Source organism: Mobula birostris, chromosome 4 (genome assembly GCF_030028105.1).
Source record: "Mobula birostris isolate sMobBir1 chromosome 4, sMobBir1.hap1, whole genome shotgun sequence".
NCBI classification, from domain to species: domain Eukaryota; kingdom Metazoa; phylum Chordata; class Chondrichthyes; order Myliobatiformes; family Myliobatidae; genus Mobula; species Mobula birostris.
Window position 1 is genome coordinate 84374150 of NC_092373.1, and position 72089 is coordinate 84446238.

The 72089-nt window shown below is 42.6% G+C and overlaps 1 protein-coding gene across 2 annotated transcripts; it reads left to right on the forward strand.

Moving 5' to 3' along the window:
- Window positions 1–4713: 4713 nt before the first annotated feature.
- Window positions 4714–58174, forward strand: klhl6 (kelch-like family member 6). 2 transcript variants are annotated; one of them, XM_072255697.1, is made up of 7 exons: window positions 4714–5068; window positions 24381–24546; window positions 35156–35605; window positions 43223–43460; window positions 47841–48043; window positions 51490–51703; window positions 56573–58174. In XM_072255697.1, exons 1-7 carry the CDS (start codon window positions 4809–4811, stop codon window positions 56872–56874), a joined length of 1833 nt encoding a protein of 610 aa, XP_072111798.1. In that variant the 5' UTR covers window positions 4714–4808; the 3' UTR covers window positions 56875–58174. The 2 variants fall into 2 exon arrangements, with proteins under 2 accessions (XP_072111798.1, XP_072111799.1); XM_072255698.1 differs by having other exon boundaries at window positions 35156–35464.
- Window positions 58175–72089: the final 13915 nt, after the last annotated feature.

Sequence of the window (72089 nt, forward strand, 5' to 3'; positions counted from 1 at the left end):
TGACAGGGCTCCTGGGTTCAAGGTTTCATTGTCCTCTTGACTCACATATGGAAAAACTAGCTGGATTCCAAATGCAAGGAGGAATTGACTGTTCTTGACACCAAGACAATATTTTACCAATCGTAAAATTGATGTTAATGAAGATCCATAAGAAACCTCTATAGAACAGGATCATTACTTGCGTTAAGAAGATAGTTATGAGTCATAGGGTCAGAAAACTATGGAAACAGTCCCATTGTGATGACTGTGAAGTTCTAAACTTGACCTTATGTCATGGTCTGGATCGGGTTCCCTTCAAATTTACTTCGTTTGTGTTACGATCTGGACCGTTGACTCCCTGTTTGCCTTTGGTTCCCTGTTTTCCCGTGTCCCTCCGGCTTGGTGATTAGAGGCAATTTACTCTCGGCTGAACTGGCAGTTTATAAGTCTCCGACTTTCAGCCGTTCGGCGCAAGAGCGTTAATGAAGTCACCAAAGGTACTGCGAGCCAATGTCATCTGGCCAGAGCCAACTAAGTTTCTTGCCGGAGCAAGCCTAGTCTCCCCCTGAATTAAGTGCCAGCAAGCTCCCTTCCCTTGCCAGAGCGGGTCAGTCAAAGTTAACCTGCCGGGGTGAGTCAAGAGCTTGCCGCTGCTTGGAGCGTACTTGGGCCCAGTTATAGTACTGTCCATTGTTGTGTGGTCTCCGTATCCATGTCCTGCATCTAAAAGGGGTCCCGGCCCTGTACCCTGGAAGGGTCCTGCCCTGTGTCAAGAAGAGTCCCGACTCCGTCCTGTGTCTAAGGAGGATTCCTGGCTCAGTGTTTTATGTCCTGTGTCTGAGTCTGTCCTGTGAATAAGAAGAGTCCCTGGCTCCGGAGGCTCCAAGTATCAAGCCCTGGCTCCAAAGTCCGCGTTCCGAATCCTGGCTCCAGGTCCGTGTTCTGAGTCCGGCTCCGGGTCCACGTTCCGAGTCCTAGCCCAGACCCTTAGTCCCAGCTTAGTCCAGGGCCTGAGTCCTTGCCCATTACGCTATTCCCACTTCTGCTTTGCTTTCCTTGTAACGAGCAATAAACTCAACTTAGTTAACCTCACAAGATGTGTTTGTGTCTTGCATTTGGGTCCACCCTTGCTCCCCACCACGTGACACCTTAAGCCCTAATGGATAAAAATAACCACAAGTACCCTCACTAAAGGGTGATTATACTGCAACTACACAATCTTCAAAGACTAGTTCACTCCCTTGTTTAATCTCCACAGTGAGTTTTAGTTGCCAATGCCCAACAATCTGAGTCCTCTAGGTCACCCCACCCTACCAAGGAGAAGATACTTCCAGTTCACAAAGCAGCTTAATCACAGGTCTACATTTTTAGTGATTCACGTTTAAATCCAAACAACATTCTTGAAACACATTCAAAATGCAGAGAGAATTTCTATCTTATAAAATATTTCGGGCACGATGACGGACTCTCCACTTCTCCCTCTCTCTCATCAGTGTGTTCAGTTCATCTACATTAGCCGTGCCGCTATCTTCTAGGAGCCTGTTGACCATAGTCTTGGGAGGGCGCCCAGGGTTCATCTTCCCAGGCTTGGGCTCCCATATGATGACTAGGCTGACAGGTAGCTCGGGGTGGCATAGACAGTGCCCCACTAGTTGCAGTCTTCTCGCCTCGATTTTCACGATGACTATATACAAAGTCTAATCTAGGGTTCCCAACCTTTTTTATGCCATGGATCAATACCATTAAGCAAGGAGTCCAGTGACAACAGGTTGAGAATCCCTGGTCTAACCTTTACCATAGAAATTCAACAATATTATAGTCATCTGGTTTTCAACCAGTCAACATCCCAAGGTGTGTCCATTCACCACAAAATGAATTAGATCAACATGTGCCCTGTAGCACCAAAACCAGCTTGGAAGCTGTAACTTGAGACCTGTAATTCTCTGGTGAAATGATATCATTTCTGCTAAATAGGGGCCGTGGACAATTCTGATCTGATGAAGACAGACGTGAGAAGCAGAGGAACATCTGGAGAAATTTCTGAAATGCCTGGTTCGCCGCTGTTGTTACTGTGCGATCGAGAATCTCCGGAGGGAAGGCCCCAAAATCCCCGGCTTTGCCTGCTGCTGGCGACCGAGGCTGAGGTCGAAGCGTTCAGATAGAGATGGTGCTCGGTACTCAGTGTCGGAGGGCTGATCAGAGCTTAAAGTTTTCGGCGACTCAGAGTCGGACATGGCAGGGAGAGTTTTCTTCCTTCTCCCGTCTGTGTGAGACGTGGGACTTTTGAGAAACTTTCAACTTTTTTACTGTGCCTTGGCCTGTTCTTCATCAAGTTATGGTATTGTTGCACTGTTGTAACTATATGTTATAATTATGTGGTTTTGTTAGTTTTTCAGTCTTGTTCTGTCCTGTGTTTCTGTGATATCACACCGGAGGAGATATTGTATCATTTCTTAATGCATGCATTACTAAATGACAATAAAAGAGGACTATGTGTCCTCATAATCTAATTTAATTCACCTCCTGATCCTCCAAAACCTTTCCTCCATCAACAAGGCACAAGAAGTGTGATGGAATACTCACCACTTGCTGTGGTTCCAACCACAATCAAAATCTTCAGCACCTTTCAGTATAACAAACAATCTGCTAAACAAATGCAGCAGGTAGAGCAGCACCTGTGTGGGGAAAGGAACTGGGTCCTAATGTGCATCAGGACCAGTACTGGCTCCTAATGTACAGTTTTTATCTGAAATGCCAATAATTCCCTTCTCCTTCCCAATGCTGTTCAACCCGTTGATTTCTTCCAGCAGATTGTTTGTCACTCCAGATTCTAGCTTCTGTAGTCCAGCATAAGACAACTCACTTGACCATTATCTCACCCACTGCCTCGTGCATTAACTCCTTCATCACTGTCATACTGTGGTTGCAAGGTTTGCAATGCACACCCTGAAACGTAGCAATTTTTCCAACATTTTCGGAATCATAACTCCTAACATGTGGAGACATGCAGAAGAAGACACCACTCTTTCTTGGTCACATATCATCTGGGCATGAGAAGCAGAGGGTTTGCTCAGTCATTCTGCAAGGTCAAAGCTGACGTATCTTGGCATCACTTTCTTGTACCACCCCGATAATTCTTGATTAACTTAATGCCCCAAAATCGATCAATCTCTGCTAAATACTGATATACTTAATGACTAAGACTCGACTTTCAAAGATATACTACTCTCTGGGTGGAAAAAAGGTTTCTTCACCACTGTTTCCTGAAAGCCAGCCACTTATTTTGATACCATGCCTCCTGGATCTCGACATCCAGCCAAGAAAAACATCAAATCTGTATCTATTCTGTCAAGTGCCTTTGATACAATGCAGTGATATCACCTCAATCTTCTAAACTCTGGAGAGTATAGACCAGTCTGCTTTATTTCTTCTCATACATATATCGAGACCATTCTTGGGCTCAATATTGCAAGTGTGCTCTCGTGTGTATCTATATAATAGAAAGAAGACATTACTCTTGTCCTCATGTCCTCTTGCAATTAAAGCCAAGATACTCTTTGCCTCAGTAATTGTTGGTACTATGTTTTCATTCCTTTATTGCCAGCAAAATCCAGGATCCTTCTTTCATTATTCATCTAATAGTCTCACCCAATGAGCTAAAATGATTAATGAAAATAGTTTGCTGTCACATGCTCTGGAGCACAAGAGGAAAGGCAATAATACAATCCTTGCCAACTATATTCATAACCCAAGTGTGGATTTTATAAAAGTGATAGGGCTGGAGTTTGCCTCAATGTCCAGCCACTATTCTACATGTCCAGCAAGCATTTGTTGGGAGCCCCGTGTATGAAATTAACTTCATCCCTTCCCGTTCTGACTAAATCTTTGATGGAACGATATCGAGATAGCTTAAATAAACATCCAAGCTTTTCCTTACCGTCTGAAATGTGTTGAGAGGACACAAGGGGCTGATGATTTCAACAACCTGATAGGTATGGCTTTTTGATAGGTTTGCCTCTTGTTATTCTTGTGACTAGATCTTGTTTGGGTTATTGATAATATTTGTCTTTGCACCTAAAGCTCCAACATAGCTTTGAAGCCTTCTTTTGCAAGAATAATTAACATCACTCCTGTATTTTTTATGTATAAAATGCAGTCAGCAGACTGAGTAATGCTGAGTAATCTTGATATAATTAACCTTTAGCTCCAGCAAATTCATATCTTGCACCAAATCATCTTTACATTAATGCCTGAGTTTTGTGATGTCAGCCAGTAGCATAGCACCACACGGTATACAGACTGCCCAGGTACCGAGGGACGGAATCTCAGCTATGGAATTTTCTTTGCAGGAGATGAAAAACTTCATAAGCTCCAGAAAAAAAAAAACAACTATTTGTCATCATCTTTTTGATCTGCAGACACTTGCTCTGGGAAAGTTTTGCTTTGAAACTATCTACCGCATGGTTTTATGATTCAGATCTTTACTGGAACTTTTTTTTCTGAGGTCTTCTAGGCCTTGCTTAGACTGTAGTGACTAATACCCTCCCGAAAAAGAATACTACCTCCTTATTGCACCAGATTCACAAATGTTAATTACATTAAAATTCAATTCACACCAAAGAAACTATCTGAACTCTGCAAAAACAAAAGCACGTTTTGACATGGAGAAAAAAAGATGAGAAAGTACGGCCCTTCCTGTTCCGTGTGTGTTGGTCACTGATAAGAAGCAAGTCATGAACAGGAAATCCGTTAAAGGCCAACATTCAACCAACTCTGAAGTTGCAGCTACACTCAGTGGAAAAAATAATTAGACGGTAGTTGTATGCAAAATGGCAGACATAGTAGAAAATAGTACAGATCAGACAGACAGCCACCAAGAGGTGAAACAAGACCAGAGTGTGGAACGAATGACTGGGAGCTCGTCCGACGGGAAGATGACATTTGACGACAGTGGGCTCTCTGCTCTTCTGCACAGTGGCTTGGAGAATCTGAGGCTGGAGAGATCCCTGACTGATGTTGTACTATGTGTGGACAATAGTGAGTTCTCCTGTCACAGGGTGGTCTTGGCGGCAGCGAGCAGTTACTTCAGGTATGCACAAGATAGACCGAGGTTTCTTTCTTCTTGTAGCAGTCATGTTCGATACTTCCTCTGCATTGCTGTCGCAAACAAGCCTTCAGCCGCAGAGAATTACTGCTTCAGAATTTACTCTGTAAAACTCTTTACCATGCTGTCCTCTCTTAAGAAGCTCCTTAAAACTTCCAGCTTTAATCAAACTTTTGCTTACCTGGCCTAACATTCCATTAAGTGACTTATTGTTAAATTTGTGCTTGTTAAGTATCTTGGAATGATTTTACACTTACATAATCACGTACTTGTTCGTTTGAATTAACATGTTCCATGGGAGATGTTTACTGGGGTTTAGATTTTGTAGTCTTAAAAAAATGAGACAAGTAAGAATTGAGTAACAATTTTCCATGCCTCACTGTTCACTTTTTTCATGGTTAAATTGCCAACCTTGTTAAATAAGGCTTGTGTCATCTGATTATTCTGCCATCTCACTGTGGTTTCCTCTTACACACAATGAATGTGGATTTGAAACTATTATGACAACAGATTGGGGAAATACAAGAAGAGAGGTTTATGAGGAAACAGAGTAAAGATCCTGTCGCTATTGCAAGTAGACCAGGATAAAAATAAGAATATGAACAAAATTGTTGTTGCCATTTTCCTTGAGCAGTAACATTTGTTAGTTTTCAAATAATCCAAAAAAAGGGTTTCTCAGGAAACAGGTTAACTCAAATGATCAACCACTTGTATTAATCTAACACCCCTATAATACGGTGAACAACATCCCAGGTTACTTCACATGCACAAATTTAACAATGAGCTGCAAAATTTAGTAACAGCTCAAGTAAATAAAAGCCCATTTAGTTATTCTAAATGGTAAGAAAGAGTGAAATATTAGAAAATCTTCTCATGTAATTTGGCTTATGATATCTGGATTAGGAGCTATACAATCTCATCTCACCTTCCAGCTTGGCTATGAATCAGCATACACCTTATCATCAGATTCAATATTTTAAATAAAGGATAAAAACTACATGACATCTTTCATATTACCAAAGATGTCATTAGTACAACCAAACCAACAGATTGTTTACAATATTCTTAAAATAATTAAGAAAGAAATCATGGTAGCTAATTTGCATACAGCTCACAGAAACAGCTGGCAGCTCGTAACCACTAACTTAATTTCAGATGGATAAATTTTAACATGGGTGATATACGTATTACTTCATTTCCAGGAGAATAGTACATGGACTGCTGACTATTTTCACCATTTGTAGACTATCGCATAAAGTGAAAATGGCTTTTCTGTTACTGGTTAAGGATGAGTATTGGCCAAGACCTCAGGAGAACACTTTTGAATTATTAAAGTGAAAGAAGATAAAAACTTCACCTGAAAATTACCATGTCAGATCATGCAGCACTTCCGCCCAGTAGAGATTTTTTTTTGTTATTTTGTGCCTTGGCGGGTGGCAATTACCGTTTTTCTTAGCATTGTCTTTTTTTTAATGAGGCCGAGTTGCTTACTCGACACTCAGCCCAGCATGGATGGAAAATGTGCAAGGAGCCAGTCAGATTTGAACCCGGGACCATTCTTCTCGAAGTCTGGACTTCACCACCAACTGGCCTAATATAGTGTAGAAAAGTATTTAATGGCAACTTTTGGTCATATAGAAGAATAGTCTGTGGCTTGGTGATCATCTCTGTGTTAGACATTGTTTGATGTAGCTCAGATATCTCACTGGACTGAAAGTCGCTGTAGGTGAAAGCAAACTGAGAAGGTGCAAAATTTGTTGGCCCCTTCTCTTAGTGTCTTCTTTTTAGCTAACTAAATCATCTGCCTCCACTAGCCCTCCTCAATTGAAACTTCCAGGTTTCTCAGCTGTCTCACACTTGATTGTTTCAACGTCTTTGTAGCTCACAATGTATCCCTTAAAGAGACACAAACAGCCAATCCAAACTCTATATAGGAATGAGCTGGCCTTTCTATTAGAGGCTGAAGGTAGTTGTCAATATGGTGTGGATGAAGTCACCAATGAAGATCTAGCGCACTTTGCCTTGATCCCCAGGTGCAGACGGCTCAACAGTTTTCCATCTGAAGCCAATACATTTTGAAGCCAATACATTTTCACTGTTGTTGATATATAATGAGTTGAAGATATATATTAACAACAGTGAAAATGTATTGGCTTCAAAATACAAATCCATTTGACATTGCTGTGCAGCTTGAAACATTATCTTGTTGCACAATGATTCCCCCTGTTGTCTTTAAAGGAGGAGATTACTCTTAGCTGATTCAGTGGGTAGCTGGGTTTCTTCAGCAAGCATTTCAAATAAAACACTCGTGTTCATGTAATCAATGTCCTGGTGAAATCATAAAACTTACTTTTGTTTGACACATTTTTCGAAACTGCCAAACCAGGTGATCAGATTACTTGTGGATCTCTTGGTTCTAAACCCATTCATTCTTTAATGAGGCACAACATGGCCAGAGCAATACAGGCAAATAATTCTCTACCACTTCCCCCACCGCTTTCCCGATACTCCTCAGGGAACTGCTACAATTGTTATGACATTCTTCTTCTTATACAAGGTGAGAAGCATTCCATCTAGCAATCCCCTCACTCTAACATTGATGGGTAAGCTGAAGGAGGGCTGGTTACCTGTGATTGATGCTTTCAGGTAGTTTGTTATCCTCAGCCAGAGTTTTGTCATGGCAACCAGGTTGACACTTTACTAGGCTGCTCCGTTCCAGTTTCACTATCTGCAGTGTCTAGAGCTTCTTTGCTGATATGTATCCCTCTCCAGATGTTTATTGTGATCTCTGTGCCGAAGTTTAAGGTTAGATTATGTGCACAGGATGGAATTGGTGTTTCAACCATTTTCCTTTGACTGAGAAACAAGTGGTACTGCTGAACCAGACTGGTACCTGAATGCAGCTCGCATTGTGAAGAAAGCAATGTCCAGAGTAACGGTGGGGGTGCTGGCCCAGTATGGATCATTATATGAGAGTGTTTCTCTATAGATTACTTTGAGAATTTTGACTTCTCTCTCGGTCATTTTGTAGGGGGTGACTCCCTGTGGCTTGCAGTCTAGAGAGTGATGGTGCTGGGGTCCACTGTGGGTAGAGTGATTCACTTCTGCGTACATGAGAAATGACCCCAAAGTGTGCTAAGCTAGCACACTGCTCTGCCAATGGACTAAAGCAATGTGAACAGTATGTAATGTAGGAATCACTATGACAAGGTTCCACAAACAGAACTTTGATCGCAGTCTGACAGTCAGTTTCTGTGAATCTGATTGAGGTGAAAATCACAAATTTGACCAATAGTCCAAGAAAAACTTTGCTCTTTAAGTAGTCTTACTTTCTCTTATTTTGCTTGAAAGGTGTAACATCCCATCAGAAAGTTATCAACTCCGACAGTTGTGACAAAAGGCCAGCCTCAGCCTATGAAGTGCAACTTGAACCTACGGTTCTCAGACTTGTAGGCAAAATTGTGAATGCTAAACCACATCTAACTCTGGTAACTTCAGGCTTACGGCAGAGGTCCAGATTGGAGAAGACCTTAAGTATTGGACATTTGTGGTTATCACGACTACTGGAAGGATTTGAGAGCAATAGGGAGAGAATGCAGAAGAGATTCACCAGGGCGTTACCTGAAAGCTGTAGTCATTGGATACACTGAGTTTATTCTCAGTGTAACATTGTGGGATTGTGAGTAACTGTTGTCGCATAAACAAAGTCACTAGAGCGAAGCACTGGTAGATATGAACCAGTCTCTTTATTCAACAAAATGACACATAGCAGGCATCATATTGAGACCTGTTTTGGAGGAAAAAGGCCTACTTGACTCAATTCGGCATGACTTAATTCTTTGTTAAAGATCAAAGGACAGTTCAGGACAATTTAATATTTACAATGCATCCACAATGCTTCCTTTGAACTGCACACAACCTTCAACCTCCCTCTTTGCACCCACACCACAAATATCCAAATGATGACTTTTAATTAGCATTGTCTGCTCTTCCAATTAACTGTAGTTCACAGTTCTTAGGAACATTGTTCAGAGCTTCATTTTAAATTTAATCTACAGTCTACATTCATATTTGAAGACTGGCAGTTGAAATCAGTTGCTGAGGTTACCTGCTACATGTGCTAACCCCAAAATGTTCCCAAACAGTGACCTTATAGAGGTTTATAAACCTGCAAGGGGAATGGATAAGACAGGCCATCAAAGATTTCTTTCCCAGGGCAGACAGAATTAGAGAGCATACACTTAAAGTGAGAGAGGAGAAATTTCAAGGAGATCTGAGGGGCAAGTTTTTCCATACAGAGGTTGATGATTATCTGGGACAAGCTGCCAGAGGAGATAGTAGAAGTAGATAAAATAACATTTAAATGACATTTGGACAGGTATGTGTCAGAAAAACATGGAAGAATATGTGCTTAATGCAAGCAAACAGGATTAAAGTCAATTAGCAGCACAGTCAGCGGGGATGAGATGAGTTGAAAGGACTCATTTCTATGCTGCACAATCCATGATCCTCTGAAGAGAGCTTGGAGAAGGAGTGGTGCCTTGTTTGGGAAAGTAATTTATGGTTGCAGGTCACAGAGCAAGTATTGGTTAACATTTTTAGAATGAAACCAGGAACTGTATTTCAAACAGATAAACACAAATGGGAAAGCTTCTCAGCTCTGGCTGAAAAAAGAAGTGAAGAACAGTATTAGATCCAAAGGGGAGTTAGGTAAGAGCAACGCATGCAACAAACAAGATGCTGGAGGAAATCAGCAAGTCAGGCAGCATCTGTCAAAGGAAACCAACAGTCAATGTTGTGGGTTGAAACCCTTTATCAGATAAAGAGCCTCAGCATGAAACGTTAACTGTTCGTTTCCTCTCATACGTAGATGCTGCCTGACCTGGAGGAGTTACATAAAGTTGCCAGAAAAGTAGCAAGCCTGAGAATTGGGAGCAGTTTAGAATCCAGCAAACAAGAAAGTTTAAGAGATTGGTTAAAGGAATAAGAAGATGAGGCTAAAACTCCAATGAACTCAAACGCAGACTGCAAAATCTATAAGTAGACAAAAAGAAAACGAAAGATTAGTGAAAGCAAATGTAATAAGAGGCTAACATGCAAAATTAAAACACATGAGCCCTTTGTCCCACAATGTTGTGCCAACCACTTAGTCTACTCCAAGATCAACCTAACCCTTCTCTCCCACATAGCCCCCTGTTTCTATTATCCATGTACCTGTATAAGAGTCTCAAAATGCCTTGAAGAAGAGTCTCGGCCTGAAACGTTAACTGTTTACTCTTTTCCAATGCTGTTCCTCCAGCATTTTGGGTGTTGCTTTGGATTTCCAGCATCTGCAGATTTTCTTCTGTTTGCGATGTGTCAACAGGAGAACATAAGAAGTTGCAAAATGCAGGGCCACATGGCATGCCCTGCAGGTCAAGTTCTGCTAATGAGGGGGGAGATTATTTTAACCACAGCAACACACATTAAAGTTGCTGGTGAACACAGCAGGCCAGGCAGCATCTCTAGGAAGAGGTACAGTCGATGTTTCGGGCCGAGACCCTTCGTCAGGACTAACTAAAGAAAGAGCTAGTAAGAGATTGAAAGTGGGAGGGGGAGGGGGAGATCCAAAATGATAGGAGAAGACAGGAGGGGGAGGGATGGAGCCAAGAGCTGGACAGGTGATTGGCAAAAGGGATATGAGAGGATCATGGGACAGGAGGCCTAGGGAGAAAAAATATAATCCAGTCTGAGTGTGGTTTCATCTTTACAGTAGAGGAGGCCGTGGATAGACATGTCAGAATGGGAATGGGATGTGGAATTAAAATGTGTGGCCACTGGGAGATCCTGCTTTCTCTGGCGGACAGAGCGTAGGTGTTCAGCAGAACAATCTCCCAGTCTGAGTTGGGTCTCGCCAATATATAAAAGGCCACATCGGAAGCACCGGACGCAGTACATCACCCCAGCCGACTCACAGGTGAAGTGTCGCCTCACCTGGAAGGACTGTTTGGGGCCCTGAATGGTGGTAAGGGAGGAAGTGTAAGGGCATGTGTAGCACTTGTTCCACTTACAAGGATAAGTGCCAGGAGGGAGATCAGTGGGGACGAATGGACAAGGGAGTCGTGTAGGGAGCGATCCTTGCGGAAAGCAGAGGGGAGGAGGGAAAGATGTGCTTAGTGGTGGGATCCCGTTGGAAGTTACGGAGAATAACATGTTGGACCCGGGGGCTGGTGGGGTGGTAGGTGAGGACCAGGAGAACCCTATTCCTAGTGGGGTGGCGGGAGGATGGAGTGAGAGCAGATGTGCGTGAAATGGGGAAGATGCGTTTAAGAGCAGAGTCGATAGTGGAGGAAGGGAAGCCCCTTTCTTTAAAAAAGGAGGACATCTCCCTCATCGTGGAATGAAAAGCCTCATCCTGAGAGCAGATGTGGCGGAGACGGAGGAATTGCGAGAAGGTGATGGCATTTTTGCAAGAAACAGGGTGAGAAGAGGAATAGTCCAGATAGCTGTGAGAGTCAGTAGGCTTATAGTAGACATCAGTGGATAAGCTGTCTCCAGAGATAGAGACAGGAAGATTTAGAAAGGGAAGGGAGGTGTCGGAAATGGACCAGGTAAACTTGAGGGCAGGATGAAAGTTGGAGGCAAAGTTAATAAAGTCAACGAGCTCAGCATGCGTGCAGGAAGCAGCGCCAATGCAGTCGTCGATGTAGTGAAGGAAAAGTGGGGGACAGATACCAGAATAGGTTCAGAACATAGATTGTTCCACAAAGCCAACAAAAAGGCAGGCATAGCTGGGACCCCTGCAGGTGCCCATAGCTACACCTTTAGTTTGGAGGATGTGGGAGGAGCCAAAAGAGAAAGTATTAAGAGTGAGGACTAATTCCGCTAGATGGAGCAGAGTGGTGGTAGAGGGGAACTGATTAGGTCTGGTCCCCACTTTTCCTTCGCTACATCGACGACTGCATTGGCGCTGCTTCCTGCATGCATGCTGAACTCGTTGACTTTATTAACTTTGCCTCCAACTTTCACCCTGCCCTCAAGTTTACCTGGTCCATTTTCGACACCTCCCTCCCTTTTCCAGATCTTTCTGTCTCTGTCTCTGGAAACAGCTTATCTACTGATGTCTACTATAAGCCTACTGACTCTCACAGCTATCTGGACCATTCCTCTTCTTACCCTGTCTCTTGCAAAAATGCCATCACCTTCTCGCAATTCCTCCGTCTCCGCCGCATCTGCTCTCAGGATGAGGCTTTTCATTCCAGGCTGAGGGAGATATCCTCCTTTTTTAAAGAAAGGGGCTTCCCTTCCTCCACCATCAACTCTGCTCTCAAACGCATCTCCCCCATTTCACGCACATCTGCTCTCACTCCATCCTCCCGCCACCCCACTAGGAATAGGGTTCCCCTGGTCCTCACCTACCACCCCACCAGCATCCGGGTCCAACAAATTATTCTCCGTAACTTCCGCTACCTCCAACGGGATCCCACTACTAAGCACATCTTTCCCTCCCCCCACTCTCTGCTTTCCGCAAGGATCACTCCCTACGCGACTCCCTTGTCCATTCGTCCCCCCCATCCCTCCCCACTGATCTCCCTCCTGGCACTTATCCTTGTAAGCGGAACAAGTGCTACACATGCCCTTACACTTCCTCCCTTACCACCATTCAGGGCCCCAGACAGTCCTTCCAGGTGAGGTGACACTTCACCTGTGAATCGGCTGGGGTGATATACTGCGTCCCGTGCTCCCGATGTGGCCTTTTATATATTGGTGAGACCCGACGCAGACTGGGAGATCGTTTTGTTGAACATCTACGCTCTGTCCGCCAGAGAAAGCAGGATCTCCCAGTGGCCACACATTTTAATTCCACATCCCATTCCCATTCTGACATGTCTATCCACGGCTTCCTCTACTGTAAAGATGAAGCCACACTCAGGTTGGAGGAACAGCACCTTATATTCTGTCTGGGTAGCCTCCAACCTGATGGCATGAACCTTGACCTCCTTAACTTCCGCTAATGCCCCACCTCCCCCTCGTACCCCATCCATTATTTATTTATATACACACATTCTTTCTCTCACTCTCCTTTTTCTCTCTCTGTCCCTCTGACTATACCTCTTGCCCATCCTCTGGGTTCCCCCCCTCCCCCTTTTCTTTCTCCCTAGGCCTCCTGTCCCATGATCCTTTCATATCCCTTTTACCAATCACCTGTCCAGCTCTTGGCTGCATCCTTCCCCCTCCTGTCTTCTCCTATCATTTTGGATCTCCCCCTCCCCCTCCCAGTTTTAAATCTCTTACTAACCCTTCCTTCAGTTAGTCCTGATGAAGGGTCTCAACCTGAAACGTCGACTGTACCCCTTCCTAGAGATGCTGCCTGACCTGTTGCGTTCACCAGCAACTTTGATGTGTGGTGCTTGAATTTCCAGCATCTGCAGAATTCCTCGTGTTTGCGTTATTTTAACCGTAACTATTTTTTTTTACAAAGTTTTGGCTGTTGTGCAAAGTAGCAATTCAGAAGACTGACACCCAGTTTCCTGTAAATTCAAACAAAAACAGAAAATGCTGGAAATACTCAACAGGTCAGACAACATCTGTGGAAAGAGTGACAGAGTTAGTGTTTCGGTAAAATAATCTTGCATCACATCTCTTCAGATGAAGGGTCTTCAAGTTGAAACATTAACTCTGTCACCTAGTGAATATTTCCAGCATTTGCCTATTTTACTTGAGATTTCCAGTCGCTGCAGATTTTTGCTTTTCTGTATCAGTAAATGTAGTTGTTCTGTAGTCTCATGCATCAAGCAATTGATTGGTTGCATTATCAGCTCCATTAAATACTTCTATGATTTTCTATTAAAAAACATGGGAGCATTTTATTAGGAGGTACAATAAGAGCACAATATACTTACACTGCCAGTGAATGTGGAATATTGCTCAGGAGAGTTAATAAACTGAACATCAATGAGATTGTGTTTATCTTCAGCTTCTGATACCTTTGGTCCATAAGTTTGCAAGTTCTCATAGTGACCATCCATGCCAGATGTTTACGTGATCCAAGAGCCCCAGTTTGATATTTGGGATCCAAGTTTCTCTATGTTGTATATTTAATAATTCAGTAATATTGTAAATATATTGTTTGATTAAGCATTCTTTGTTGTTTACATAATTCATGTAAAAGTATGTGAATGGCATACGTCATCGCATCACCACGTCATATGTGGGTGTCTCAATAAACTAAAGAATGAAGTAGACACGTTTATTTCCAGCTCTGTGTTTTTCTTTTGGTTAGTTCCTAGAGGTACAAAACATAACAGTGGCAATGAGTAAGTTTTAAATTTAACCCGAGACGACTACCTATTTATTGAAGCGCAGCGTGTTTTTTCTTTACAAGAAGAGAGAGACGTCGGAGTTAAAAAGTAAAGTGCAGCTCATGCCCCTCCAGAAAAGAAGAAAGATGGCCAAGTTAAAAAAATGCAGAAAATGGAAGAAATTCACAGGTTGAAAAAGAGTGAGTTTTGGATTAAAATAAGAATAATTTTGAAAAAAACAAATATGTCTGGCTACATTGGAAAGATAGATGCATACGATTGCACAGCACATAACTGGGAGGTGTATACTGACTGAATAGAGCGGATTTTGAAGCAAGTGAAAGAGGCAATGAACAAAAAGTGCCAGTTTTGCTGAGTACAACAGGTGGAAGAGCAGAGAGTTTGCTTAGAATTTTAACTGTTCCAACCAAACCAGCCTGAATGAGCTTTGCTGATAATGTTAAAGTAATACAGAAACATTTAGAACCAAGACTATTGCTGATTGAAGAATGCTTTACATTTCATAAGCGGAATCAAAAGGAAGGGGAGTCCATTTCAGCGTATGTGGCTGAATTGAAGAGATTGTCTGAGCATTGTCAGTTCATTGATGGGCTTAATGATGCACTGAGGGATAATTTAATTTGTAGAAATTTGTGGAATGGAAAGCAATCAAAAACAGCTCTTAACTGAAGCATAAATCACATTTAATGATAACAGCAGCCAGAGATGCAATTGAGTTGCGGCTGGGAATGAAAGTGAGTGTGAAGAAAATTGCAACATCTAAACAGAAACCTGCTTGGTCAAGCAAATTGTGTTACTGTTGTAGCAGGAGCTCACATACACCACACCAAAGCAGGTTTAAAGGAAAAACTTGCAGAAAATACAACAAAATAGAACACATACAAAAGTGGACTAAGCTGAAGCCTAACTACATATGGAGACTGAAAAAGTGTCCAAAGTGTTTCTCCCCATAAGCACTCACAAAGAGCTTTATCGCTATAATACGCTTATTTTGGGGGTGGCATCTGCATCTGCACTCTGGCCGAAAGCTGTGGATGAGGTGCTACAAGGCTGCCCAGGCACTCAGTGTTACCTGGCTGACATCATTGTTTCTGGTGAGGATGACAAAGAACATCTACAAAATCTAAAGTCAGTGTTAAAAAGCTTGGAAGATTATGGGCTCAGAGTTCAATGCAACATGTGTGAGTTTTTTAAACCAAGCATCACTTACTGTGGTCACACAATTGATGCACAAGAATTATACAAGTTTGCTGAGAAAAATCAAGCAGTGGTGGATACCCAAAGGATGTGCCACAGTTGCAGTCCTTTTTAAGATTTGTCAAATACTATTACAGGTTCCTGCCAAAACTGGCTACTGTGCTCCAACTCTTGAACTCATTACTATAGATCAGGAATAAATGGCAATGGACAATATAGGATTGGGTGGCTTTCCAAAAGGTAAAGAAATGGTGATATCAGGCACTGTAATCACACATTATGATCCACATTATGAAGCTTGCTTGTGACACCTCACTTTATGGTATAGGTGTAGTCATGTCACATGTTATGAGGATGGAAGTGAATGCTACATAGCCTTTACATCACATTCCCTTACCACTGCAGAGAAAAACACTGGACAACAAAAACTTTGTGTTCTGAATACTTTTGGGTGTATATTATGCACTTTGGGCTGCTGATCATGAAAATCACCATGAAATTTCCGTATCACACACCATTTTTAAAATCGCCTATATTTATTATTTCAATTCATAACTCAAGTCAGAATATCTGATGCCAAGATTAAGGAAGGCATTTTTTGTTAGTCTACAAATCAAGCAGGTCATAAATGGCAGGCAATTTGAAGAACTTCTAGTGCGAGTGGAGAAAATCGCATGGAAAGAGGTTGAGAATTTTCTTGGCAATTACAGAGCACACCAAACCTCGTGCAGATGGTTGACAACGCGTTTCAAGCATACAAAACCATTCATTTTCTGCATTCCCATTTAGGCTTCTCTGCAAATCTTGGCTCTGTCAGTGATGAGCATGGTAAAAGAATTCATCAGGACGTTGTGGTCATGGAGAAATGGTAACAGGGCAACTGGAATCCATCAATACTGGCAGATTATCCTTGGACACTTAAGTGAGAAGCCTCAGACACTGAGTACAAACAAAAATAATCAATGAAATATTTTTAGCTTAGTGGAACTATTGCAAAGAGTCAACACCATTAAACACATTATATTTAATAAAAGTTAATTTCTTGTTTCTCCAAATTCCTATGTGATACGAATAGTCAGAAATTATATTTGTGTCTAGCTTCCGGTGGTCTATCATAAACAGAATAAAAATTCTGAGGAAGCAGCACTTAAAAAAAATTGTTGTCCAGGGAAATTAGACACAGATTGACAGAGAAGACTTGAGTCTGGTTTTACGTGTGAAACATTTCAATCAGTACTTGCATGGGAGAGAGTTTACTGATCATCAGCTACTAGTGTCCATTTTCAATCCACAAATGAGTGTTCCACTAACAGCAGCAGCAGCACAATTGCAAAGGTGGGCCCTATTTCTCGGAGGATCCAATTACAAGATCAAATTTAAGAGGGCAGCTAATCCTGGAAGTGCTGATGGATTGTCCCATTTAACTTTGGAAAAGGAAATACCTGAAAAATTTACAAGAGAGGACATTCCTAAAGCAAATTGAAAGCCTCCCAATTACAGCAGAGGTGATCCAAAGAGAAACCAGAAAAGACCCTACACTGTCACATGTCTATATGGCCACCCAAAATGGCTGGAATGTGTAGCAGAAACCCCAGATCCTTCATTTTTGCCAGCACATGGTTGAACTTGCCATAGAATGGGGTTGCCAGATTTGGGGATTTAAAGTTGCTGTACTTTCCAAATGGTGCAGCGCCCAAGCTCATCATGTCTCTTCTAACTAGGCGCATAGCATATGATTCGTAGATACGTGGTGAGGCTTTAATCTCTTCCACGGAAGATGGCCGTTGGCTCATAAGGAGCTCATCCGCCCTTTGTCAGGTCTTGTTTTTTTTCAGTCCTGCTGGGTGTCCTCACACCCACCTCACCAGGCTAAGTCCGGTGGGGGAGCCAGCCCAAGTCGCCGACCACTCGACCACGGCTCCCGGCCTGCACCTGCCCAAGGCCTCCGCCTAAGGAAGGGCCGAGCTCAAAGAAGCGGCCGCAGCTGGAGGCCGACATGGCCCCGGGCTCGAGTTTGGCGGGGGTGGCAGCATGCGGTGCCAAGGCGGCCAGCGAGAACAAACTGGAGGAGAGGCTGTACTCGGTGCTGTTGCAAGATCGAAGAAGATGGAGGTGCATAGCCGCCAACCCTGGATTCAGGACGGCACCCACTGACTGACTGACCTTCCAAACTGAGAATGTAAGTGTTGGAGGAGCTATATATCGGTCATCTGGGTGTGGTAAAAGTGAAAACACTGACCCCAAAAGCCTTGTTTGGTGCTCTGGGATAAATCAACGGATCAAGCAGCTTGCCATGCACTGTTCGTGATGCCAACATGGTCAGAAGATGCCAAGAGCAGTGGCTCTCCATCCTGGGAACGGCCTGCATTTCCCTTGTAGAGGATTCCTGTGGATTTTGCCAGACTATTCGTAAGAACATAAGAAATAGGAGCAGGAGTAGGCCATCTGGCCCATCGAGCCTGCTCCACCATTCGATGAGATCACCGCTGATCACAAATGAGCACAGATTTCTTGGTAGTAGACAAAGTGGCCAGAAGTGTTCCCAATAGCCTCCACCACAGCCTCGCACACTGCTGATATGTTGAGAAGCTGCTTCTAAAGGACTGGTGTTACTTAGTCAGTGATAATGGACCACAGTTTGTTGCTGAACAGTTTGAGTCACTCCTGAAAATGAATGAAATAAGACATATTACATCTGCACCGTACCACCCATCTACCAATGGCTTGGTGAAAGGGTTTGTCCGGAGTCTAAAGAACGCACTGTGAGCAATGTCAGCAGAATCAGAAACTTGCCAATTTCCACCTTGAATATCACAATGCAGTACATCTCACAACCAATAACTCACCAGCTGTTCCTTGCTGTGCCTTGCACTCATGCTTGGATCTCCTTAATCCATATCTCAGAAGAAGCATGCAGGACAAACATTTGAGACAAATTGAGGGGTCCTCAAACAAAAAGGATCGGTGTTGCATTCCTGGACAAGCGGTCCTGGTGTGGGACTACAGAGGTGGTCAAAAGTGGGTACTTGACAAGATTAAGGGCAGAACTGGACCTCTCTCCTACGGAGTGGAGATTGTGTCTTATATCATCTGGAGATGATGCATCAATCAATAGAGGAGCGTAGAGTCAATTGTTAGAGAAGAAAGGTGTTTAGAGCTGTCAGAATAACCTTCTGTAATCCCAGAGTCAGCTCCTACAACCACCTTGGAGAAGGCATCAGAACTGGAGACTATTTTACAGCCATAAGTCTCACCTGCCAAGCAGAGTGATCCCCTTGTCAGGGACGGCGTTATCTGACAAGAGTAAGAAATTGTCTACACTACAGCAATTGAGTTTTTTGGCCTGAATGGTCCATTTAAAATTTACTAAGCTCTGAATGTCTATACAACACTCCAGCCAGACATGGTCCTGTGGTCCACAACAGCCAAGCTGGCATATGTTGTGGAATTGACAGTACCATGGGAAGATGGTATCGAAGAAGCTTATGAGAGGAAAAAGACCAAGTACTCTGAACTAGCAACTGAAGCTGCCCAGAATGGCTGGAAGACCAAGATTTTCCCTGTAGAGGTGGGATGCAGGGGATTCGTTGCTACATCTACAACCTGTCTATCGAAGAAGGTGGGGGTGAGGGGTCGCTCTCTCCAACAAGCAATGAATTCCTTGTCAAATGCAGCAGAAGAAAGCAGCAATTGGATTTGGATTAAAAGGAAAGACAACAACTGGGTGCAAGATGAAGTCAGGAGGGTATGGAACTGAGGGAGGTGTATCTGGGATGCCAGGTAGCACCGTTGAGCCCTCTGGAGACATCGTGGGCTTATCAACGAAACGCCAAAGAAGGAGGGTGCCCACCTGATGACCCCGATGATGTACCTACCCTCCCTCCTTGTCACCACTCCAAACCCACTGCCAACATCGAGAGTGCTGACTTACCATAGGGCTTGAAACATCAAGTCCTAGTAGCTCTACTATATAGTAGTTGTACTATATAGTAAACTGTGCGTGTGTGTGTGTGTGTGTGTGTGTGTGTGTGTGTGTGTGTGTAGATGACTAGACAGCAATACATTACCTCTTTGGTTATTTGATTTGAGTTACATTTTATATTGAGTTGGATTTTATTGCTAAGCAGGGAGGAGCATTGTGTATATAATATTTTGTTAATACTTGAGTCATATTGTAAAGATATTGTTTGAGCATTCTTTCTTGTTTACATAATTAATTATTTTTTTTGTAAAAGTAATGAGTGGCATATGTCATTACATCACCACATCATATGTGTACGCCTCACTAAATTAAAGAATGAAGTAAACACATTTATCACCCACTCTGTGTTTTTCTTTTGATTAGTTTCTAGAGTTACAAAACATAACACTGTACACCTGGAAAGGATGTCAGGACATATGACCTCTTTTCTTTACTCAACAGGCTTTGGGACTAGAATATGGCAGATAGTGCATAGTGTGGGGAAAATGTGAACTCGGAAAATTAGGCGTTGGGTGCTCTTATTCAGGAATGAAAGAAAATTAATATATAATTGCAGCAAGCAATTATGAAGTGAATTATACGTTAACTTTTGTGCAAAAGGGCTAGGAGTTTATCAAATTACGTCTTCTTCCATTTACAGGGCCTGGAAGAATACAGTACATGTGATTTAAAGGTCATGTTTTATTGGTTGATTCCAGGGTTAAATGGGTTGCCCTAGGAAGAGAGAATGAATAGAATGTGTCCATTCTCTCTGGGTAAAATTCATTCAGGTCTCACAGAATTGTCAGTTTGCAGCTGAGAGTCCACAGTTTGTTGTCTTGGTTTTAAGGCAGGGGGTTTGCCATAGGGAAAATTTACACAGTGGTTCTGGAATTTTTGGAATTTTTCATCTCAGAGGATGGTGGATGCTCCCTTACTGAGTTGATTTTGGGGATCAAGGAATATGGGGGGAAAATGGATTAGAGAAATGTAATCAATGGTATTGACCAGTATGGACGGGCTTCAGGAGATTGTTATAAGGCCTTCACCTGTTCCATTATAACTCTCAGTGACCATTTTATTAGCTACCTCCTGTACCTAATAAAGTGGCCACCGAGTCTATGTTCATGGTCCACTGCTGCAGGGCCCATCCACTTCAAAATTCAATGTGTTGTGTATTCAGAATTGCTCTTCTGCACACCACTGTTGTAACATGTAGTTATCTGAGTTACTGTCGCCTTCCTGTCAGCTTCAACCAGTCTGGCCATTCACCTCTGACCTCTCTCATTAACAAGGTGCTTTCACACACAGAATTGCCGCTTACAGAATGTTTTCTGTTTTTTTGCACTGTTCTGTGTACACTCTAGAGACTGTTGCCTGTGAAAATCCCAGGAGATCATCAGTTTCTGACATGCTAAAACCACTCTGTCTGGCACCAACAATCATTCCATGCTCAAAGTCACTTAGATCACATTTCTCCCCATTCTGATGTCTGGTCCAAACAACAACTGAACCTCTTGATCATGTCTGCATGCTTCTATGCTTTGAGTTGCTGCCACGTGATTGGCTGATTAGATATTTGCATTAACGAGCAGGTGTACAGGTGTACCTAATAAAATGGCCATAGAGTGTAAGTCACCTGCGGACTTCAAAGGATTCAAATTACATTTATTATCAAAGTATGTATGCAGTATACAACCTGAAAATTCGTCTTCTCCACAGACAGCCACAAAACAAAGGCAACCAAGAAAGAAAACCATGGAACCCATTCAAAGAAAAAATAACCCCACCCGCCATGCACTTAAAAAAAGCAAATCATGTAAATATCAACAAGAACATGACCCCCCCCCCGCGTGCAAACAGGAACAAGAACATCAACCCCTTCCCCTTGCACAAACATCAACAAGAACATCAGCCCCCCTCGTGCAAATGGCAACAGGAACAACAACCCTTCCCCTCGCACAAACATCAGCAGGAACATGGACCACCCCTCCCCCCCTGCACAAACAGGAACAAGAACATCAACCCCCTCCCCTCACACAAACATCAACAGGAACAACAACCCCTCCCCTCGCACAAATGTCAACAAGAACATCAACCCCCCTCACACAAATGTCAACAAGAACATCAACCACCCCCCCCCCGCACAAAACACAAATTACACGAATGGCAACAAGAAAGAATGAGTGAAAACACAGAATATAAAACACAAAATCGAAGAGCTCAGCTCAGTGTTCATTATCGGCAGGCCGCCCCAATTCAAAGTTGCCCGAAAATAAGAACAGAACAAGGAGAGACCCTGAACTAGGAAATACACCATAATGTGAACCACTGTGCAAATACAAACCGCAACGATTAAACCTCACTCTGGCACCATTGAGGAGAGAGAGAGAGAGAGATCACTTGAATGCAGGGGGCTTCCCTCGGGAGAATCGAGTGAGAGGGAGAGAGAGAGAGAGAGAGAGAGAGAGACCATCACACACAGGGGCCTTCTTCTGGTAGCAGCGAGCAAGAGGCCGGTAGATGGTGCTGAGCACTCCCTCACCTTCCATACTCGCTTCGGCATTTTCAATCTTCCTTGATGCTTTAATGGGCAAAATTGGTGAGAAAGGGAGAATTGCAATGTCATCAAGGACCCAAGAAGAGATCATCAAGGGTGTGGGTCAGTAGGACAGTCTCCAGATCAGTTTGGCGGAGCCAAGAGACAAAGCACTTCAGCTCTATTGGACATGGAATGAGTCTACCTGCTAAAGGTAGAGACTGGCTCCTACTCAAAGTGGCAATTGGATCTCTAAGCCGTTGGTTTAGTGAAAAAAGGCTTACGATCAGAAACAAGTTGTGTCTCAGTGAATCACCCCTCTCACAATTGTAACTACATTTTTCTTGGTGATTATAAGGCAAAGAGGCTGTTGACCTCATCTGAGTCCAGATGTAAGGTTTAGGCCCAAAATGTTGATTGTCCATTTTCCTCCACAGTTGCTGCCTACTGAGTTCCACCAGCAGTTTGGGTTTTACTCCAGGTTCCAGCATTTGTAGTCTCTTCTGTCTTCAACCAAGATTTTTGCTATCACACTGACATCAAACGCATGCTCAGATGGCAAAAGGTGGAATAAATTAGGTTTGAACTTGGTGGTCATTAGATCTCAAGAGAGTTCAATTGACACAGATCCTTCATCACATTTATTGGGAAATATGCCAATAAATTATTCATTATTAAAAGCAGAGTAGTTGTTGAATCATGAAGTCTGCATTTCAAAATAATGATGGTCCTCAGTAAGGTAATGTAAATTGTTTGCATCTCATGAAAGTTCCCAATCCTTAATTTTTTGCTGCTGAAATCTGACTCTTTAAGCTCTAACATGGTCGTTCTTTGTAAGAATGATTACTTCCACTGCTTATAGTTCACTCTGTTCTTATAGCCTCTAAAGATCAATATCTTGTTGACTTCTAAGTACTGTGGATGAAAGGAGGAAGAGAATTAAATATGTTATGGTTTCACTTCCTTCATATAATCTCACAATTGAGCATCACAGCCTTGGAAAGAGTGCATTTAAAGATTTACCAAAATAACAGGAAGATGTGATGAGATTGCAAGGTTGGAAATTATTCTCTTTGGGGCTCAATTCAAAGGGAAATCTTCAGATGGGTTCAAAATCATTAGATTTTGATGGAATAAATAGGGAGTAACTGTTACCTCTGGCAGGACAATCAGTAATAAGACAACACAAAGAAGGAAATGGCAGAGATGAGGTTGCATTTTTTTTAAATCAACGGCCTGCCTTCAAGAAGAGAATTGAAAGTATACTTGGGAAAATGTGGGGAAGTGAATCAATTTCAATAGCTGTTTTCATAGATCTGGCAGAGATAAACTAATCTTAACAATCACCTTCTGTGCTCTGGAAATATCTGCTATTGACAGATTATTAGACTTAAAGAAAATGCATATATTTGAGCAGAGTCAAGTGACACATCATATTGGACAGAATATATATAAAAGGCATGCAGTATCTGAAATATTAATAAGGAGCAAAGATTTAGAATATAAGTTGAAAAATAACAAAAATGTGTTCAAAGAACACACATCAAAATTGCTGGTGAACGCAGCAGGCTAGGCAGCATCTCTAGGAAGAGGTACAGTCGACGTTTCAGGCCGAGACCTTTCGTCAGGACTAACTGAAGGAAGAGTGAGTAAGGGATTTGAAAGTTGGAGGGGGAAGGGGAGATCCAAAATGATAGGAGAAGACAGGAGGGGGAGGGATGGAGCCAAGAGCTGGACAGGTGATTGACAAAGGGGATATGAGAGGATCATGGGACAGGAGGCCTAGGGAGAAAAAAAAGGGGGGGGGTGTGAAGCCCAGAAGATGGGCAAGGGCTCTCAAACGCATCTCCCCCATTTCACGCACATCTGCTCTTACTCCATGCTCCCGCCACCCCACTAGGAATAGGATTCCAGATCTCCTACTAGCTCTTCTTTCAGTTAGTCCTGACGAAGGGTCTCGGCCCGAAACATCGACTGTACCTCTTCCCAGAGATGCTGCCTGGCCGGCTGCGTTCACCAGCAACTTTTATGTGTGTTGCTTGAAATTCCAGCATCTGCAGATTTCCTTGTTAATGTGTTCAAAGAGTTAAATATGGATTAGTGTGGGAGGCTGTTTCTATGCGAAACGACCTACAATATTATGGGGTGAAATTCAATAATGACCATAGAGCAATTTATAACTAAATCAACAGCACCATTCATTGGCTCTGGGTATCTAGTTTCAACAATAGACAACATAAGACTGGTAGGGAGAAAAAAAGATAGTGAATCTTATGTGGGATTTACCTTCTCTTCCAGGGCAATGTTTTGTAATGATCTCAAAGAAAAACATGAAGAAAGGATAGTGATTAAAGGGGTGGATGCCAGCACCATGGAGACATTATTGGATTATACCTACACCAGCAAAGTCTACATCACCAAACATAATGTGCAGAGAATCTTGGAAGCTGCCAGTCTATTTCAGGTGAGAAATGATAAAACCTTTTGTGGAAAGGTCAATTTTTGTCTCTCTTGCTGCCTCACACAGGGCCATACTGTCTACATTTTATGCTGACCTACAAGTGGTTACATCTTTTTGCACCTTATCCTGAGTCTTCTTCCATTCATAGTCACATGGCAGGGGATCAGGGCCCTCAGCCCAAAGAGTCCCTGTGGAACATCAAGCACCAATTTACAATTCATCCCACACATTACAATCAACTTTTCCACTCATCCAAACACTTGGAGCAATTTGAAGTGGCCAAATAACTTGCCTACCTGCGCACTTTCAGGATGTGAGAAGAAAGCTCACGGTAGTGTAGCAGTTAGCACAACTCTTCGCAGTACCAACTACCTGGGTTCAACAGCCGCTGTCTCTAAGGAGACTGTACGTTCTCCACGTGACTGCGTGGGTTTCCTCGGGGTGCTCCGGTTTCCTCCCACGGTCCAAGGACATACCAGTTGGAAGGTTAATTGGTCATTGCAAATTATCCTGCGAGTAGGCTAGGATTAAATTGGGGGGTTGCTGGGCGGCGTGGCTCGGAGGGCCAGAAGGGCCTATTCCTCGCTGTGTCTCAGTCAATAAATAAGCCGAGGTAACCTACACATTCACATTGAGAACATGAAGGCTCTATTTGGACAATAGTTGACATATATTTGCAGGCAACTTGCATATCTAGAGAAAAAAAATGGTATGTAAATAAAGATTTTCATTGGCCAAAAGGATGCTCTGAAATAGCAGCAACACACACAAAATGCTGGAGGAGCTCAGCAGTCCAGGCAGCATCTATGGAAGAAAATACAGTGTCCTGCTGAAGGGCTTTGGCCCAAAACGTCGACTGTACTTTTTTCCATAGATGCTGCCTGGCCTGCTGAGTTCTTCCAGCATTTTGTGTGTGTTGCTCAGATTTCCAGCATCTGCAGATTTTCTCTTGTTTGTGGTCTGAAATAGCAGGCTATGTTGCAGTTCTAACTATACAGACTGTAAGTCAGGCTATTTGATTTTAAGTGCTGATGGCTGTTTATGCGGAGCCGTGACTGATGACCATCAGCTGTACTATAAGGAGAGGTCAATACCCAACAGAACTCAAAGAGCATAGGCTATTGGAGGGCTAACGCTGCTGATCTTAACAAATGACAGGCGGGGGTGTGCTGTGGACATGTAGATGAACCTATCTATTTGCAAACCATCTCCCATTACAGTCATTACCTCCAGAATTGTAGGAAAATATTTTTATTTGTACACAATTACAGCCAGTACACAAATCTATTGACTTGACTAAATTATTTGCATCAAACCACAAACTGTACATTGTTTTTTCCGAATGAGGAACCATAAAAAGCATCAGATGTAATGGAATGATAAACATCTTAACTTCCACTCTGTGTACGTGACATCACCTTAGTGATCTGAAACTGTTCCACAACTTTCACGTGCCTTACACTTCCTTAAAGCTAGCTACCCCTCCACTGAAGAAGCAAGTGTCTGGGTCCTCTACTCTCTTGGGAAATCAGCTTGTTTGTTACTTGTCAGTTGTTTGAGCTTTGCAGCTGGTATCTCTGAATGTTTGAAAGTGCACATGTCCTTATGAGTCTGTAAACAGGAGGATGGTGTGGTTTTCATATCAATACATCTTCCTGCTTCTGCAGTAACCTTCTAGATTTGAAGTATGCAATGATCTTATGTGCAGAATCAGGCCATTTGGCCCAACGCTATCAGATGCAAAAGAAATTCCCTCTAGCTCTAACATTCTTCTATCCATGGCTCAACTTAACTTGTCCTCTGCTTTCTCAGCTCCTTAATTAATCAACTTCAGCTACATGGTTTAAAGATTTTTTTTATCGTGTCACACCAGACAGTCAGCCATTCTCGTCTGGCACATAGTGTCAGGATTGGTCTCTTTTCCGATTAATCGGGTCACGATATGAACGTTACTGACTCCACTCTTTTTTTTTACGAGGCTGGGGCTAGCTTGATGCTCAGCCCAGCACGAAGGAAAAGCGTGCTCGGGGGGGGGGGGGGGCGGGGGGCATGACTTAGATTCAAACTCGGGAACCTTTGCTCCCGAGTCTGGCGCTGAGGCTATTCCGCCACCAGCCAGCCAGCTACATCATAAGACGCCTAGATGCATATTTTCATCCAAAATGCCGGAGGGACTCAACAGGCCAGGCAGCATCTATGGAAAAGAGTAAACAGTCGACGTCTCAGGCTGAGACCCCTCATCAGGACTGGGAAAAGAGACGAGGAGCCAGAGTAAGAAAGTGGGAGGAGGGGAATAAGGTGATAGGTCAAACCAGGGGCCGGTGGGGCGGGGGGTGAAGTAAAGATCTGGGAAGTTGATTGGTGAAAGAGGTACAGGGCTGGAAAAGGAGGAATATGATAGGAAAAGACAAAAGCTATTTTTCCAGTCCTGATGAAGGGTCTTGGGCTGAAGCATCAGCTATACTCTTTTCCGTAGGTGCTGCCTGGCCTGCCGAGTTCCTCCAACATTCTGTATGTGTTGTTCGGATTTCCAGCAACTGCAGATTCTCTCTTGTTTGCATATTTTCATCACTCTGTTACTTGTTATTATCTTATATGTCCTCTTGGACTCAGTGAAATCAGTTTCTCCATGTCCAACTTCTAGTTTTTTTTTCATAATGTTGAAGTTCCCTCTCTCTGGTCTCCCTCCCATGTTCCTGAGCTGCACTATCTTTAGTTCTATTACTTTGAGTTTTTTCTCCATGCTTTCAATGATAATTGTATGGCATTTTAAGCTATTTGTATTGCAGTGTGTTATTCTTTCCTCTATTCTTTCATACTTTGCATTTTATTATTCTTTAGATTGAGTCTTACACTTGTTAGTAGATCGCATTCTTGGTTATCTTATCTCTTTTTAGTGGAAAATATTTATCCTAAACCTAACAGGTATTTATTTTCATTCCTGTATTTTATTCAAATGCTGTTATACCTCTTTGTCAATATTCTTAACTACTTTATCTGACTTAACTTCATTTCCGTTTCCTGGTAGTTAGCTTTTTCTCCAAACTGTAAGCCATTCTATTTCATTCTTAATCATTATATGTTACGGTCACTGCTCCTAGATTTTCTTCTGCACTTTTCTTACATGCTCTTAACTGGGCCATTTCCTCATTGTCTGTCATGCACTGCCTGTGGTTTATTGCTGCCTCCTTCCGTTTTGAACTAAGGAGTTACACTTGCTAAGTTCCGGTCTAGAAATCTTCCCTGAATCTAGGAAATTTTGCAAGATTAATGTCAATATATATCAACTATCTCAGCAGCTAATATTAAGATGCAAGGATGAAGTCCATCAGGGTCAAAGACTTTTGAGTTACAGCTCCAACAATATATCACAATATAGAGAAAGTTTGAAGACAGTGCGAGAGGGAAGATAAGCAGGTGACAGAGAAGGGACCAGCTCAGACCAGTGGTTTGAGATGTGTCTATTTTAATGCGAGGGGTATTATGAATAATGCAGATGAGCTTGGAGCCTGGATCAGCACTAGGAGCTGTGAAGTTGTGCCCATTATAGAGACTTGGATGTTGCAGGGACAGGAATGGCTACTTCAAGTGCCAGGCTTTAGGTGTTTCAGAAAGGACAGGGAGGGAGGCAAAAGCGATGGGGGCATGGCACTGTTGATCAGAGATAGTGTCACGGCTGCAGAAAAGAAGGAAATCATGGAGGGATTGTCTATGTGGGTGGAAGTTAGGAATAGGAAGGGATCAATAACTCTACTGAGTGTGTTTTTATAGACCACCCAATAGTAACAAGGACATTGAGGAGCAGATAGGGAGACAGATTCTGGAAAGGAGTAATAATAACAGGGTTGTTGTGGTGGGAGATTTTAATTTCCCAAATATTGATTGGCATCTCTCTAGAGTGAGGAGTTTAAATGGGGTAGAGTTTGTTAGGTATGTTCAGGAAGGTTTCCTGACACAATATGTAGATAAACCTACAAGAGGAGAGGCTATACTTGATCTGGTATTGGAAAATGAACCTGGTCAGGTCTCTCAGTGGGAGAGCATTTTGGAGATAGTGATCACAATTCTATCTCCTTTACCATAGCATTGGAGAAGGATAGGAACAGACAAGTTAGAGAAACGTTTAACTGCAGTAAGGAGGACTTTGAGGCTATCAGGCAGGAACTTGGAAGCATTAATTGGAAACAGATGTTCTCAGGGAAACGTACCGAAGAAATGTGGCAAATGTTCAGGAGATATTTGCCTGGGGTTCTGAGTAGGTACGTTCCAATGAGACATGGAAAGGATGGTATGGTACGAGATCCATGGTGCACGAAGGCTGTTGTAAATCTAGTCAAGAAGAGAAGGAGAGCTTACAAAAGGTTCAAAAAACTCGGTAATGATATGAATCTAGAAGATTATAAGGCTAGCAGGAAGGAGTTTAAGAATGAAATTAGGAGAGCCAGAAGGGGCCATGAGAAGGCCTTGGTGGACAGGATTAAGGAAAACCCTAAGGCATTCTACAAGTATGTGAAGAGCAAGAGGATAAGACGTAAGAGAATAGGACCAATGAAGTGTGACAATGGAAAAGCTGTGTATGGAACCAGAGGAAATAGCAGACTTAATGAATACTTTCCTTCAGTATTCACTACAAAAAAGGATCTTGACAATTGTAGGGATGACTTGCAGTGGACTGAAAAGCTTGAGAACGTAGTTATTAAGAAAGAGGATGTGCTGGAGCTTTTGGAAAGCATCAAGCTGGATAGGACACAGGGACCAGATGGGATATACCCCAGGCTACTGTGGGAAGTGAGGGAGGAGATTGCTGAACCTTTGGCAATGATGTTTGCATCATCAATGAGGACCGGAGAGGTTCCAGAGGATTGGAGAGTTGAGGATGTTGTTCCCTTATTCTAGAAAGGGAGTAGAGATATCCACGGAAATTATAGGCCAGTGAGTCTTACTTCAGTGGTTGGTAAGTTGGTGGAGAAGATCCTGAGAGGCAGGATTTATGAACGTTTGGAAAGGCATACTATGATTAAGAATAGTCAGCATGGCTTTGTCAAAGGCAGGTCGTGCCTTATGAGCCTGATTGAATTTTTTGAGGATGTGACTAAGCACATTGATGAAGGTAGAGCCATAGGTGTAGTGTATATGGATTCTAGCAAGGCATTTGATAAGGTACCCCACGCAAGGCTTATTGAAAAAGTAAGGAGGCATGGGATCCAAGGGGACATTGCTTTGTGGATCCAGAACTGGCTTGCCCACAGAAGGCAAAGAATGGTTGTAGACGGGTCATATTCTGCATGGAGGCCGGTGACTAGTGGTGTGACTCAGGGATCTGTTCTGGGACCCTTACTCTTCGTGATTTTTATAAATGACCTGGATGAGGAAGTGGAGGGGTGGGTTAGTAAATTTGCTGATGACACAAAGGTTGGGTGTGTTGTGGAATAGTGTGGAGGGATGTCAGAGGTTACAACAGGACATCGATAGGATGCAAAACTGGGCTGAGAAGTGGCAGATGGAGTTCAACCCAGATAAGTGTGGGGTGGTTCATTTTGGTAGGTCAAATATGATGGCAGAATATAGTATTAATGGTAAGACTCTTGGCAGTGTGGAGGATCAGAGGGATCTTGGGGTCCGAGTCCATAGGACACTCAAATCTGCTGCACAGGTTGACTCTGTGGTTAACAAGGCATACAGTGCATTGGCCTTCTTCAATCGCGGGATTGAGTTTAAGAACTGAGAGGTAATGTTGCAGCTATATAGGACCCTGGTCAGACCCCACTTGGAGTACTGTGCTCAATTCTGGTCGCCTCACTATAGGAAGGATGTGGAAACCATAGAGAAGGTGCAGAGGAGATTTACAAGGATTTTGCCTGGATTGGGGAGCATGCCTTATGAGAATAGGTTGAGTAAACTCGGCCTTTTCTCCTTGAAGCGATGGAGGATGAGAGGTGACTTGATAGAGGTGTACAAGATAATGAGAGGCATTGATCGTGTGGATAGTCAGAGGCTTTTCCCCAGGGATGAATTGGCTAGCATGAGAGGGCCTAGTTTTAAGGTGCTTAGAAGTAGGTACAGAGGAGATGTTGGAGTAAGTCTTTTATGTGGAGAGTGGTGAGTGTATGGAATGGGCTGCCAGCGGTGGTGGTGGAGATGGAAACAATAGGGTCTTTTAAGAGACTCCTGGATGGCTACATGGAGCTTAGGAAAATAGAGGGCTATGGGTAAAGCCTAGGTAGTTCGAAGGTAGGGACATGTTCAGCACAGCTTTGTGGGCCGAAGGGCCTGTATTGTGCTGTAGGTTTTCTATGTTTCTATGTTTCTATCACTGTCCTGGTGACTGTAGTTTCCTTGACTTTTTCCCTGTCTTCCAACGCTCACGTTATAACTACTTCTGAGATGTTACTTGTATTTTCTGGAGTGAAGGATGGAGCAAAGTAGCAATTTCATTCACCTGCCATCTTCTTGTGGTCCAATATATTTCCCAGACTCTCTATAAAACTGATACACACTTGATTTTCTTTTTTTGCATAGAAACTCATGCTATGTCAGCATGGAAGCAGGCTCTTAGGTTGACTGTATCCACGCCGGTGCAGTAGGCTATACAGCCTATTTTCCCATCCACACCAATCCTACTCTTCCTCTTACATCTCTGTTTAATACAATTCTGCTATTTTCTTCTCATTTCACTCCTTAATTTCTCATTTATTTTCAATATTTGAGATATTCATTTTTTATCCTATCTAATCTGTCTTTGCTCAATAATGTGATTTCTTCAACCCTGATAATTTTTTTATTCAGTCAACCTCAAATGGCGGATCCTCTGTAGGGAATCTTTCTTTTTTATTGCTCTGTGTATTCTGAAAGATCTCCTTAAATGTCTATCATTGAACCTTGGGAGCAGATTGTAAAAGTCCCTTCATTCCAATTATCCACACCAACTCCCCCATGCCTCTTCAGAATCGACCATTCACCGAAGCACAGTGGCCAATAAACTTGTCACCCCGCACATTTGTGGGACATGGGAGAAAACTGCAGTATCTGGAGGAAAACTATGTGGTCAACGTGAGCACATGCAACCTGCACAAAGACAGAACCCAGGGTCAGATTTGAACCTCGGTCGCTAGGTCTGTGAGGCAGTGAGTGGCTCTGCAGCATGTCATACTGCTCTACCCTTTTATTGTTCCTTTTTAAAATTGGTTTTGAATGCCGTATGGTTTGTCTTTTTTTTTATCCTTTTGTTATTTTTGTAACCTTCAGCCCCTACGTTAAACAATGAATGCAGTCTAGGAACTCCAGTCTGCAGTCATGACCAACCCCTGTCCCCCTAATGTGTTAAATAACTAGTTCAGAAGTTAAAAGAAAGCGAGGTCACATAGGATTCATGGTGGCAAAACTGAATTCAGAATTGGTTAGGTGATAGGAGACAAAGTGTAATGGTGGAAAGCTGCTTTTCATGACTGGAAACCTGTATGCAGTGGTGTACCACAAGGTTCAATGCTGGGATCTCTGTTGTTTATACATATATTAATGGCTTGGATGAGAATTGAATGAGAATGAGTGAGAATGCCTGTGAAGACACAAGAGACTGCAGACGCTGGAATCTGAAGAGACACTCAAATCGCTGGACGAACTCAGTGGGTCAGGTGGCATCTGGACTAGATTCCATCTGCGGTTAAATTCCAATGTCCACGGACTGACAAGTAATTTTGCTGACAACATTAAGGTTGGTGGAACCATAGATAGTGAGGATGGTTGCCTACCTACAATGACCAGGAGGCAAGTTGAATGGGGTGGTTGAAGATGAAATTCAATCCAGACAAGGGTGAAATGATGCTTTGGTTGTCAGAGTCAGAATCGGGTTTGTTATCCAGATGTCATGAAATTTCAAATGAGAGAAAATCTGCAGATGCTGGAAATCCAAGCAACACACACACATTCCTGGAAGAACTCAGCAGGCCAGGCAGAATCTATTGAAAAGAGTACAACCCGACGTTTCGGGCCAAAACTCTTCGGCAGGACATGGCCCGAAACATTGATTGCACTCTTTTCCATAAACACTAGCTGGCCTGCTGAGTTCCTCCAGCATTTTATGCGTGTTGTCATGCAATTTGTTGTTTTGTGGTAGAAGTACAGTGCAAGACATAAAAAATTACTCTAAGTTACAAATCAAATTTTAAAAATTAAGCAGTGCAAATAGCTCTAACACTGGCCGGACAGAAAGAGAGAGTTTAGAAGCATTGATGGATCTTAGGGTGCAAATTCATAGCCCCCTGAAAATGACGACACAAGTGAATGGGATGGTGAAGAAGGCATTTAGTTCACTTGCCTTTGTAGACAGGGGTACTGAGCATCATTGTTGGCTTATCATTTAGTGGCTGTGCAAGGCATTGGTTTGGGTACACTTGGAATTCCATGTACAGTTCTGGTCGCCACATTTGAGAAAAGGTACGGCAGTACATATTTGAAAGAGGGCAGAAGAGATTCCCCAGGATGTTTCTTGAATGGAGGGCTTTCGTTACAAGGAGGGCAAATATAGGGTAGATGGTCACAACTTTTTCCAACGGTTGGGGAGTCTGAAACTGAAGGACATTGGTTTGAAGTGAGAGGAGAAATGTTTTAAAGGGACCTGAGAAGGAAGTTTCCACACAGTGACTCATAGATATATGGAAGGAGGTACCAGAGAAGGTGGTAGAAGCAAATCACAGATTTATAAAGCATTTTGATAGGTACATGGATAGTGAGGGTATGGAGGATTATGTATCAAATGCAAGAAAATGAGCCAAACATGGACAGACGTCCTGGTCAGCAGGAGCTGAGCAGAAGAGTCTGTTTCCATGCTGGATGAATCTATGATGATTTATTTTATGCAACTAGTTTTATTTTTTATATATTTTTATTGCCTTACCTCCTGGAGTGTATTATATTTAACCTAACTTGCTGAAGTCCGCCCTCTGAGGAATGCACTCTCTGAGCACCACTGTGGCAGAAGGAATATTCGCCTTTGTTTCAATAAGTACATTTAATGTCAGAGAAATGTATACAATGTACATCCTGAAATCTTTTTTCTTCACAACGTCTACGAAAACAGAGGAGTGCCCCAAAGAATGAATGTCAGTTAAATGTCAGAACCCCAAAGCACCCCCCAGCTCCCCTCTCCCACACACAAGCAACAGCAAAGCAACGGTCCTTCCTCCCCCCACCAGCAAAAAATACCAGTGCCCCCCACTGAGCACTCAAGCATGCAGCAAAGCATCAATAAAGACACAGACTTGCAGTATCCCAAAGACTACTCATTCTCCCAGTAATTTGACATACCACTGGCTCTCTCTCTCTCCCCCTAATAAGGGAAAAGGAGAATGGGGAGATATAAAAGATAGAAATAGAGCTGTTTCTGAAGATGCCAGTAAAGGAGCCACCATTTTGTGCCATCTTGACTTTGCTCCGCCGCTCCGAGTTGCAAGATGAATCACGTGCAAATGCAGATATGGCATTGGCATGGACATGGCATTGGTATTGCACACAGCTTTGCTTTCCTTCTTTGGGATGGGATATTATCTCATTGAACACATTTTGAAGAAGGTTCACTCATTTGCTTCCTGGGATAAATGGGTTGTCTCATGTAGAATGATTGAGCAGTTTGGTTTATTTTCACTTGAGCTTAGATGGTTAAAATATGATAATATCATATAACCTTCTCAGAGGGTTTGACGGGATATATTGACAACTGTTTCCCTCTTGGGGGTATCTGCCACTGGGGAGTATCATTTCAGATAAAAAAAGGATCAGAGGTGAGGGGAACTTCTCTGAGAGTCATACATTTTTGGAGTTTTCTACTGAGGAGGGTTAAGGAGACTGACTTTTTTGCTATACTCAAGGCTGAGAAAGACTTTTTTGAACTTTAGAGGAAATCAAATGTTATTGGAAAAGGCAAGATGTTAGAGGTCAACTCACAAAACATGGTAGAGGAACTCTGCAGGTCAGGCAGCATATATGGAGGAAAACGAGCAGTTGATGTTTTAAGTTGAAATCCTTCATTAATACTGGAAATAAAGAGGTCCGAAGCCGGAATCAAATGGTAGTGGGAGGTGGAGAAGCAGGAGGTGGTGCATGACAGGTGAATCCAGGTGAGGGGGAATGGTAGGTAGGTAGGGGAGGGAATGGGAAGTGGCAATGATATGAGAAGCTGGGAGGCGATTGGTGAAAGAGGCAAAGGACTGAAGAAGGAGAAATCTGATAGGTGGGGACAGTGGACTATGGGGTGACGGAAAGGATGAGGAAACTAAGTGTAGGTAATGGACAGATCATGAGGGCAGGGATGGATAAGCAGAAGTTCTAAAGGGCTAGAAGGATAAGGGAAAACAAAGGGGGAGTGCGTGAGGAAACAAAGTGTCCATGAATTTATTATCTAGTAGAGCACGTTTAAGGGGCCACCCCTTTGGTATGTGTTTTATTTAGGCTCACACATGAAGAATGACAAAATGAAAGAATTATCAGTACTTACAGAGCTAAGCCCAGTGAGGATCAGCAGAAAAGGGGAGAAAGCTGGAGTAGGAACAAAGTCATCAAGGGACAGAGGGAGGTGCATTCTTGCATGTCTGCTGACTGTTTTTCTTTTCATCTCCAGTTCCTGCGGATGGTGGATGCCTGTGCCAATTTCCTCAGTGAGGCTCTGCACCCAGACAACTGTGTGAGCATCCTAAGGCTGGCCGATACCCACTCCCTGGACAGGCTGAAGAAGTGCGTGCAGAACTATATTGTGCAGAACTTCCCACAAGTACTGACTCACGAGGAATTTCTGGAGCTACCTGCAGAGATCCTGTCAGAAATCCTGGGAAGTGACGAGCTCTGTGTCACAGAGGAGGAACAAGTTTTCGAGACAGCAATGCGCTGGGTGCGTTACCGAGAGTCGGAGAGGCAGCACCAGCTGAGCCAGGTGCTGAGACATGTTCGCCTACCCCTCCTGGACCCTTGGTACTTTGTGGAGTGGGTAGAAGGTGATGAACTTGTTTGGAAAAATCCTGACGTTTTCAGCCTGTTGCAAGAAGCCAGGATGTACCACCTATCGGGCAATGAGGTTGGAATCAACAGCACATATTCAGTCATTTTAACCTGGTTTTCACATTGTTCTGGTTTATATTGGTGGGTATAGATCTGAAAAAGAAAAGATTTCTACTTTTGTAGTGCATAGAGCATAGAACAGGTTCAAGTTTAAGTTTATTTGCCATTCAACACCCATGAATGCAGCCAAACGAAGCAACGTGACTCCAGTGCTAAGGTACAAAACACTGTATCAGCAGTCACACACAGTACAGGGTACATACAGCACATATACAGTAAGATAGCAGGCATATATATGATAGCAAGCACATATAAGATAGCAATAAAATACAGTCACTCAAAAAAATATAGTCCAAGTCCCTGAATCCATGAATGTTGCAGCAGCCTGCAGTCAAAGACAATATAACTTGTCTTCTGCCAAGTGAACACTGGGGGGCAGCACCGACTCCAGCATGAATGTCACACCACACCACCTCTGGCACTCTGGAGGAGTGCCCGACTCCAACTCCAACTGAGTGGCTACGAACTTGAGGCCTAGACTTTGCTATGAGCAAGGCCACGAGTAACCCCCGCCGTTCGGTAATACACCAATGGATTGTACATACGACAATCCACACCGCCAATGTCCAACAGAGTCTTTCAATCACCACAAAAACAACTAAGATGACCACTCGCTGTTATACTGCATACCTCCTTAATGCATTGATGCCTCTCTGACGCAGGCAGCATCATAATCCGCACCGTCCGGCTCCCTCAGGTTCTCCTTCAACCAGCAGCTCACTGATGGGGCAGTCCTGCAGTACTTTAAGTTCTTAATGTCCAGCAGGATCATATAAAATATGTTGAACCCATGAAAGCCATTGTTTTTGCATTCTGCATTCACTACAACACAGCACAGGCATTTTGGCCCATGATGTCGAGCCGACCCTTTAAGCTACTCTAAAATCAATCTAATTTCTCCCTCCTACATTGTACTCCATATTTCTATCATCTATGTGCCTATCTAAGAGTTTCTTAAATGCCCCGAAAGTACCTGCCTCAACCATCACCCCGGCAGGGTGTTCCGCACACCCACCACTCACTGTGTAAAGAACTTATCTCTGACATTCATCCCACCAACACCCCCCCCTTTATTTCCCCCAATCCCCTTAAAATTATGCTTCCTTGTGTTAGCCCTTTGTATCCTGGTATAAAGTCTCTGGATGTCCTCTCGATCTATGCCTCTTATCATCTTGTACCCCTCTATCAAGTCACCTCTCATCCTCCTTCGCTCCATGAGAAAAGCCTTAGCTTTCTCAGTCTATCCTCATGCGACATGCTCTCTAATCCAGGCAGTATCCTGGTAAATTTCCTCTGCACCCCCTCTAAAGTTGCCAACTCCTTCCTTTAATGAGGCAACCAGAACTGAGCACAATTTTCCCAAGTGTAGTCTAACCTGGGTTTCATGGAACGTTACCTCACGGCTCTTGAACTCAAAGGTAGACTTCATGACTTTCCAAATCTTTTGCAGTCACTATGTAGCAATGTTGTCATTGTGGAAAATCCCACAGACATTTTAACCATGTCAAAATTTGCATAGAATGATGTAGGGCGAGGATGAGTATTAATTGCAGCCTGAGGGGTTTTTTTAATTGCTCTTCTTAGAAATAATTTATATTCACCTGAAAGAGCAGCCAAGTGCTTGACTTATTGTCCCACAGAAGAGACGCCTCCTGCAATTGGTCATCAGTTCCACAGCTCTTCACTTCGTTGTCAGCCTAGGTTCTGTGCCCAGTTATGGAATGGCTATGGTGGGCGAAGATATGGAGGAATTTGACAAATTTTAAAATTGAAATGTTGTTAGACTGCAAGTCAGTATACTTCAGCAAGAGCAGTTATACTAGATGATCAAGACTAAAATGGGAATTTTGGATAAGTGTAAATTTACATAAAATGTAAATGTAAATTTAAAGTAAATTGGTTCAATTGCCTGAGGCAACAGTATTGACAGTTCATATCCTATCTTGCTTTTACATGTAAGACATAGTATTTTACACACAGATGCAATAAGCAGTATTTCAGGTAAGGTGACACCAATGCTCTGTCAGATGGCAACTACACTTCTGTATTCTTTATCCTTGTGATAAAATCCAAACTTTGCACGGTCAGAAGAAAATTTGACTATGCTGCATTCAGTCCCAAGTGAATACAGATTACAAAGGCTTGAAGCTCCAGTACAGGTCCCCAGTCATTGCCAATGGCCAAGCTGAAAATGAGTTAATATTTGGACTCTCTGTCTTTCTCTATGTCCTTTATTAATTCTCTAATCTTGTCCTTTAATCTACTCTCTTTTTTACATTCTTGTAGAAACTTTTGTTGTCTGTTTTATAATGTTTCCAGGTGTATTCATATGACCAAAAATAACTACTTACATCTTAAATTTATTGTCATCCTTTGTTGGTTTCTAAACATTCCCTAAATCTTAGGTTCACTATTAAACTTTATAATACTGTATTGTTTTTCTTTCTAGTTGATGTCACTTTTTCTCATTTAGTCTTTATTCCTCATTGGAATATGCGGTACTTGTACTGACATTTATGAAATAGCTCCTTCATTATTTGTCACTGCAGATCTACTGAATTGCCCTTCCATCTATTTTTCCAAAGAAAACAGCCTTTAACTAGTTTAATCTATTGTGGAATATCTCCACTCTTCTGTCAATTTACCATTTAACTTATTTTCCAGGGAAGATACTCTTCAACTAATTTGTCCTATTGTAACCATAGTTATTTTCTAATCTTGCTTCCTACTCATCCAGTCGGCAAAGTTGTTGCTGCTGTCAGGAGCAGGCGAGACAGGATTACAGTCTATGAGTGTTATCTAATGCTCTGTGGATTCCCATTATGCATTAATTCATATCGCCCCTCTCCCATACAGTAGCCCTGCCTCATGGGCGAATCCCGCCCCCCCCCCCCCCCCCCCCGGTACTGGAAACATCCCTCAATGTCCACTCTATCTAGGCCTTTGAATATTTAGTAGGTTTCAAAAATTTCCCTCATTCTTCTAAATTCCAGAGAGTACAGGCCCAAAGCTACCAAACACTCCTCATATCTTAACCGCTCATTCTTGGAATCAGTCTCACAAATCACTTCTGGATATGGTCTGACCAATGCCTTATAAAGCTTCTGCATTACATCTTTGCTTTTATATTCTAGCCCTCTTGAAAAGAATGCTAACATTGCACTTACCTTCCTTAATCGGCAAATTAACCTTCAGGGAATCCTGCATTGGGACTCCAAAGTTACTTTGCAATGCTGATTTCTGAATTTTCTCTCCATTTAGAAGCTAGTCTATGCCTTTATTCCTTCTGCTGAAGTTCATGACCATACACTTCCCTACACTGTCTCCCACCTGTCACTTTTTTGCCCATTCTCCTAATCTATTCAAGTTCTCCTGTAGTCTCCATGCTTCCTCAACACTACCTGCCCTTCCACCTGCTGTTGTATCATCTGCAACTTGACCACAAAGCTTTCAGTTCTGCTATCCAAATCGCTGACAGGTAATGTAAAAAATAGTGGACCCAACACCAACCCCTGCTTAACACCACTAGAAACCGGCAGCCAACCAGAAAAAGCCCTCTTTATTCCCAGTCAACCAATCTTCTATCCATAGAACATAGAACACAGAATAGTACAGCACAGTACAGGCCCTTCGGCCCACAATGTTGTCCTGACCCTCAAACCCTGCCTCCCATATAAGCCCCCACCTTAAATTCCTCCATATACCTGTCTAGTAGTCTCTTAAACTTCACGAGTGTATCTGCCTCCACCACTGACTCAGGCAGTGCATTTCACGCACCAACCACTCTCTGAGTAAAAAACCTTCCTCTAATATCCCCCTTGAACTTCCCACCCCTTACCTTAAAGCCATGTCCTCTTGTATTGAGCAGTGGTGCCCTGGGGAAGAGGCGCTGGCTATCCACTCTATCTATTCCTCTTATTATCTTGTACACCTCGATCATGTCTCCTCTCATCCTCTTTCTCTCCAAAGAGTAAAGCCCTAGCTCCCTTAATCTCTGATCGTAATGCATACTTTCTAAACCAGGCAGCATCCTTGTAAGTCTCCTCTGTACCCTTTCCAATGCTTCCACATCCTTCCTATAGTGAGGTGACCAGAAATGGACACAGTACTCCAAGTGTGGCCTAACCAGAGTTTTATAGAGCTGCATCATTACATCGCGACTCTTAAACTCTATCCCTCAACTTGTGAAAGCTAACACCCCATAAGCTTTCTTAACTACCCTATCTACCTGTGAGGCAACTTTCAGGGATCTGTGGACATATACCCCGAGATCCCTCTGCTCCTCCACACTACCAAGTATCCTGCCATTTATTTTGTCCTCTGCCTTGGAGTTTGTCCTTCCAAAGTGTACCACCTCACACTTCTCTGGGTTGAACTCCATCTGCCACTTCTCAGCCCACTTCTGCATCCTATCAATGTCTCTCTGCAATATTCAACAATCCTCTACACTGTCTACAACACCACCAACGTTTGTGTCATCTGCAAACTTGCCAACCCACCCTTCTACCCCCACATCCAGGTCGTTAAAAAAAATCACGAAAAGTAGAGGTCCCAGAACAGATCCTTGTGGGACACCACTAGTCACAATCCTCCAATCTGAATGCACTCCCTCCACCACCACCCTTTGCCTTCTGCAGGCAAGCCAATTCTGAATCCACCTGGCCAAACTTCCCTGGATCCCATGCCTTCTAACTTTCTGAATAAGCCTACCGTGTGGAACCTTGTCAAATGCCTTACTAAAATCCATATAGATCACATCCACTGCACTACCCTCATCTATATGCCTGGTCACCTCCTCAAAGAACTCTATCAGGCTTGATAGACATGATCTGCCCTTCACAAAGCCATGCTGACTGTCCCTGATCAGACCATGATTCTCTAAATGCCTATAGATCCTATCTCTAAGAATCTTTTCCAACAGCTTTCCCAACACAGATGTAAGGCTCACTGGTCTATAATTACCTGGACTATCCCTACTACCTTTTTTGAACAAGGGGACAACATTCGCCTCCCTCCAATCCTCCGGTACCATTCCTGTGGACAACGAGGACATAAAGATCCTAGCCAGAGGCTCAGCAATCTCTTCTCTCGCCTCGTGGAGCAGCCTGGGGAATATTCCGTCAGGCCCCGGGGACTTATCTGTCCTAATGTATTTTAACAACTCCAACACCTCCTCTCCCTTAATATCAACATGCTCCAGAACATCAACCTCACTCATGTTGTCCTCACCATCATCAAGTTCTCTCTCATTGGTGAATACCGAAGAGAAGTATTGATTGAGGACCTCACTCACTTCCACAGCCTCCAGGCACATCTTCCCACCTTTATCTCTAATCGGTCCTACCTTCACTCCTGTCATCCTTTATTTCTCCATGCCTCTATCTTTCCTGTAATACCAAGGACTCTCATCTTGTTAAACAGCTTGTGTGGTACCTTGTCAAAGCCTTTCTGAAAATCCAAGTAAACAACATCCACTGATTCTTTGTCTATCCTGTCTGTGTTGTCAGGCAAGATTTCCCCACAAGACAACCATGCTAACTTTGGCCTATTTTATCATGTGGCTTAAAGTACCTCAAAAGCTCATCCTTAATAATAGACTCTAACATCTTGACAACCACTGAAGTCAGGTTAACTGGCCTATTATTTCCTGTATTTTGCCTCCTCCCTTCTCAAAGAGTGGAGTGATAGTTGCAATATTCCAGTCCTCCGGAACCATTCCAGAAACCAGTGATTCTTGAAAGATTATTACCAATGCCTCCACAAACTCTCCAACTACCTCTTTCAGAACCCTGGGGTGTAGTACATCTGACCTATGTGACTTATTTGCCTTTAAACTTTACTGCTTCCCAAGCAAGATAGACTAATACCCAAGCACCCCAGGTCATGCCCCACGAACCTGTCTGAGGAAGTGACAAACATATGTGGTGTGTATGGATTATAGTAATGCATTTGATAATGTTCCCCACGGTAGGCTCATTCAAGTCTGCAGGCATGGGATCCAGGAAAGCTTGGTTGCATAGATTCAGAATTGGCTTGCCCACAGGAGGCAGAAGGATTGATGTATTCTGCCTAGAGCTTGCTGTTCCACAGGGATTTGTTCAGGGATCCCTACTCTTTGTGACTTGGATGAAGAAGTGGAAAGGTCATTTAGTGAGTTTGCAGATGACCTGAAGGTTGGTGGTGTTTTAGATAGTGTAGAGGGCTGTCATAATTATAATGGATACAAAGCTGGTCTGAAAAGTGGCGACTGCACTCACTTCTGCCCCCGATGCTCTCAAATTTCTGGCAGTGAAGAAATACAGAATAATTATTCAGTTCATCGGCCATTTCTTTGTTTCCTATTCCTACCTTTCCAGCATTTATTACCAAGGCAAGAGTTTCTGAGTCAAAGCATAAGCATGGATAGGGGATATAGTCACAGTATTTTCCCAGCACAGGAAAGTTAAATTCTCGGGGCACTGGATTAGGGTGAGAGGGAAAAGATTTGGTTGTCTCCAATGCGGCCTCCTCGATATTGGGGAGACCTGTTGTAAATTGGGGAACCACTTTGTTGAGCACCTCTGTTTCACCCACCAAAATTGGAACTTCCTGGTGGCCAAATTTTTAAATTCTGATTCCCATTCCCATTCTGACATGTTAGTCCATGAGGCCACCCTCAAGGTGGAGAAACAACATCTTAGTTCTGTCTGGGTAGCCTCCAACCTGATGGCAATTATCCTTCCAGTAAAATTTATCCTTCCAGTAAAAATAATCCCTCCCCCTCCCCTCTTCTTCAATTCTTCACTCTGGCCTTTTATCTATTCTCACCTGTCAATCACCTCCCCCAGGTCCACTTCTCCTTCCCTTTCTCCTATGGTCCACTCTTCTCTCCCATCAGATTCCTTCCTTTCCGTCCCTTTACCTTTCCCACCCACCTGGCTTCAACTATCACCTTTCAGCTAGCTTCCTTCCCGTCGCCCCACCTTTTTATTCTGTCGTCTTCCCCATTCCTTCTCAGTCCTGAAGAAGTATCTCAGTCCGAAATGTCAACTGTTCATTCATTTCCATGGATGCTGCCTGACTTGCTGAGTTCCTCCAGCATTTTGTGTGTGTTGCTAGAGATTTAAAGGTGTGGGTTTTTCCGCACAGGGAAGGTGGGTAGTTGGAACAAACTGCGAAAGGGTGTGGTCCGGATTGGTACAATTACAATATTTAAAAGATATATTGACAGAAAGGTTCAGAGTAGGGATTCCCAACCTGGATTCTATGGATCCTTGAATGTTATTGGTCCGTAGCATAACAAAGATCGGGAACACCTGGTCTCAACAGATACGAGGCAAACACAGGCGAATGGAATTGATATATACAAATAGTCGCCTTGGTTGGCCTTGATGAGTTAGATCATAGGGCCCATTTTCATTGTGCACAGGTCTATGAAACTCCCAGATTACATATCTGAAATCAGCTTGGGAACTTTTGTCTGGTCTAACAAAGTTATACAATTTTTAAATTTACTGTAATCTTAATTCAGGAGCATTTGAAAACTGGAATAACTTGTCGTTTCCTCCCCATCGCACTCCTTTGTTTTGTACAGATTATTTCAGAGAGAACAAAGCCCAGGATGCAGGAGTTCCAGTCAGAGGTCTTCATGATAATAGGCGGCTGTACGAAGGACGAAAAGTTTGTGGCAGAAGTAACCTGCTTGGACCCACTCCGGCGAAGTCGCCTGGAAGTGGCCAAGCTACCAATCACAGAGCAGGAGATGGAGAGCGAGAACAAGAAATGGGTGGAATTTGCATGTATCACTTTCCGTAATGAGGTCTACATCTCAGGTGAGCCCTGAGTCTAGAGGTATTTAATCCACTAGCAGCAGTGGACATTGATTTCCATTAGTATTCTTACCAAATATCAAGTTGAAACGCAGGGAGCAATCAAACTTTTTAGCAACCCAGATGAATGGTCTTGACCCGAAACACCAACTGTCCATTTCCCTCTATAGATGCAGTTCGTTTTTCCTCCAGATTTCAACATCTGTAGTCTCTGGTGTCGCTAGTCAATCTTTTACTTCAGTTAACCAGAATTCCCATGAATCACAGTGCATCAGTAGTGGAACAAGGGAGCATTAGTTTGTACGTATCTCAACATTTTTGTTTTGTTTTAACCTAGGCACCATTTTATACCTTATTTGTTTTGTTTTAAAATAATTAGTTACAAGATTAACACAAAAGTTAAATTACTTTCACTCTTCAGGGTGAACTTTAACCCCTGTGGTGCCCGTTAGTCGTGGAAGGCATATGGCAAGCCGGTAGTCACTGTACCCTAATAGCATGGCATGAACAAATTGTCATTTTGAAGGAGGGGCAGGCAATCAACTTGGATGGACCTCTTGCTGGTCTACCGCTTGGATCTCTGAATCTTGGTCAGTTCAGAGACAAACTGGTGAGCGAATCTTCTGACTGGCTTGCCCTATTTACACTCAGTGCCTGACAATCAGGAGCAGGAGGACGAATTGCAGCCAGAGCTTGTGGAACAGTCCCTTCAAGTACTCAAGCAGGGCTGAATCCTCACATACTCATGTTCATATGGGCTTCTGCAGGCCACAGGAATGGCAGGTAACTGGGATTCTACAAACCAATGGCACTGTGCAGTGCAATCTGCCCCAGCTCCCCATTGTGAAGGGGAAGCACCCCCATCTGGAGAAACCTCTGCTTGGAGCCCTTATCCTCTCATTGTCAGATGACAAGAGCGGACCACCAGGGGACACCTGGACTGCAGACAAGGGTGAGGAGCTGGGGAGTATGCTGCAGCAGCCCACTTTGTGGTTGTCAAATTGCATGGAAGGCATTTCAAAGGGATGGCAAGCTTCCAAGCAGTGAGTGATTCTGACTAAGTGGGTCTCAACTCGATTACAATTGCCCAGTCCCTTAAAATCGGCCTGAGCCCCGGGGGCTCCTCTATCATCCAGTTGGCCCCTCCCCGCTGTATCTGATTTGTAGATGTTTTATGGGGAGCGTAGAGAAACCTTTACTTTGTATCTGACCTATGCCGCATTTGACTTGCAAATATTTGATTGGGATTGTGTGCAGGAAGCTTTTTACCGTACCATGGCCAGGTCACACCTGACCTGTAGGTGTTCAGAGTATAGGGGACTTGTTCTCATGTCAAGCCCATGCTGTTCTGTCCTGAGAATGTTTGCTGCTCTAGCGAGCAGGAGACTTTATTTTAGCGTCAATAGCTTTTCCAGGCAAGCTGTGGCAAAGGACTAAGGAACTTACCCACTCTTTTCTTGCCTTGATCTAACTGTTTGCATTTTTTTAACCATAGCTGACTGGAAATGGTGGGACATTGCAATGGGAGATGAGCTGTATGGCTGTCATTGGGAAATATGGAAATTTACAAAGCACTAGAATCCCTCACCCTAAAGAAGTGAAAAATTCAGTACAAAAGGTTACGCATGTGCCATTGCTGGTTCCGGCAGCCCCATTAACAATCGTTGAGTTTTAAAAGTAAATCCCATGGAAGTTCCATGCAGATTGGCTCACTGCCAGGCTGATATTCAAAGAGTTCAGTGTTGAAAAAATTGTTAACTGTATCCTGGGAAGAAATGAAGATACAAAGAGGATATTTAGCATGTGTTAATCTTGGTATTGGTCAATTAGTGTTGCACTTATTCTGCAAAACACTGCTTCCTCCACAGGGCTTGTAATTCTTACAAATTTCCTCAGCCTCCCGGCTTTCCTGCCCTTTCATCAGTGGCCAGTGATTTTCAGAGGTTTTGGAGCTAAGCACTCTATCCAGCTTAATCACATGTACGCAGATTTGGTATCAGCACCGTGCCTGACAAAGAAAATTGCTCCATTCCAGTATTCCACACTTCAACTGTCCCAATCTCCACTTCCTCTTCACCAAGAGAGGAAGCTTTTGTTTTGCCACAGTCCTGTGTGCTAACTGTTCCCCTGTTCTAGACTCCCTCCAGAAGAACTAACCTTCCCTTGCAAAACAAAAATTAAAAATGCAGATGTTGGAAATCTAAAGTAAAAACAGAAAATGCCTGAAATGCGTAGCAGGTTAGGCTGCATCTGCGGCTAAGATAAAAAAGGGTTAACGTTGATCTGAAATGAAAACTTTCTTTCTCTTCCCACAAAGGTGGCCTAACTTGCTGAACATGTCCCAGATTTCCAGTTAACTTTTTAACTTTTCTATATGTTTACTGTGTTGAAGCTTGTTACTGCCTTGCATCTCATTCCACCTTCAAAACCCGAGGCAATATTCATGCCAACATTCATGATATCAGATTTTTGTAACACGGAGAGCTATTGTGCCTGCTGGCACTCTGTTATTTGAAAATGCTATCAATTAGTCACTACCCTAGCTTGTTGCTTTATTTGTTTATCCAGTTTTGCTTAAGTAGTTGGAACTCTGCATGAGATCTCCTGTCTCAGAGTCAAGAAGATGATGGATTCAAATGACACTAACTCCAGTAACTGTTCCAAATTACTGGAAACTTTAGCATAGTATCTGAATCACTCTACTGCTTGTGCACTTGAGTTCTGCCTGTCCCTCCACCCAAACCTGGGTTTGTTCATCTGAACTTGATTCTTTCAGACAATGTGCAAAGTCTGGCCACATTGCAGAGACATGAGAGAGAAACAAAATCTTTGTTAGCATTCTGTGGTAGCTTAGAGGATGTGAGTATTACATTATTAGAGATTCTGCTTTTTAAATGAAATCTCAAACTGAAGCACTGTCTGCTTTCTAAATTGGATGTCAATGATCCCAAGAAGAACATGGGAGATGTTCATGCAACACACATCAAAGTTGCTGGTGAACGCAGCAGGCCAGGCAGCATCTCTAGGAAGAGGTGCAGTCGATGTTTCAGTCCTGACGAAGGGTCTCGGCCTGAAACGTCGACTGCACCTCTTCCTAGAGATGCTGCCTGGCCTGCTGCGTTCACCAGCAACTTTGATGTGTGTTGTTTGAATTTTCAGCATCTGCAGAATTCCTGTTGTTTGGGGGATGCTCATGCTGTTTTATCTAATATTTACCCAGGGGTGGACAACCTTTTACATTCCATGCATCAATTTTTTCACGCACGATTTCGGATGCGATTTTTTCACGCACAGGTTCTATATTAACATATTTTTACAAGAATTGTATGGGGGTACAAGAGTTGTATGGCGCATCTGAGCTCGTGAGTGAAAAAATTGGCACATGGAATGTAAAAGGTTGGCCACCCCTGGATTAGATTAACCACTTTGCTGTTGAGGGAGCTTGCTATGTACAAGTTGGCCACTGTAATTCTGACTGGTGAGTACTCTTCAATAATTCCAAATTCACTGTCAGGGATTTCAAAAGCACTAAGATCATTATAGAAATCCTTTTTCACAAGAGCCTTGGGACGGGAGATAACAGGATAAAAATAGAAACAGCTGGAGACACTCAGCAGGACGGGCAGCTTCTGTGGAAGAGAAAGAGGGTTAATAATTTGGGTCCAAGACCTTTCATCAGAACAGTATGATAGGAAATAATGGATATGGTTGTGTGTTCCTTCATTCTACTCAGTTTTGGGCTGTATGAGCATGGTTACCATGCACAGATTGTCATTTCAGTGAGACTGGGCAGAGTTCCTTTCTGTTTTGCTATATAATGTGCTTGCACCATCCTATTGGAAGATGCACTGATGATCATAACAACATACTCCATTAAGAAAAATCATCTCATCTTTTGTTCTCCCGTCAGTTACCAAGCTTTCCACCACTGGAAACACTTTGATATCAGTTACCATCAGAATCATTAATAATTCTGGGTATCCTAAGCCTGTGCTCAACCCCACCCCCCAACCTCTAACCTTTCCAATGGCATCTTATCTAGTTCACCTGGAGAAGTCAGAGCACAGTTGGCAATAGCCAGTGGTGAAGGCACAGGAGGTTCTCACTGTCCAGTGATGTGAAACATTTTTCATCACCACGCCGTCAGTTTTGCAATCTGCTACTAGTAAACACTTTATCCATATTAATGCAAGCAATCCTGCAGATGCTGTAAGTCTTGAGCAACACACAAAAATGCTCGGTAAGTCAGGTAGCATATATGGAGTGGAATAACCAGTCAATGTTTCGGGACCCTTCATCAGGACTGCATATTAAGTCTGCATGGGATGGTCGGTGTGTCTATGTGAGGGAGATTAATAGTAATATTTCTCTTGGGCTCTCCAGGTGGTAAAGAAACTCAACACGAGGTTTGGAAGTACAATGCCTCCTTAAATAAATGGATTCAAGTTGAATATTTAAACACTGGACGGTGGCGGCATAAGATGGCCGTTCTGAATGGCAAGGTGTATGCGATTGGAGGCTTTGATGGCATCACACGACTCAACAGTGTGGAAGCATACGACCCATTTCACAACTGCTGGACTGAGGTATCTACCAAGGGGGATATCAGGCAGTGTAATGCAAACCTCAGACTTCAGTACCTTGACAATTTCTTCTCTGTGCTCTCATCAATTTCATACAGTACATCCTGTGGCAAAGTTTTCCCTTGATGCTATTTTTGCCATGTCTGCATGTCACACCTATCGAGAAAGAATATGAACCATAACCTTTTAACCTCCCAGACATATCAAAGCACTTCACACCCAATATGTCACATTTTAGCTGAAGTTTCTAATGAAATGCAGGGAAACTGATACAACAAATTTTACAGAACAAGGTAATTGGGAAAGATGACAGAGTTATGGATTACTATGTTTGTTGGAGGAAAGTATCTGCAAAGGTACTACACTAAAATCTTGTCTTAGATATTGTGCATGAGCAAAAGAAGGTAGACTTGACAGAGATGAGAATGCAAACAGAAGCCACTAGAAAATATTTATTGAAGTTAAAATAGCAATCCATTTATTTGAATAAAATAAATAGATCCAATCTGTTAATATTTGTATCTAAATAAGGACTGTTGTGAACCCAAGTTATTCCAAAGTTTACAGTTTAAAAAAATAGTATCTTTTAACGATGACCCTGTTATGTTTAGGAACAGCAGCTTCCAGTAAATGCACAGCAAGATCTCACAAACAAAAATGTCCAGAAATTCTGTACTTGTTTTTCAGATGTTAGTAGAAGGAGAAAAATTGGCCAACACCTGGGTGAAAATCCTCCAGCTTTTCAGATAGTTTCTCATTTTACCTTAAAGACAGCTGATATGATAGTATCTTTCCCGTGTTGCTCTGCAATGTCGGGTTGGATTATATTTTCAAGGAGTTAGACTTGAGTCAGGAAACAAGAACAAACTACTCAACTTAAACAAGCCCAACTTTTCCCCATAGATCTTTATATTTAATTAAAATGTAAATTAGCTAAAAGCCTGGCTTGGTCCAACCATGTTGACCCCAGGCCAAGAAAGCTCACCAGAGCCTCTACTTTCTCAGGAGCCTAAAGACATCTGGCATGCCCCTTTGACCCTCACCAATTTTTATTGACGCTTTAGGAAAGCAGCCTATCTGGATGTGTCACAGGTTGCTGTGGCAACTGCTCTGCCTTTGACCGCAGGAAACTGCAGAGAGTTGCACACACAGCTCAGCACGTCACAAAAGCCAGTCTCCCTTTCTTGGACTCTGTCTACACTTCTCGTTGCCTTGATAAAGCAGCCAGCAGAATGGAAGACCCCACTCACCTGGACATTCTCTCTTCTCCCCTTCTGCATTGGGCAGAAGATACCATCAGGGTCAAGGACAACTTCTATCCCACTGTCATAAGCCGGTAAGGTGGACTTGACTTCCTGCAGTCTACTTCCATGTGACTTTGCACCTTGTTGTCCACCAGCACTGTAGTTCCTCTGACATTGTAACACTTTATTCTGCATTCCTCATTGCATTGTTGTAATGAATGGTATGCCAGTTTGCCATGTGACAATAATACACCAATTTACAACCGAGGATAGGCTATTTGGCTCGACAGAAGTGTCTGTGCAGCAGCATGTTTGAAAATTCCATCATGAAATTCCTTTCCATGTCACCTCTCGAGGATTCTCAAATCCATAATCAGTGACTCAAAGGTTCAAACATTGTGCCATCCTGCCCCTCTGTTCATTTCCGAACAACTCTCTTTGAGGCAGTAATTACAATCCATTCCTCCTCTTTGTCTGATGCACCAACCAACCTAACTGAGTAAAGCTGTTTCCAGATCTTTAACCTTGCTCGTATTGTGCATGGGGCAGATGTTAGCTGGTGATCATTTGCATGCTCATTGTCCATATAGTGGAGGAACGCAGGTATCTGACCAAGACACCTGGGTTGTGGGGTAGTTGATTAAACCTTGGTGAAGTGCTAAGATCAAATACATTAAGCTGTTACTCTCACATTTGTTTGTTGTAAGACAATTTCCTTCAACATCACATTTCACTGCTAAGACATTGGAGGCAGCTTTTCCACCTGTACCTGGGAAATAGTACATAACACAGAAATAGAATTAGGGAGAAATTAATAATAAAGTCTTCTTTTTTTAAACCCATTTATATTCAAAATCTATGAAATAACTATTTTTGTGATGGTATTGGGTTTGCTGACTGTGAAGCTTTAAACTCAAACAAAGACCTTAAGCCCTATCGGAGATAAATAGCCATGAGTATACTCACTAAAGGGAGACTGTACTGTGACTACCCAATCTTCAAAGACTCCTCCACTTGCCGTGTTTATTCTCCATGCGGAGTTTAGTTGCCAATACCCACTATGTGAGCATTGAGTCCCTCTCCCTGTCAAGGAGAAGGTACTTCCAGCTAACAAAGTAATTTAAAATACAATTCATTTATTTTCAGTGATACACATTTAAACGCAAACAACACTCTTAAAGCACATTTAATACTCACAGAGGATTTCTATCTTAAACATTTCTAAATTACAAACCAATTCTAAAACACAACACACAAAAGATAAAGGATTTCCAAAACACAGGAACAAATCCTATAAACTAAAAAGATTAATGAAAGGTGCAGACGAACAAATCATTTGATGCAGAAACTGTAGCCTGGGGAATTGAATCTAATTCACCCCATGTTTCTTTCATGTTTGTTGATGTTCCTTAACTCATTTCTAATAAGCCTGAACTGCCTTCTACACTTAGACCCTTTTCTGTCACCTGGGTGACTTCACACACATAGAAACATAGAATCATAGAAAACCTACAGCACAATACAAGCCCTTCAGCCCACAAAGCTGTGCCGAACATGTCCTTGCCTTAGAACTACCTAGGCTTACTCATAGCCCTCTATTTTTCTAAATATGATATTTCCTCAGATGTCCTTTTTTATACAGTCTAAAAGCATTTTGGAGACACAGGCCTCTGCAAATGATTTAAAGCTAACTTACTTCAGTACATTAAACTCCCAAAATTAATAGTTCAGTTATTGACATGCTAAGTGATGTGCTTCCATCTGGTCTGCAAGTTTTTTTTTGAACTTAACAACTTAGTCCATTTGTGTGTTTTGAAACAAGCCAATTTAAATAACACATTGTATAATACTGCACCTCTAAGCAATAAGATAGGATGCTATGAGCTAGCATCTGTTTCTCACAGACAGAGTATCTGCATATATGTATACAGGGCTTGTTTGTAAAGCTGTGTTTTTAACTTCAGGCTGATTACTGCAGTCCATTTACATTTTAAGAGCTGCAGACTGACTCCCCTTTACTTCCAGAAGTTAATCAGCTGTTATTAGTTGGAAGTTTACTAATGTTTGTTTGTAATCTTACAAATGGCAGCTGTTGTGTTTAGAAAACAAGCTTAGCAAACAACCAAAGGGCCCACTGCCCAAGAAGTGAATGTTCATCACCATTTAATTTTATTGTTTTATTTAATATTATTTCTTTTGCCACAGGGAGTTCCACTCCTCATAAATGTGAGTTCATTTGCCGCTACTACCTACAATAAGAAGCTATATATTATTGGCGGAGGACCCAATGGGAAACTGGCTACAGACAGAACCCAGTGTTATGATCCTGTGACAAATACGTGGAGCCTGAAATCACCTATGCCTATAGAAGCCAAGTGCATCAATGCTGTTACATTTAAGGACCATATTTATGTTGTGGGTATGTGAAGGTGGTTGTTTACTGTGGATCTCTATGTGATGAGTGCACAACAGAAAGATATTTATGACAGCAAAGACCATTGACTCTTCATCTAAATCAAGATTCACCTTTGTCCTCATTTGACTTCTGTGCTATTCTAACCTATTTAGAAAGTACTGGTTTACGTTAACTGTAGTAATGGATTAGGCATTTATAGCATCTTGGTGGTAAAGTCGTGTGGAGCTGCTTTGTCCAATCACTTTCATTTTATTTATTCAATACAACTAATAAAATATCAGGCATTACCAACAAGGTCAGTGTTCCACTACTCTACTAGGAAATGTTTTTATATCTGCTACAAGTTTATTGAAGTATAAATTATGTGAGAGAAAGAGCATAGCATTTGCAAAAGGATCTAGATTAAGTGAGTTGATAAGACTGACAAAACCTTAGCAGGTGGAAATCCACAGCGAAGTGCGTGATAATCCGTTATGAATCCACCAAAGAAAAGTTGGTGAACTCCCTCAGAATCAAACTGGCAAATGGAGTGTTAGCACCTACTTCAAGAAGCTGCAACACAAAAATCAGGAAGTGAGTCCATATTATTCTGATGTATCGGAATAGTGGGAGGATATCAGAATCAGATTGAGGTCTAATATCACTGGCATATGTTGGAAAACTTGTTAGTTTTATAGCACCAATACAATGAAATACATAATAAATAAATAGAGAAGAGAAAAAACTGAATTGCACTAAATGTATATACATCAGTAAATACACACACACACACACATATATATCTCAAAAATATTTAAGTTAAGATAAGTAGTGCAGAAAAAGAAATAAAATTGAGGTAAACAACAAACAAAATAGAGGTAAGGTAGTGTTCGTGGGTTCAATGTCCTTTCAGAAATCAGATGGTAAAGGGAAAAAGCTGTTCCTGAGTCGTTAAATGTGTGCTTTCAGGCTTCTGTAGCTCCTTCTCAATGAGGGAAGGGCCTCTCCTGGGTAGTGAGGGTCCTTAATGATGGTTCTACAGAATGACCTCAGAGACACAAGTCGGCCCCTTTAGTTTAATGAAAGGGTATTTCTGCAAGAATCTCAGCTGTTTTAGTTTAGATAGGTTCATTGTTGGAAAAAACTTTTAATAAACTTTTAAAGATTTAAAACATTCTTTAATAGAGTAAGTTGGTTCTTTTTTGGCTAGAAAATTTGGAAGTAATTGATTTTAACTATGTTATCTCTTTTAAAAATTGATTTGCCTTAAATTATTTAAGTTGTTTGGTATTTTTTACTTTAAGAATTCCTTCTGCATGTTCACATGGGGAGAACAGTCACAGATAAGCCTTTTCCAAGTCAGTGCTGAGTTGCCACATACCATAAAATTTGGGCCGGTATCTCCTGTACGTTAACCCTGGTGTTTGAGATCCACAGAACAAGAAAGTATATTGTGCATTTGATCTCCAAACATCAGTGAAAGTACTGAAGCCCATTGTAAAAAATGATCCTCTAACATTCAGTCACCTTGATCCAGAGTCCTTGGCTATTAATTTGTATTAGGGCTGTGTTTTTCAGTTGCAATTTTATTTATTTATTTATGATTGAATAGTTAGACTTTAGGAAGTATGCCAGATTAGAGAAGCATCACGTTAGCTATTTTGAATGATGCAAATTGGCAACTGTATAACATACATCCCCGATGGATTGATTGGAAGTTGCTGCTCAGAGATTTAAATTTCCCTGGTTGTTTGTTATATGTTGCCAGCAAACAACAGCGCCACCTCCTGGATAATCCTACATATGTGCAAAAGCATTTTCAGAGCAGTTTTCATAGCATCTGTTGCAAGACAAATTTCACAACATATGCTGGTGATATTAAACCTGATTTTGACTCTGACTCTGATTCATTAATTTCTCCTCTATCAGATGAAATACCTAAAAATATAACTCAGGAAGGCAACACCGGCGATAGAAGGAGTTGCTTTTGAAATATTTGGGTCAGGAAGAGCTTTTTGCAGAAAGGAGTACTGTATTTCATTTGCGGAATAAATTACACAAGGAAAGACATTGAAACAGGGGTCATGAAAAAGCACAATATGATTCTAGAGAAAGAGTAGATTGAAGGATAGGATGAAAGGATAGGGTGGGCGTAAACAATTAGGTGAAATGTTGAGTAGGTGGGTTATGTAAGGCAGGAGGCAGAAGTAGGTGTGTTATAGACAATGGGACAGGTGATAAGATGACAGAAGGGATTGATGTACATAGTGAAGGTGAAGTATAGGAATAGGAAAATGATTCAGTGGCTACATTTGAGACAAAAAAGGTTGATGGTATTTAGAGAGCTGCTCATTTGTGGTTTAAGCACATTGTAAGGATGAAATAGGTGGTGAGATGGTAATAGAGAATTGGTGAATATTGTGAGGGGGGTGTTGGGGTGTTGGGATGAGGCAGTGGAAAAAAGAGGAATTCCATCAGATTCACTAACAAGTTCCAACTGAACATGCTATGCTGCTATCAATTTCCACTGTTGTAGCTGCCATATAGAACAAAATAGTTTTTATTTGAAAGCTTCAAACATTTTTGATTATATTTATAAAATAAGTTTTCTATTACCATACCTAGTTAAAGGAGGCCAAGTGCGGATATGCTATTGGACACCGTATTAAATAGTTTGGAAGTTACAAAGCCTTTGGAAGGACACAATTTGTGAGAACCGTGTGATGTAGTGGGTGTTACACGTCTGAGCACTCATCAGGATATACAGAGGAAGTGTTCGAAATGCCAGTCAGGATGCCATGTTGGATTGATGCCATTTGCCATTTTTAAACTCCACCTATCAACTAACACTCTTACTTAAAAATACACGGCCAAACATGTTATGCACCAAAAATGATTTTCAAATAGTGCAACTTAAAAGGTTTATCAACTGTTATATTTGTTAATGTCCTTCTATTGGGATTCTACAGGAGCAGGCCCAAGGTGCAGGTAGTGGAAAGTTAGATATTAGAGAAAGGTGGTTGAAACGGGGAGTGATACATGTGAAGCCAAAGAAATATGGCGGGAATAGGAAAACTAGTTCCATAAAATAACAAATTTCACGACCTGATTCTGATAGTCAATTAGATCTGAGGATAAGTTTACAATTAACTTCATTTATGTGATTCAAATTTCACTGAAACTCAGTTTGTATGTTATAAAATGAGGCCATTTTGCCCTTCTTTGTACAGGTGTAAAGGAAAAGTTAGATTGGTTAGGAAGTAGAGAGTAGTGGAGAATTAATAAATTTTTCAGACCAGAAGAAGGTGTTTGTTGAAAGGCATACTCATCATTTGGTACACACCGGGCTTAGAGGAAACAATTCCAGATTGCAATCGACACATGACTTAATAAAATAATTCAAGAAGATACATGTGGACGATTAGAATGAGTGGAGACACAGCCAGATAAAACCAGAATAATGAAGCAAGATGTCATCTGAGTGTGGCAACTCATTGCAAACAGCTCTCTGCAGATCTCTTCATTACAAACTGCTCTCTGCGAATCGCTTCATTACAAACTGGTCTCTGCAAGTTTCTTCATTACAAACTGCTCTCTGCAGATCACTTCATTGCAAACTGCTCTCTGCAAATCACTTCATTACAAACCGCTCTCTGCAAATCTCCTCATTACAAACTGCCCTCTGCAGATCCCTTCATCGCAAACTGCTCTCTTCAGATTCCTTCATTGCAAACTGCTCTCTGTAGAACTCTTCATTACTCACAAGCATTCCACTCTTTTAAATCTAAATTCCAAGACTCTAAGAATTCTGTGCTTCCTCTATAACTATAGTACTATATTTTATAATCTCTTATTTCAGTTCCCTTGTACTACCTCCATGTACTGATGTGTCCAAATGATCTTTATGGGTGGCATGCTCTCTCTGCACTTTGGTGAATGTGACAATAATAAGCTAATTTTCCAAATTAACTCAAAATAGGGTGAGGTGATTAATTATCCATGTCTAGTTTCTATCTCAGTACACATACAATATATTTTAAAGGGACTTCTTGAATAGTTCAATCATACCAGTGAAGGATACCATGAGAGTTGGATTCATGAATGTTACTGCTCTGTTATGAAGTGCCAACCTAAAGGATCTGTCCTAGTGTGTGAAAAGTAGAATCCAAGGCAGATGTCACCTATTATCAATTTGTGGTTATTTAATTTGTTAGAACAATGATTAAATACAACAGATTCTGCAGAATGGTCCGATGGTTTTCTTTTTCCAGAATTTTTTTCCCCCCAGAGGAGCATCTGGCCTGTGCCACTCCGCATTTCTCCTATGACTGCCAGCCAGAGGTGCATATGTAAATATTGTTTTCTTAGAAGCAGCTTCTTGTGGATGTAGGCGGCAGATGTGAATCCACAGGAAAATAATCAGCCTCATTCCTCATCTAAGCAGCTGATGAAAGTAGCTGTTGGGCAACTTCGAAGCAGCCCACATCTATCACTTAAATACAATCAGTTTTGGGACTTTTGGTTATTACCTGGCTGTTGTAAATTAATTTTTCAACAGCTGTGAGTGTGGCTCCATGCAGGGAATATGGGGCAGCTGAGCCAGACCTTAGATAGCATTCTACATTGTCAGTGACATGGAACAAAAGGGGCCTCACAAGGAGAGCATATGCGGAGGGGGTGGCTGGATGGGGCTGAGGGACACAGAGCAATGAGGAGCCTTACTGGTAGCTGGAGATCAAGACAAATGGTATGTGCAGAAGAGAAACTTGGTTTTAATGCCTCTGTAGTAAATGAACAGGTGCTACAGTATCACCAGAGCAAACCACCAGCCTCGGTTTCTGCCAGGCATGACTCTCAGTGTTAATCTCTCTCTCGCTCTCTCTATTTCCCCAGGTGGTGCAATGAAGGCCCTGTACTGCTACAGCCCCACAGAGGACTCGTGGGCTCTCGTCACGCAGTTCGGCCACGAGCGCGCCAGCTGTGGGATTGCAGCCTGCAGCAACAAGCTCTTCATTACCGGCGGCCGCGATGAGAAGAACGAGGTCATTGCCACCGTGCTCTGCTGGGACACAGAGAAACAAAAGCTGACGGAGGAGTGTGTCCTGCCCCGCGGAGTCTCACACCACGGCAGCGTCACCGTGAGGAAGTCCTACACGCACATCCGCCGCATCGTCCCTGGGGCAGTTTCCGTATGACACATAGCTGAAGTGTGAGAAGCTTTCTCACCTGCAGTGTGGCTGCCTGGGCTTTTGGGGAGACTTTGCCTGGAAAGTCAGAGACAGTTAGTAAAGTGTGGAGCCTGTCACCTGGATCTTGAGTCAGTGGAAAGCATCAAAGAACTGGCTACACACCCAATACAAATGGGACAAACACAACATTGACAAAAGAGTTGGGAACGTGAATCTAATCCAAAAAAGATACCTTGAATTCCTTTTAGTGCATAAAGGAACTGGAAGATACAGGTCACATATTGAAAATGTCTAATTGAAGAACACTGGGGTAGAAAAGAGGGACATTGAGAATGAGGGGACGTAGAGGGAAAATGGCAAGGAATGAGGGAGATTACATAAATTGAAAAGAAGATTAAAAACCTCAGGTACTGTGCTCTCCTCTATGTACTGTCATCACATTAGGAGACATCGGCTACCCATTGGCTTGGGCTGGAGGCAATATGAGCTTACAGCCAGAACGAGGGTTGTTCATCTACTGCTCCCACCTGGCCCTCTTGGGTCAGAAAACCCTTGGCCTCAGGCAGCCATTTCTCCATCTCTTGCCACTACCTGCAATCAGGCCATGGGCTGCAATTCTCATTCTCTCTAGGCCCCACCTAGGAGAGGCAGCAAACGGTGGCACAGGTAGAGTCCACCCTTCCTGGCCCTGGCCCTGGCCCGCGGGCGCAGGTGTGCCTCCTACTGTTTGGCAGTACAGGAACTATAGATATTCATGTTGATGCAGGCAGGATTTCTTGCAGCAGATGCTATTCATTGATAAAAGAGGATCCACTTGGACGCAGCACCAGGGAACCTAGCATGCAGCTGAGGCCTTGCTGGATTGACATGAGGTTGATTGGAAGATGGGCAAATAAGTTCCCCTGCTTTTTTACCCATCTCCTGGAAAGAAGAACCCATAAGTGCCAGTTGCGGGAGTAAAGGCCTGAAAGCCTTTAGTAGATTTGGGCCACTGTGACTGGAACAGATCCCTTCTGTTCTCAATCTCTAGTCTGAGGAAATTTATCTACATACACGTGTGAAAATTTCTAGATTTTGCGTCACTTTAGTAATTGGTCACTGGAGGATGCAATTATCTTTACTTCAATCAATGTTTATGACAGCACCTCTTTTGTCAGTGATTGTGCAAGCAATGTCCTGGGCATATTTGTTAAACAATAACCTGTGTACTCAGACTGTGGAATATTCCATTTACTCAAATATTTGGAATCAATATACAGAGGGCACAAATAATTGGAACAAAATAAATGTTGGGCTGTGATCTCTATCTTGAAGTGTATTTAACGATTCAGTGTCGGAGGTACAATGATCAACTAAATATCCTGCTGTGATTCTCACCAATATCGTATTAATCAATACAACAATTCTATATTTATAATCATATAACAAGTACAGCACGGAAACAGACCATCTCGGCCCTTCTAGTCCGTGCCGAACTCTTACTCTCACCCTTACCGACCTGCACTCAGCCCATAACCCTCCATTCCTTTCCTGTCCATATAGCTATCCAATTTAACTTTAAATGACAATATCGAGCCTGCCTCAGCCACTTCTGCGGGAAGCTCATTCCACACAGCTACCACTCTCTGAGTAAAGAAGTTCCCCCTCATGTTACCCCTAAACTTTTGCTCTTTAACTCTCAACTCATGTCCTCTTGTTTGAATCTCCCCCACTCTCAATGGAAAAAGCCTATCCATGTCAACTCTATCTATCCCCCTCATAATTTTAAATACCTCTATCAAGCCCTCTCACAACCTTCTACGCTCCAAAGAATAAAGACCCAACTTGTTCAACCTTTCTCTGTAATTTAGGAGGTGAAACCCAGGTAACATTCTAGTAAATCTTCTCTGTACCCTCTCAATTTTATTGACATCTTTCCTATAATTCAGTGGCCAGAACTGTACACAATACTCCAAGTTTGGTCTTACCAATGCCTTGTACAATTTCAACATTACATCAACATTACATTGAAGATTGAACTGCCATCTCTGCCCAAAGCAAGAAGGAATATGTTTTCTTGCAAAGCCTTTCAACAATGCTTCAAAGCCAAGGTATGTGGTAATATATAAATATGTCACCCTGCCAGTTTGCACCAATAATGGTGAGATAATGCTCAGATAGCAAGTGATGATCTGATCTGAGGGAGAGATAAATAAGAGCAGGATAGCAGGATAACTCTTCTGATTCTTCAACACTCCAAATCCTTTACATTACCTGGGTTAGCGTCTCATTTGGCATCAACTTCATTACATTCCCCCCACACTTGGAATCATATTCACATTTACAGAGTGGGACATGAACCTTTCATTTTCATGTTCACAGGTAAAAGTGTATGGAGAACTCTGTACCCAAGAGGACCATCTGGGTATTCCCCAAACTGGAAACCATAGATGAACTGAGAGATCCACACCCTACTGATGTCTAGGTCAGTGACATTCAAATCAGGAGACCCAGACCTTTGCAAGAAATCAAGTTACGACCTCTCTCCGGGGTGTTATGATAATATATTGGTCCAGATTAGAATCCCAGGCTACGCGTGAGTGAATCATGTCAGGCAGCATTGCCAACAAGAGAGGATTCATTCCCGATGCATTCAATGCACATTTTGAATGGGAAAGGATCATTACCCGCTCCAGCAGCCTCCAGTGTACCTGAACCTGTAGCCACCATTGCAGATGCGAGATCAGTCTTCTTGAGAGTGAACCCACAGAAAACAACTGGCCTGGATAATGTCCCAGGCCATGTCCTTCAATCCCAAATAGATCAGCTGGTGGAGTATTGTCAGATATTTTGAACTCTCCATGTTACATTCTGAGGTTGCCAACTGCTTTAAGAAGGTTTCTGTCATCTTGGTGCCTAAAGAAAACAAGATATCATACCCTAATGAATACCGTCCAGTCCTTCTGACATTGACCATTGTGAAAGCATTTTGAGAGGCTGGTCGTGGTACATATAACCTCCAGCCTCTCAGACAACCTCAATCTACTGCAATTCGCCTACTGTCTATGGCTGGCAGCATCTCCCTGGTCCTATATTCATCTCTGGAGCATTTGAACAGTAGAGGCACTTGTGAAGACTATTGCTTAGTGACTACAGCTCCACATTCAATTCCATGCAAACTTCTCTCCAAATTCTAAACCTGGGACTCTACACCTCCCTTTGCAACCTAATCCGTGACTTCCTGACCAACAAACCACAACCAAGAACGATAGGCAGCAGCATGTCTACCACAATTATTCTCATCACTGGCATCCCACAAAGCTGCGACCTCAGCCCCTTAGTCTACTTCAGAGTTCCAAGTAAATTTACAGTGCTACGCAAAAGTCTAAGGCGCATACAAATATAGCTTGGGTGCCCAAGACTTTTACAATGTCGAGCAGTTTGTAAATCTGCCAGGAGCAAAGGAAGTTGAGAATGACAAGAGTTGAGGGGTGTGGGACAGTTGGCTCTGAAGGAATGCTGGGGTGGGTGCAGACACACCCAGCCCAGATGCACCAGGCAACCAGTTAGTGATCATTACAGAATGTCTCTCGGGTGCTTCCCACTCCCTCCCTCACCCCTTTCACCTTTTGGCTCTGAAGGAATGCTGGGACGGGTGCAGACACACCCAGCCCTCAGGCACCAGGCAAGGCCATTTGATTCCAAACAACTGGTTAGTGGTCACTACAGAATGTCCCTCGAGTGCTTCCCACTCCCTCCCCCACCCCTTCACCTTTTTCCAACCATGATTCCCCTCTCCCTGCCCCCTTCCCACTCTCAGTCCACAATACAGACCCATATCAGAATCGGGCTTATCATCACGCATAAATGCCATGAAATTTGTTTTTATTTGCGGTAACAGTACAGTGCAATACATAAAATTACTACAGTACTCTGCAAATGTTTTTAGGCACCCTAGCTACATATATGTGTCTAAGACTTTTGCACCGTATTGTATTATCAAAGTACAAACTGAATACGTCACAATGTACAGCCCTAAGATTCATTTTCTTGTGGGCATACTCAGCAAATCCAAAAAAAAACATAATAGGATCAATGAAAGACCACACCCAACAGGACAGACAACCAGTGTGCAAAAGACAACAAACTGTGCAAATACCAAAGAAAAAAAATAATAATAAATAACTAAGCAATAAGCATCAAGAACATAAGATTGAAGAGTCCTTGAAAGTGAGTCCATTGATGATGGGAACAGTTCAGTGATGGGGCGAGTGAAGTTAAGTGAAGTTATCTCCACGGATTAAAGAGCCTGATGGTTGAGGGGTAATAACTGTTCCTGAACCTGGTGGGGAGTGTCCTGAGACTCCTATATCTTCTTCGTGATGGTAGCAGCGAGAAAAGGGCATGTCCTGGCTGGTGAGAGTCCCTGAGGATGGATCCTGTTTTCCTGTGTCAGCGCTCTGTGCTGATGTGTTCAATGATGGGAAAGCTTTTACCCGTGATGGACTGGGCCACATCCACTACTTGTTGTAGGATTTCCCATTCCAAAGCATTGGTGTTTCCATACCAGGCTATGAAGCAACAGTCAAAATACTCACCACAACACACCCATAGAAGTTTGTCGAAGTTTTAGATGTCATGCTGAATCTTCATAAACTTCTAAGGGAGTAGAGGTGTGCTTTCTTCGTAACTGCGACAGGGCCTCTGAAATGATAACACTGAGGAGTTTTAAAGTTGTTGACCCTCTCCACCCCTGATCCCCCAATGAGGACTGGCTGATGGAGCTCTGGTTTTCTCCTCCTGAGGTCAATAATCAGCTCATTGGGCTTGCTGACATTGAGTGAGAGGTTGTTGTTGAGGCATCGCTCAGCCAGATTTTCAGTCTCCGTCCTATATGCTGATTCTGCTTTGGAATTGTAGAGATATACGTGGGATGCACCTGGAGTATTGCGTACAGTTTTGGTTATACTGCTAAAGGGAAGATGTCATTAAACTAGAAAGAGTGCAAAGAAGATTACGAGAATATTGCCAGGACTTAAGAATTATATGAAGAGATTGGGTAGGGTAGGAAGCTAACCAGTGACTTTATGGGTTTGTATAAAATCATGAAGAGCATAGATAGGATGAATGCATATAGTCTTTTTTCCCAGGGAAAGGGAATCAAAAACTACAGGGTGTAGGTTTAAGATGAGAGGTGAAAGGTTTAAGAGGGACCCAAAGGAAAACTCCATTCTTCCCACAAAGGTCGATGCGTGAATTTACAGCCAGAGGAAGTGGTTGAAGTATGTACAATAACAACTTTTAAAAAGATAGCTAGACAAGTACATTGTTTTGAAGGATACAGTATAGCAAAATGGGACTAGATCAGATGGGCATTTTAGTCAACATGGAAAAGTTGATCCAAGATGCTTGATTCCATGTTGTAGAATTCTATAATTCTCTGACCTTGTCTGCTGATACGTTTGTATTCTATGAACTCCAGTATCTACTAGTGAAGATGTGGATATACCCCTCCTGTTTGGTGATAGACATTTATTTAGAACTATCAGTGATAATTAATCACTCCAACTGAGCTGATAATTGAGAAAGTCCAATTACCCTATTTTGTGCCAGTAGATCTGAACTTTTTAAACTTATTTTAATCCATTTTTTAATATGTATTATTCAAATTAAGATATAACAAATTGCAACAAAAATGCGGGAGCTCGGGTCCTTTTTCCTGAACTTGAAATCAAAACTAATTAGAGAAATTTATGTTGATCCCTCTAATTGCATTGGAAGCGGGAAATGCAACACAGTGGGTGTATTCAGAGCTGACTGTAATCAGGGGATATATTTTACATCGTGTTGAAGTATCAGAAAGAGATGTTTAGAATCTCTTGCCTATGTTTTAGGTGATTGCTGGGTATCATGTTGCCAAGATTACACAGATGAAAATACAAGGAACAGAATGGCATATGTAGCTCCTATTTGAAAGTCAATTCTTGTCACGGAGATTTATTTTTTAATATGACTATATTCAGGTATTCAGAGAGACAATGTACACATGGACAATTAAATCTGCACCTTTAAACTGTGCAGTCCACCCCCAGTGTAACAGCGCTTCTCACCCATGACAGTGCTTAACCATGGTTTTATATTGCAACAGACAGCAGAGTGCCTATTGTGTTCATTATTTGTGCAGTTACTAAGGCTGAGATGGCCTTTTCAGTGCCAATGACAATCGTCTTATCTTTCCATTTCTCAATCAGTCAACAACAGTGATATTTACTGAACTAGCTCCATTTCCACCAGGAGGCAATTGGCCTTGAAGAGATTTGCTTAACAGTGACTCTATTTCCAAATGCACTTTACTGGCAGATCAACTCAGTCAGGTGAATGAAAATCCGATCTTATTTTATGTACAGTTTTAATGCATGGTTTCACTGACGGAAACATTACCCTTAAATGGTTTCTTTTGAAATCTCACCATATAAAACAGATTGAGATGGGGAAACAAGAACTTGTAGCCTTATTAGGCATATATTTGTACAGAGTAGAAATTGCAGAGTAGAAATTACATAGAGAAATGGGGACAGCAGAATGCTTTCTGATGGAATTAGTCCTTCATCATTTCTGCTTTGTCCCCATCTCTTCTGCCTTTCCAAAAGCTACTCATGATTTGACAGATCAATGAGCTTTCAATACTAAGTCAATTTTTGGACCCTAATGGGGAATTGCCCCTGGACTTGATCTTACAGTCCACTTTCCACCTGCGTGCTCCCTGAACATGCAAAGGTTAAAGATGGGGATTACATATCTATCATGGTGAAGCAACATTCGAGAAGCATCAGCCTTCCTTTCAGTGTCACTACAAAACTGATTCCTATCGTTCAGGTGAAAACTACATGCTCTTTGGATGTTCACTTCAGCCCTTCATCAAACAGCATGCTCCCAGTGGTTGGCGAATGAGAGAGGCAAGGAGTTTATGCTAAGTGCTTCAATGGACTTGATCTTGATTCACTCTTGGGAAAAGTCCATGCTCTGTTTCAAAAATGTCACCTCGGTGGCCTCTCAAATAGTTTTCAGTATTCGATCAAAAAATGGCTTTTCACGCTTCAGCTGCATCTCTCTTGGCAACCTTTCTGAACAATCTTGTTTTTAGTGTGATAAGATTCATTAAGCCACCTTTTAAATACAAATCAGATAAAGAATCTGCTGGGGATGTTGGCTGCAATTCTAGTCAACAGTTGTTGTTTGCTTTGGGAAGCGGTCTGGCTGTGAAATCAAGCCTAGCAACCTGAAGCAGGTTTAGAGCTGGATATTGATTAGCGAAGAAAGAATAATCTGCTGTAGAAGTTGATGCCTGTTTAACTTGTCTTTGCAACAGGTTGAAATTTGTGAATCAGTCCAAGTCCACAGGAAATTACATTAATGCACAGGAAAGTGTGCAGGATTCCTTTGCATCAACAGAAAGATGAGCAGATTGCAGCTTTGAAGGTTGTTTCCATACAAGTGGAAGCAATAGTTTTTAGTCAAAGATTCAGAGTACATTTATTGTCAAAGTATGTATACAGTATACAACTCTGAGATTCGTCTTCTCACAGACAGCCACAAAACAAAGAAAACCATGGGCCCATTCAAAGGAAAACATCAATACCCCGCTCCCATGCACACAAAAGAAACAAATCGAGCATACGGCAACAAAAAAGAACAAACAAAAAACTCAGAATAAAAAACACAAAGTTGAAAGAGATCATATTCAGTGCAGGTCAGTTTTCGTTATCTTCAGGCTACCCCAGTACAAAGTCGCCCAAAATAGCAAGAGAAAATGTCGCGAACAGAAACCAGGAAAGCACATCATAATGCAAACTACAGTCCAACCCACAAACTGCAGACCCAGACCTTCAGCACTGTCCTCCGGCAGCATCGAGGGAGAGAGAGAGACCATTCAAACACAAGGACTTCCCTTCAGGAGCAGTGAGCAAGAGGGAGACAGAGACCGTCGCACGCAGACGCCTTCCTCCAGCAGCAGCGGGTGAGAGGCTGGAGGATGGCGCTGAATGCTCGGTCACCTTCTACTCGCTTCGATGATTTCAATCTTCCTCAATGCTTTAACCGGTGAGATGGGCGCGAAATGGGTCAATGTTAGAGTAGGCTTGTCAAACACTAGGGTTACAATACCATAAGTTACAGAGAGAACTGCAGTGATTCAGTCAAAGGAACGTTCACAGTATTTAAACTTGTTTTTCACATTTATTACTCTATATGGTCTGAAAGTACATTTACAGTCAATTCACTACTTCCAGTGGTCACATTATTAAGTAAAAGATTTCAGTAGGAGACAAGCTACTTACTGCTGTCTAATGATGTAGTATTTCACATTATTTTCCTACCACTTAACATTCTATAGCTTCTAGTGTAACAACACAGCTTTTTTAAAACTATCCCCCTCTCACCCTAAAGCTATGCCTTTGGTATTAGACCTCCTTGGAAAAACAGACTCTGACTACCTACTCCATCTATACCTCTCACAATTTTACAATCTTCTTTCAGGTCTCTCCTCAGCTGGCTCTGCCAACAAAAACAACCCCAAGTTCACAAGTTCACAAGATCACAAGACAAAGGAGCACAAGTAGGCCATTTGGCCCATCGAGTCTGCTCCGCCACTCCATCATGAGCTAAACTATTCTCCCACCTATTTCCAATTTCCGGCCTTTTCCCCATATCCCTTGATACCCTGACTAATTACATACCTGTCAATCTCCTCCTTAAACACCCTCAATGATCGGGCCTCCACAGCTGTATGTGGCAACAAATTCCCTCCTCATCTCTGTTTTAACTGGGTACCCTCTAATTCTAAGACTGTGGCCTCTTGTCCTGGACTCACCCACCAAGGGAAACAGCCTTTCCATATCTACTTTGTCCAACCCTTTCAACATTTGAAATGTTTCGATGAGATCCCCTCTCATTCTTCTATACTCTAATGAATACAGTCCAAGAGCTGACAAACGCACCTCATATATTAGCCCCTGCATTCCAGGAATCATCTTCGTAAATCTTCTCTGAACTCTCTCCAACATCAGTACATCCCTTCTAAGATAGGGGGCCAACAACTGCACACAGTATTCCAAATGAGGTCTCACCATAGAGCCTCATCAGCACCTCCTTACTCTTATACACTATTCCTCTTAAAATGAATGCCAACATAGCATTCGCTTTCCTTACTGCCGATCCAACTTGGTGGTTAACCTTTAAAGTATTCTGCACGAGGACCTTTGCACTTCAGATTTTTGAATTTCTCCCCACCCGAATAATAATCTGCCCGATTATTTCTTCTTCCAAAATGTACAACTTTATACTTATACTTTATACTTTATTGTCACCAAACAATTGATACTAGAACGTACAATCATCTCAGCAATATTTGATTCTGCGCTTCCCGTTCCCTGGATTACAAATCGATAGTAAATATTAAAAATTTTAATTATAAATCATAAACAGAAAATAGAAAAATGGAAAGCAAGGCAGTGCAAAAAAACCCGAGAGGCAGGTCCAGATATTTGGAGGGTATGGCCCAGATCCAGGTCAGGATCCGTTCAGCAGTCTTATCGCAGTTGGAAAGAAGCTGTTCCCAAATCTGGCCGTATGAGTCTTCAAGCTCCTAAGCCTTCTCCCGGAAGGAAGAGGGATGAAAGATCTATTGGCTGGGGGGGTCGTGTCCTTGATTATCTTGGCAGCACTGCTCCGACAGTGTGCAGTGTAAAGTGAGTCCAAGGACGGAAGATTGTTTTTTGTGATGTGCTGCACCGTGTTCATGATCTTCTGCAGCTTCTTCCAGTCTTGGACAGGACAACTTCCATACCAGGTTGTGATGCACCCTAGAAGAATGCTTTCTACGGTGCATTTATAAAAATTAGTGAGGGTTTTAGGGGACAGGCCAAATTTCTTTTAGTTTCCTCAGGAAGTAAAGGCGCTGGTGGGCCTTCTTGGCAGTGAACTCTGCTCGGCTGGACCAAGTCAGGTCATTTGTGATATTGACCTCGAGGAACTTAAAGCTTTTGACCTGTTCCACTTGCGCACCACCAATGTAAATTGGGCCATGCAGTCCACTACTCCTTTTGAAGTCAACAACCAATTCCTTTGTCTTGCTGACGTTGAAGGATAGGTTATTGTCTTTGCACCATGCCACCAGGTTCTTAATTTCCTCTCTGTACTCAAACTCATCATTACCCGAGATATGGCCTACAATTGTCGTGTCATCAGCAAACTTATGTATTGAGTTTGATGGAAACTTGGCTACGCAATCATGGATGTACAGTGAGTACAGCAGAGGGCTGAGTACACAGCCTTGTGGAGCACTGGTGCTCAGAGTGATTGTAGAGGAGAGCTTGTCCCCTATTTTTACATCCTGGGTCCTGTCTGTGAGGAAGTTGAAGATCCAGCTGCAGATCTGAGTGCTAAGGCCCAGGTTCCGGAGCTTAGGAATCAGCTTATTTGGAATGATGGTATTAAAGGCAGAGCTGTAGTCAATGAAAAGGAGCCTTACATATGCGTCTTTATTCTCCACGTGTTCTAAGGAGGAATGTAGGGCCAGAGAGATGGTATCTGCCGTTGACCTGTTGCTCCGGTAGGTGAATTGCAAAGCGTCGAGGTTGACCGGTAGGCTGTGGTTGATGTGTGCCATGACCAATTGCTCAAAGCACTTCATATCAATTGATGTCAGAGCCACAGGTCGATAGTCATTCAGGCATGCCACCTTGCTCTTCTTCGGCACTGGGATTATCGTTGTCTTTTTAAACACGAGGGGATCTTAGACTGAAGCAAGGAGCAGTTGAAGATGTCAGCAAACACTCCAGCTAGCTCGCTTGCACAGGCCCGGAGAACCCGTCCCAGGATGCCATCTGGGCCCATCGCCTTCCTTGGATTTATCTTCAGGAAGGCCCTTCTAACGTCCTCCTCGGTGACGATGAATCTCGATGCCACCAGGTCCAGTTCATTTGGAGGGAGCGGGACGCTCCTCTTCTGTTTGAATCTTGCATAGAATACGTTAAGTTCGTCAAGAAGAGAAGCACCACAGTTATTGATATTCCCAGCCCTTTCTTTGTGCCCAGTGATCTCATTTAGACCCTGCCATAGTCTGCTGGCATCCCTCTGGTTAGCCTGGGCTTCCAACTTGGCTCGATATTGCCTCTTGGCGACCTTAATGGCTTTCTGGAGTTCACGCCCGGATTCCGTATAGCGACTGGTATCCCCGGACCTAGAAACCACAGCTCTAGCCGTTAAAAGGGACTTGACCTCATAATTCATCCAAGGTTTCCGGTTAGATCATCTTGCGAGACACACAGTCCTCTGTGCATTTCCAAATAAAGTCCGTGACAGCTGAGGCATACTCACTGAGGTTAGCTGCCGAGTCTTTGAATACTAACCAGTCCACCGATTCAAAGCAGTCACGGAGGACCTCATCTGTTTCCTCCGTCCAACGTGACACTACTTTTGACAACATGACCTCCTGCTTCAGTTTCTGTTTGTAAGCTGGGAGGAGGAGTACGGCCTGATAGTCCGATTTTCCAAAGTGAAACTGTACATTTCTCAACATTGTATCTCATCTGCCAGTTCTTTGCCCACTCTCCTAAAGTGACTAAGTTTCTCTGCAACCTTTCTGTTTCTTCAGCACTTCCTGCTCCTCCAAACTTCATCGCAAACTTAGCCACAAAACCATTTAATCCATAATCTAAATCATTGATATACATTGTAAAACGAAGTGGCCCCAACACCGACCCCTGCGGAACACCGCTAGTAACCGGCAACCAATCAGAATAGGATCCATTTATTCCCACCCCTTGCTTTCTGCCTATCAGCCAATGCTCCACCCATTGCAATATCTTTCCTGTAATTCCATGGGCTCTCATCTTATTAAGCAGCCTCTTATGCAGCACCTTATCGAAGGCCTTTTGAAAATCCAAATACACAACATCCACAGCATCTCCCTTGTCAATCTTATTTGAGATTACCTCAAAAAATTCAAAAGGTTGGTGAGGCAGGATCTTCCCTTCATGAAACCATGCTGGCTTGGACCTATCTTGTCATGCACCTCGAGGTATTTTATAACCTCGTCCTTGAGGATCGACTCCAATAACTTTCCAACTACCGATGTCAGACTAATAGGACTGTGATTTTCTTTCTGCTGCCTCCCTCTTTTCTTAAACAGCGGAACTACATTTGCAAACTTCCAGTCCTCCGGAACCATGCCAGAGTCTATTGATTCCTGGAAGATCATTTCCAATGCCTCCACAATCTCCAAAACCACATCCTTCATAGTCATAGTCATAGTCTTAGTCATACTTTATTGACCCCGGGGGTAATTGGTTTTCGATACAGTTGCACCATAAATAATTAAATAGTAATAAATCCATAAATAATTAAATAGTAATATGTAAATTATGCCAGGAAATAAGTCCAGGACCAGCCTATTGGCTCAGGGTGTCTGACCCTCCAAGGGAGGAGATGTAAAGTTTGATGGCCACAGGCAGGAATGACTTCCTATGACACTCTGTGTTGCATCTCGGTGGAATGAGTCTCTGGCTGAATGTACTCCTTTGCCCAACCAGTACATTATGTAGTGGATGGGAGACATTGTCCAAGATGGCATGCAACTTGGACAGCATCTTCTTTTCAGACACCACCGTGAGAGAGTCCAGTTCCATCCCCACAAAGTGGGTGCTCTTCATCCGGTCCGGGAAACTTATCTATTCTTAGTCCATTTAGATTCCCAAGCACTTTCTCTCTCGTAATCTTGACTGTACCTAATTCTATTCCCTGAGACCTCTGGCTATCAGGTATGTTGCTAATGTCTTCCACTGTGAAGACTGATGCAAAATACTCATTTAGTTCCTCTGTTATCTCTTTGTTACCCATTATAATTTCTCCAGCATCATTTTCAATTGGTCCTATATCTACCTGTGTCACTCTTTTACTCTTCATATATTTAAAAAAACTCTTAGTAAATTGTCAACTTCCTTTCATAAGTCATCTTTTCTTTCCTAATGACTTTCTTAGTTTCCTTCTGTAAGTTTTTAAAAGTTGTCCAGTCCTCAGTTTTCCCACTAATTTTTGCTTCCTTGTACGCCATCTCTTTTGCTTTTATTTTAGCCTTAACCTCGCTCGTTAGCCACATTTGTGCCATTTTTCCACTCAGGATTTTCTTTTTTCTTGGAATGTATTTTTCCTGCACTTTCCTTATTTCTTGTAGGAACTTCACCCAATTCTGCTCTGATGTCCCTCCATCTAGCTTACTTTTCCAATCGACTTGGGCCAGTTGCTCCAAAAATCCATCCTGTAGGCATTCTACAAACTCCCTCTCCTGAGATCCAGTACCTTCCTGACTTTCTCAATCCACTTCCATATTAAAATCGCCCATAATTATCTTGACATTTTCCTTCTGACACGCTTTTTAAATTCCAGCTGTAATTTGTAGTCCACATCCCAGCTGCTGTTTGAAGGCCTGTATATAACTGCTATTTGATTCTTTTTACTGTTGCCATTTCTTAACTCGACCCATAAGGTTTCTACCTCTTCTGATCCTATGTCCCTTCTTTCTATTGATTTGATATCGTTGCTTATCATCAGGGCCACGCCACCCCCTTTACCCACCTTCCTATCTTTCCTATACACTGTGTATCCTGGGATATTCAGCTCCCAATCACATCCATCATTTAGCCATGACTTGGTGATGGCCTCAATGTCATATCTTTTAACCTGTAGCTGTACAACAATGTCATCCACTTTATTTCTAATGCTGCGTGCATTTAAGTACAGTACATTTAGATCAGTATCTGTCACCGATGTTGCTATATTTCAATCGCACAGCAAATTATCCTGTATATTCACCTGCCTGTCCTTCTTGCCATCTTTGCTGCACAGTACCTTTGACTTATTTCTATTTTCCTCTTCCTCGACCCTAACACCCTGGTTTCCTTTCCCTGCCAACTAAGTTTAAACCCTCCCTAACAGCTATATTAAACAATCTCGCCAGGATATTAGTACCCTTTGAGTTCAGGTGTAACCCATCGTTTTTCTATTAGTCAATACCCCCCCCAAAATAGATCCCAATGATCCAAGAATTTGAAGCCCTGCCCCCTGCACCAGTTACTTAGCCACACATTCATCTGCTTCATTCTGCTATTCTTACCTTCATTAGCGCATGGCTCAGGCAGTTATCCTGAGATTATTACTCTGGAGGTCCGACTTTTCAATTTTCTTCCTAGCTCCCAGTAATCTTCCTTCAGGACCAGTGATACTCAGTTCTGTATCTGAAGCACCAGTAATATAATGAAGCATCACCCTGCTGGTTTATCCAACCTCTCCTTATGGCTGATATTCTCCAATCCAAGCAACACCCTGGTGATCCACTTCTGCACCTTCTCCCAAGTCCCCCCATCTTACCTGTAAAGCAGGGTCCGGAAGAGTCCAAAAGTGGTCTAACCAAAATTTTGTGCAGCTGAAACATAATTTCCCGACTCTTCTATTCAACATCCTGACTACTGAAGGCAAGCAAGCTCTGTGCCTTCTTTACCACTCTATCTACTTGTTTTGCCACTGCTATGGATGCAACCCAATTACTACCTTGCATTTCTCCTTACAGGCACTCTCATAGAGCACAGTGACATCTGTAAACACAATTCTCCCCTCTAAATGGCAACACTACCAGCTCTTATTCACAAGCACAAGATCTGCACTTTGGTACTGACCTTAGCTAACGATCGTTTTGGGTAACAGTTAATATTAAATATCAAAATTTTCCTCATAAGAGGGATCTGGATGTGTTTGTTAATAGTACTGCACTGTAAAACCAGGAGGTGTAGGATATACAACAGTCTCTACTCCAGGGCAAGAATATCTCTGCTAGTGGAAGGTACTGTGCTCTTCCTAGATTATTATACTGTTTGCAGTTGATCAGTTACACATCTCTCCAAACCTGGGGCCCAGACATACAGTAGCTTAATGCCATCAGTGCTCTGCTTCTCCTGATGCTACCATGGTTATGTCGCAGTAAATTATGCTCAGTATCGGCAACGCATGACTGGGTTGGGATAGTAATCTCGAAGGTGATGGTATTTCTATGTACTTCTACTTTGGCCTACTCAATGATAGAAGTCATGACTTTGGCCCACCTATCAGTGCGAGCACAGCAAAATGAAGTCTCAGCTGTAGCATGCACAATCCAAGTGAAAACATTGCTGAAGAACCAGAGTGAGTTACTC

What these genes read in the sequence shown, in the direction of transcription:
- klhl6 (XM_072255697.1), top strand. Translation starts at nt 4,809, where the DNA reads ATGGCAGACATAGTAGAAAATAGTACAGATCAGACAGACAGCCACCAA. An exon ending in GCAGCGAGCAGTTACTTCAG is followed by an intron (nt 5,069 to 24,380) that starts GTATGCACAAGA and finishes CTTCTCTTCCAG; the next exon opens with GGCAATGTTTTGTAATGATC. An exon ending in GGACCATATTTATGTTGTGG is followed by an intron (nt 51,704 to 56,572) that starts GTATGTGAAGGT and finishes CTATTTCCCCAG; the next exon opens with GTGGTGCAATGAAGGCCCTG.